General features: G+C 37.1%; 2 protein-coding genes, 1 non-coding gene and 1 pseudogene across 3 annotated transcripts; 1 reads left to right on the top strand and 3 right to left on the bottom strand.

The window, feature by feature from the left end:
• Positions 1-7,721: 7,721 nt before the first annotated feature.
• On the bottom strand, positions 7,722-35,678 carry LOC140818997 (uncharacterized). Its single transcript, XM_073178977.1, has 2 exons — positions 35,548-35,678; positions 7,722-9,802 (listed from the first exon to the last, which is right to left on the bottom strand). The coding sequence occupies exon 2, from the start codon at positions 9,756-9,758 to the stop codon at positions 7,962-7,964; it is 1,797 nt and encodes a 598-aa protein (XP_073035078.1). The 5' UTR covers positions 9,759-9,802; positions 35,548-35,678; the 3' UTR covers positions 7,722-7,961.
• LOC140820338 (small nucleolar RNA R71) lies at positions 21,872-21,977 on the top strand. Its single transcript, XR_012115415.1, has one exon. It is a non-coding gene; the product is annotated as a small nucleolar RNA R71 (small nucleolar RNA).
• LOC140818998 (uncharacterized) lies at positions 33,139-35,556 on the bottom strand. The gene is made up of 3 exons (XM_073178979.1): positions 33,624-35,556; positions 33,404-33,480; positions 33,139-33,316 (listed from the first exon to the last, which is right to left on the bottom strand). Exon 1 carries the CDS (start codon positions 35,512-35,514, stop codon positions 33,721-33,723), a length of 1,794 nt encoding a protein of 597 aa, XP_073035080.1. The 5' UTR covers positions 35,515-35,556; the 3' UTR covers positions 33,139-33,316; positions 33,404-33,480; positions 33,624-33,720.
• Positions 35,679-41,760: 6,082 nt separating the features above from the next.
• Positions 41,761-43,658, bottom strand: LOC140818999 (uncharacterized; annotated as a pseudogene).
• Positions 43,659-72,089: the final 28,431 nt, after the last annotated feature.

The following is a 72,089-nucleotide window of genomic DNA, read 5'->3' on the forward strand; positions in this document are numbered from 1 at the left end:
TATTCCGTAAATCTCAATGTGTTTTTATTTAAAAAAGTTCAAATATAAATATTTGGATTGCTAAATGAAAATATATTTATTAATTCTAAAAATAGGTTAATAAATAATTTTGATTTCATCATATGATTGCACAAGACTTTGAATAGGCAATTGAGTTAAAACATGTCTCAGATAGTTGATTTTGGTATGGTTGTATGCTTTGGTCATTTCCTTGAATTTGATTTAATTCTCAATTAATCTTTTCCGTGCAAGTTGATTTCTTAAATTTCGTTAGCATTTTCGTTCAATTAAAAATTATTTAATAAATATACTCATCCACTTATATTTATTTTTCTAGATTAAATTTTATAATAAGTTTCAGAGTAATTAAATATCGATCTATGTGGGAACAACTCTGACTCTAAATCCGGATTATTACTATTTGACCTTGTGCGTGTGCTAGTCCCAACCGATTTCGACGGGCAACCTGTGGCGCCCCAAACCTTACCACTTTATCAAATGATATGTGATGTAATATGCATAAAAATTTCTTTCGACCACATAATAATATAATTTATACATGACATAATATTTAATTCAAAACATTATTTACATAAATGTATCAGTAAAAGTATAATCATTACACTCCCACATAACTCAAATATGACAATAAACTATATTGTTTCTATCTACTATCAATTACATGAATTCTTTGACCAAACACATCTAGTCCTTCATATTTATCTTGTCCTACACTAGTCATATAACTTGTTCAACAGAAACAACCTCCGAAATGTGATCATATACAACAAATATTTGATTATATGACTGAAATCATAACATGAATATGTTAGATGTGGATATTACCCTGGATATGTTGGACGTCTTGAATCACGAACAGAAGCAGAAAATCGAAGCAACCGCAGCAACAATAAGATCAAGTCGAGGCAAGGAGGATCCTTTCTCCGCAAGACGAAATTGCCCGTATATAGTGCTATACGTCGCAGACAATCGTCCCCAAGATACAACGGCTTCACGTCGAGAATTTGCAGCACTTCAAATCTCGAAATCAGCGAACACAAAATATGCAAGAGCTCTCAAGTATTCAAAGAAGCAATGAATGCAGCAAAATGACTTCAAAATTTTTCGAACCTCTTTGTGATGAATGTGAGGACTATTTATAGGAGATCATTGGATGTGTTGAGAAGACATGTTTCTCCAGACCAGATGCATTGAATAGCCACAATTCTGATGAAGGGATACAATGGTTGGTGCAAAAGCAGCCATGAACGGATGTCTAGAAGCCAAGAGATACGCATGTTATGCTAAAACAGCGATGCGCGCGCAGCCGCGCGACAACACGAGCGGCCGCGCGCCTTGTACTGCCGAACACGCACTAATTCCAGCGACAGGCGCGCATCCGCGCGGGATGTGGCGCACCCGCGCGCGTACCTCTGCTCAAGCACATCAATTTGCGACTGAAAAATTTATTCTCCAAATAAATTTGATCCAAAAAGATTAATGCTTGTCAAAGACCGCACCGACCCGAGACGAGACGAGCGCGCGCGTGTGTGTTCACCAAGACATATCTTATTAGCGTCTTCCTCCTTCTAAAAATTCTGGTACCCCTTGGGGCCCAAACCCCTATTCAAACTTGGAGTTTATAAGGAAGACACATCTTCACTATTTTCTCCATGTGGGACAACTCCCACTCTCTTTTCTATTCAACAACTCTTCATTAATCATTTATCCAACAGAATACTCTATAACTCATTCGTATTATATGAACATCCCTTTGCAATTTCTGGATGACGACAGATATCACAACCAACAACATCAACAATATATCTCTCTCCTGCTACTGTGACAAATAAAACGTCAATAATATGTCATCCTCTGCTACTGCGACGAACAACATCAAATAGCTGCCTAATATCCAATAGTAAAAAATGTCAACAATACCCCAATATCTTATTCAACTTCATAATTTCATACATCTATGTCAACAAAATCAACAACAAAAACGTATGAATTTCAATTAAACGGTTGAAATTGATTTTCAAAATAAATTAGAGATAATTTCTAATAATTCAACTACAATTTTATGTTTTTCGTTAAAATCGATACGATTTAACAATTTATTGGAGTGTGAGTATCATGTGAGACCGTCTCGCGGATCATAATCTGTGAGATGGGTCAACCCTACCCATATTTACAATAAAAAGTAATACTCTTAGTATAAAAAGTAATACTTTTTCATGGGTGACTCAAATAAGATATTTGTCTCACAAATACGACCCGTGAGACCGTCTCACACAAGTTTTTGCCTTTATCGGATCTATTTTGATATAGATCCGATAAATTGACAAATTCCAAACATCGTCATAAATATAAATTTCATACTTTGAATTAAAGACCTCGTACCAACGATATCAAAATAAAAAATAAAGTCGGTTTGTTGATGGATAAATCAATAAATCACAAAGTAAAAAAAAAATTGATTTTTTCTCTCGATTCTCATTTCTCTCTGTATGTCAATTTGGATGAACTAACTATTATTATTATTGTATTATATATTATAATATATACGTATATTATATATATAGCTAATTTGATCATTTAGTTGTCGATAATATAATATTTATTCTTTTCAATACCTTATATCTATCGACCACTAAATGATCAAATTAGCCAACCAAAATTCAACGGGTTTTTTTTAAAAATAATTTAACTTTAAAAAACTTTTTCAAAAATAATTTAAAAAAAAAACACATTGTCAAAACTACTGTAATCCGCGCTCCGTGAGCGCGGACGGTGGTCCATGTCAGCAGCATATTATTTTAGCGACAGCATTTATAACACAACCGTCGCTAATTTCCGACGGTTTTAAAAACTGTCGCTACACCGTCGCTAATTTTGCGACGGTTATAAACCGTCGCTGAAATTGAATTAGCGACGGTTTTTTACCGTCGCTAATTAGCGACAGGTTCTACACCGTCGCTAAATGCATATACAACCGTCGCTAAAAACGCATAATTTCAAAGAGAATTTGCGCGCTGCGAAAACCTATTTTTGTTGTAGTGAATACAGATCAATAAACAGAGCGACGGTTTTTTAACCTTCGCTGTTTAGCACGGTGTTTAAACCGTCGCTAAATGCGCACCGTCGCTAAACGCGCGTAATTTCATAAGAGAATTTGCGCGCTGGGAGAAACCCATTTTTGTTGTAGTGACGACAGAGCAAAAAAAAGACAAAAAATTCATCAATAAATAAGGTTGTTCATCGGTCGGTTCGATTTTGAATTTGGTAATTCGGATATCAGATTATATATTTTTAAAATCAAACCAAACCGACCGATGAACACCCATAGTGCCTAGTGAAGATAAAGAAAAAAACCGACCGATGAACACCCCTATTTATTGATGAATTTTATGTCTGTTTTTTGCTCTGTCTTCACTACAATAAAAATGGGTTTTCGCAGCGCGCAAAGTCTCTTATGATGCGTTTTGAGCGACCGTTGTTTATGCATTTAGCGACGGTTTAAAACCGTCGCTAATTCAAATTCAGCGACGGTTTTGTTAACCGTCTTGAAGTTAGCGACGGTGTAGCGACGGTTTTGAAAACCATCGGCAATTAGCGACGGTTATTTTATACAATCCGTCGCTACAATAATATGCTGAGCAAGCAGCGTCCGCGCTCACGGAGCGCAGATTACAGTAGTTTTGAAAATGTTTTTTTTTTTAAAATTATTTTTGAAAATGTTTTTTAAAATTAAATTATTTCTAAAAAAAACCCAAAATTCAACACATGAAACTTCTTCAAATTTCAATTCATTTTGACTTTATATGAACGTCTCCAGCCCCTTGCATGGCCGCGACTCCCATTTAGCATGGACTTACGTTTACTCGCCTAAGACCTAGCCAACCCAACCAGCCCTGAACCAGCCTCTCGTGCACCCTCCTAGGACGCTAAGGACTCACCCTAGCCTAGCCCTAAGCCCCCAGGCCGAGCCATCTACCCCGCAGAGCCCGCGTAGGCCTGGGAGTTCTCTCTTGGGCTCTCGGGTGGCTAGGACTCCTTCCCTGCCCTATGCTTGAGTCCTAGAGTGGCTAGGACTCTTCTCTTGACTCACTCAGACCCTGGCCGAACCCTGTCCCCAAGCCGTGACCAAACGAAGCTCCCAAGTCCAAAAACCGAGCCCCATGATCAACCTTTACCAGATTTTGGTTCCAGCTTGTGTCATGTGCATGTGCAGCATGCATGGTGTGTCTTAGGACACTTTAAAACATGTAGAAACCACCGTTAAACTTTTCCTAATCATGGCAGCCTCTTTTATGCATGTAAACATCACAATTTGGATCGAAAATCATGCTTGAAGTTTCATGTTATGTACCAAAAACGAAAATAAACAAATGTGTCACTTGTTTTTCCATACAATTCATACATAAACATATATTATGGTGTGATGATGTTTGAAGGAAAGAGTTATGCGTGCCTTTGCGTATTTAACGTACGATTATTCGTTGACGATTGCGAAGAACGGTGACAACGACCTAGGCTTGAAACTCCCTTTGAAATTTTCGAACTTTTCTTCGAAGTATAAGGTGTGTGTGTCGTGTAAATTGTGGGAAAGTTTTGGGAGAGAAATTCTGAAAGTGGCGTGAGTTTATGAGGGTTTGGGGTGGGGTCTTGTACATTATATATTTTAATTAATCACTAAACAAGTTTAGGCACATTAACCATGTTAATTAAGCCCATTAGTGTGTAATTAAAATATTAAAAATAGTTTTGTTTAAATAAGTTTGTGACTTTATTAGTCGGGTTTCCAAAACATTTGTATTTTTGTTGAAAAACCAACACCGATAAAATTTACGTCTCGGCATATAAAATAACCTCAAAACCACTTATTTTCAAAAATATGAAAAATCATCGATCATATTTTAAATAATTAAAAACAATTATTTAATAAATACATTTTCTATTTCTCAGCCCTCGGTCTCCGTTCCTCGATCGCAACTAAAATAATCCTTAAAAATACATTTTTAATTCATGTAAGTTTTTAACTACTAAAACATCATATAAACATGTCACATAATCAATTAAGCAATTAAAATCATTTAATTATCCATTTTTCATATATCATATATTTGCATGCAGTTGAATTACGTCGTCTTAATTTTGGACCTTACAGAACATAAGAGAGTACATAATGGAAATGTCAAATCTTGTGACTCGACTAAAAGCATTCAAGTTGGAATTGTCGGAAGACATAGTTGTGCATTTAGTCTTGATCTCTCTGCCTGTGCAATTCAATCAATTCAAAATAAGTTATAATACCCAGAAGGAAAAGTGGATTTTGAATGAGCTTATTGTGCAATTCGTTCAAGAGGAAGAGAGATTGAAACAAGATGTGATTGAAAGTGCTCATTTGACATCTAACTATCAAGGTGCTCATTTGACATCTAACTATCAAGGTAATTGCATCAATAAGAAAAGAAAATGGAGCAATAAGGAAGGAAACTCTGAGACTTCACAGCATATGGAGCAACAGAAACAAGATAAAGTGATCACTTGTTTCTTTTGCAAAAAAACCGACGGGCATGTGAAGAAGGATTGTCTCAAACACACCAACTGGCGTGCAAAGAAAGGGTAGCCTAAGGAGCCTGCCAACTGATGATGAAAGATACATCTTATGAAAAATGACAATAAAACTGTTGGTGTTTTTTAAAGCTTTATTTAGGAACTGATATTTTTATTTTCTTGTATTTGAATTTGAAAAACTTTTTTGTTGCACTGTTTTTTAGACGAAATTTGATTTTAGTTTCATATTTGGACAAATCAAGTTTTTCCTTTATCCATGTGGTAATGAAACTTTTCAATTTTTCGAAATTCAAATATGTTTGGTATGAGTTCTTTGATTGATAAGCTTGATAAATTGAACATCGATATTTTAAATGTCATTGACATTATGCATGCATGAAATTTTGAAATTAAATGCAAATTAATTTCGTAAGTTGATTTTAGTGGGAGTGAATAAATTGGAAAGTCAATATTGAGAAGAATATATTGATGTTTATGTCCACATATGTAGTGGTATAAATTTTATCAGGTGGTAATCTCATTCGGATTTATAGAGAACACTGTTTAGATATTGTGAACATCATTGGAATGTTGGACATATATTTAAGAAACCCGAAACTGAATTATTAATCGATTTATGCGGTACATAAAGTGAACTAAGGATTTTATTCTCACACATCGGAAATCTGACATTTGGAAATTTATGGATATTTGGACTACGAGTAAAGTTGCGAAAATTTATCACCGGTAATGATTATTGGTCTAAGAAACCATTGAGGATCAATTGTGATAATAAAGCCGCTATATTATATTTAAAGAACAATTGAAACTTGTCAATGTCAAAATATATTGACATGGAGTTTCTAGTTGGAAAGAAATAATTTAGAGTGACTGTGTGTCAATTGAGCATGTTATTACAAACTCTGTAATCGCGGATGCGTTTGTCATGGGTTGGCCACCCAAGATGTTTATGGGCATGTGACACACATTGATGTTGTACATATAGACAATATGCATGTACAGTGAGAGTTTTTATTCGGTTTAAGCATTGACTCATTTAACATGATTTAAGTTTCTGTACAAACTAAGGTTTATTTGAATTACTCTTAAATAAAATGACGACTTTCATTACGGTTTAGCATTTGGTTGAAAGTCTGTTATTGGACTCTTTGAGTCATTAGAAGGACCAGTTGGAAATACATGTTTTATTCTTGAATCACATTTATGTATTTCTATGCTACATATCCATATTTGATCTATGTTAGTGATTATGTTAATATTGTGATCATTGATGGGTCTAGTGATTTTAAATGAAGCGATGACTGCTTTGGTTCAATATTGATATAATTGATAGATCAGATTGTTAAGGAATATTTTGGTTTAGATGACAAGAGCTCAATTCAGTTTGCCCAGATAACTTATGTGGCCCAAGTGAGAGATTGTCGAAATTATTTTGTGGGCTCACATAATTTAATTAATTGTACATGGACAAGTTATCTAATAAAAAACTCAATAAAGTGATCTAATTAATTATGAGTTTCTAAATTATTAAATAAGTTGGTATGGTTCACCTTATGTGTAGAAACTCTACCCAATTAGGTCTTCTATGATGGGTTGAAGACTGCTAAGGTTATATAAGGAATATATACGGCACATATATTCTAGATCTCTCTCCTTCTCCAATCAAAAGCAAGAATAATGTGGTTGATTTTCTGTTGCTTTGAAAGATCCATAACTCTGACGCTAGATCAATCAATGGATTCTGGTACGTGTTTACTTTTAATCATATTTTTTGATAATTCGACATGAATTCCTGACGTGTTGTGATATATGAATTTAATCACATGATTTATATATTTATTTCATAAAATCTCCAACAACCTTGACTTTTTTGACATAATTTCAACTCGCTGAAACCTTTGATTTATGAACATATTTCTTCGGAAGAACTTGAACTGAAGTCTTGAAGGCCGGAGTACCGTATTTATTGAAACAATGAGCAAATATTAATGGTTATTAATCCATTGTTTATAATTTCATTATAATGCATAAATTTCGAGTAATATTTTCCCTGCAATTTTCTCATATGTACTGATATTCAATATATTTATTTTAATAAAATATATAATGCTATTTATAATATAGTATAAAATCTGTTTCAAACGGTTCTTTTAATTTCTTAAAAAAAAATTATCCATAACCATTTGTACAAGTACAAATGTTGCTCTCGTTTGGCTGATTCTCTTTATATTTCTGGGAAAAAATATAATTCAATACACATACAACATATGTACCACGAACATAAATGACAAGCGCAATCTTCAGAATAACCATATCGATTGGTAGATATTTCTATTCTCAAGTAGGAATTTAGGGAAACTCAGGTTTCAGAGAAGGGTTATTCATTTTCTTGGGACAAGCCTTTGAATCATATCCAGCAGAACACTATCTCGACATTCCTCGAACTTACGAAATAGCATGGACACGGTTGTTGCATCACCTGAGAAACCCCTTCTTACCATTTCTTCCAAGAGTTGCATTGCCTCATTAAGTTCCTTTCTTTTTAGCAAGTTTTGAACAAAAACATTGAATGTCACTCTATCTGGTGCACAACCAACTTTTTCCATATCTATTAGCATATCTTTTGCCTCTTGCACATGTCCCTCTAGACAAAGTGAGCCGATCACGATGTTATAAATCACAACATTGGGCTTCAAACCTTTCGAATGAAGTTGGTTGAAAAGAATTCTAGCAACATCAGGTTTTCCACCCTTGCATAATCCATCTATCATGATAGAATAGATGACTATGTTAGGATTGAGACCTTTATCTTCCATAGTTTGCAAAAACGAAAATGCTTGGGTAAATTGTCGAGTCTTACACAAGCTTCGCAACATAACAGAATAAGTAATTATGTCGGGATACACTTTCAGAGCTTCCATGTCATTGAAAAGCTTCTGGCCAGCGTCATATCTACCTCCACAAAATAATCCTTGCAACATGATATTGTACGAAACAATTGAAAGCTCCAATCCATTAGAGGATATTTCATGAAAAAAGTTCAAAGCCTCATCCACCTTTCCTTTTTTAATGTATCCATTGAGCATGATGTTGTAGCTAACAATACCAGGCTTGAGGCACATTAAAGCTAAGGAATCAAACAATCTCCGTGCTTTATCTATTCTTCCTTGCAAACAATATCCATCAATCAAGGTGGTGTACGTAACAATGTCAGGAGAAATATTTCTTTTCTTCATGCTTTTCAACATATCCTCCGCCTCATCGATCATTCCTTCCTTGCAAAATGCATCGACCAATATATTAAAAGTAATCACATCCGGATAGATTTTGAGACCTTGCATGTCAATAAACAAGTCTTCCACCTCTTTCCATCGGCCAAACTTGCAAAGGCCCTGGATCACTGAATTGTAAGTAACGACATCTGGTGAAACCTTTTTCTCAATCATCTGGTTCAACAACTGGAGAGCGTCATCTACCATCTTATCTTTACTGAGACTGTCAATTATCTTGTTATAAGTGCGGACATGAGGTTTGCAAGTTCCTTTTGCCAACGTACCGAGAAAATCACGGGCCATGAGAGTTTGCCCAGCTTTGCACAGCCCATTTATTACAGCTAGGAATGTGACTTCATCTGGCTCACATGGCTTCTCTCTTAACAACTTTTTAAAAATTTCCACGGCATGAAAAGCCTTATCTGCTAAGAAGAACCCTTTGATGAGAGTGTTAAAGGTGATTATGTTTGGTTCATGACCAATCTTGAATAAGCAACCCAAGATTGAGAACCCAAAATCAACACGATTCAGGTGGCAATAGCAATTAATCGCGATATTCATAGTGTATTCATTAAAAAGAACGCCACCCAAATGACGCATTTCATCAATCATTTGGAGGGCAGCATAATGGTGTTTCATCTTTACGACCACACTCAACAGGTTGCTGAATACACAAACGGAAGGTTTCGGTGTCGCTCTGACCATTTCATGAAATATGCACACCGCATCGTCCAGCTCATGTATACAACTAAAATCGAATCTGGGTTTTTCTTTTTCTATTTCTTTATGTGATCTTACACTACGAAATGTAGCACAAAAATATGAAAATGGATGATATTCACTCACAGTCGGATACGAGGAGCATTTGCCTAAAATTCCCGTCCGAGTCGCCTGGTTTAGCCTCATATTTCTTCGGCCAACAGCAAAAAAACAAAATCAGCCCCGATGATCTTCAAATTTTACTATGTTGTTCACATGCCATGCATTTTATGTGTTTGGAACTTTGCTTCAGTTGTGAGTGACTATGTAGTTCTAATGAGTTCATGCTTTTTATATGTTTGATAATTTGTTTTAATGAGTTCATGTTTTTTTATATGAAGATACACAGGATGAAATATTCATATAATTTAATACAAAAAATAAAATTTTGATATATCATATTCTCAACTAACCATCAAACACGAGTAAGTACTCATTTAACCTGCAAGGTACCTAAACTGATATATCATATACCTGATTTGACCTATTTGATAAACATAGTTGGTTTGAAAATATATTTGATGTTCGAGTGATCACCATAAAACAAGTCCTATTGGAGTTTCCATTGAATATGCATTATGATGAATTATTCGTGTGATTTAATACCAAAAAAAAAAAAAAAATTTGTTCCTCACCATCATATACAAGTAAATACAAAATATCTAAATTGGGATAACAAATACATGACTTGGCTCATTTGATACTCATATTTTGTTTGAAGATATATTTGATGTTTTAATGGTCACCATAACAAAGTCATGTTGGAGTTTCCTTTGAATATGAATTAGAGTGAAGTATTAACGGGAAATTGGCCTTCAGTCGTCAGCCGTTGATTTTTTTTGTGTTCAGTCCCTGGGTACTATTTTAATACCACATTTCCACATGAAGTGTACCACATTTTGTATGACATAGTACCACAAATTTGTGGGTAGGGAGTGAACCAAAAGAAATGTTTTGATTGGGGATTTTCACCAACTTCCCCAAGTATTAATGTGATTTAATACCAAAAAAAAACATGTTCACTACATTCAAATATGAGTAAGTCTTTGATGATAACTTTCGTGAAGTAAAAAATGTGATACTTAAACTAATACAAATAAATACATAATTTGAGTCCATAAATACTTGATTTTACCCAAATTGGTACAAAGATTATCTAATTGGAACCTACAAATACTTGATTTGAGTGTCATTTGTGAAGTAAAAAATATAATACCAAAGTTAATACAAATAAATACCAAATTTGAGTCCACAAATACTTGATTTTATTTAAATTGATACAAAGAGTATCTAATTGGAGTCTACAAATACTTGATTTGACTATCATTTGTGAAGTTAAAATATGATACCTAAATTGGTAATTGGAATCTACAAATACTTGATTTTACTTCCTACATACTTATATCCAACTATATGGGGATGTCAAATTATATAGTTTGAAGTTAATATTGAGTGATCTTTGATGATGACATTCATGAAGTAAAAATGTGATACGTAAATTAATACAAATAATACCTAATTTGAGTCCATAAATATTTGATTTTACAATTTAAAGACTCAAATTCGATTATTTGAGGATGTCAAAATAATAATTTGAAGTCAATATTGAGCGACTTTTGATGATGAGACCCGTGAAATAAAAATGTGATACCTAAATTGTTACAAATGATACATAATTAGATTCCACTGATAATTGATTTTACCCTTTAAAAACTCAAATTTGATTATTTTGAGATGCCAAAAAATCTAGTTTGAAATTGATATTGTTTGGCTTTTGATGGTGTCATTTTAGAAGTAAAAAAAATGTGATACTTAATATTAATGAATATCAACAAATATTGTGAATGAATATTAATAATTATTATAAATGAATGATCTTAATATTAGACGGCATGTATCAATCATACTTGAGTGTTGTGCAATTCTCGAGGTGGTTCGGGTAGTAGGTTACCCGGGTACTTGTATGAGAGCCCAGGCTATGATGACTGCTTGGGAAGAGGAGAAGTATCCGGTGTATTGACTCCGATTTGGACAGTCCAATTAATATCTCGGGTCATTACCATTGTTTGTTTTTTAAGCTGAAAACTCTAAATTTGGATGATTTTTAATATTTTAAAAATATAAATTTGGGTTTCAATATTTTTCTTTTTTTATTTCTTGCAATAATAATATTTGTTTAGTTTATTGAGTTAAAAAATTAATTTAATTATTAAGAATGATTTTTTTAAAAAAACCTTTGAGAAGGAATTATTTTGTTTGCCAACTTTATTATGCTTTCCTTTGTTTGACACTAATAAAAATAAATTTGATTATGTGCTATTTTTTATTATGTTATTTCTTATAAAATTCAATAGTTAAATATTTGTGTTTACTTTTTTTATTTTAGATATTACGGTGTATTACAATAAGCGATGACAATGACGATGATATCAAAATATTCGGACATTGAAAGACGATTTTTTTTTAGCAAAGCTCAACAAAATATATTTAATCATATTGATATTTCTTACAAATGCTATATTACAATTTATTTTATGAACAAATTGATCTTCACTTTAAGGTAATTATCAAAAGATAATCGTATCTGATCGTGATCTCATTTTGTTTAGCTCCTTTTGGGAATAGCTATTCCATTTTAGTGGCACTATTTTGAAGTAGTAGTTCTTATCATCTTGAGACGGATGGACAGACTGAGATTACTAATCGTCGAATTAAACAACATTTTTAGGTGTTTTGTCATAGACAAACCTTGGGAAGGGAAGCCCAAATGCTAGTGCAATCGTCGAGCTCGGTTCGTTTATGTGGTTCGCGAGCTTGTTTACTGTTCGCGAATACTTTCGTTTGTATGGTTCGTTTAAGTTTTTTTAATTGTTAGGTTTGTCGTTTTGGTTATTTATCAATGGACTTACACTTTTTCGGTGTTAATTTACATTTGTTTATATGCAGAGATATATTTTATTGTATAATCAATCTTGATTCTATCTTTAACGAACTCAAAAACAGCTAGAACTTGAGCAATATTATGTTTAATGAGCTCGAAATCAAGCCCACTTGAGAAGCTCGAAAACGAACGGAGCTCGATCCATGCTCGTTAAACATGATAAACAAGTTATTAATGAACCGAATTCGAGTTATTCACGAGCTTAGTAGTTTCAAAACAAGGCGAGTTTGAATCTCGTGATAGAAGTTTGAATCTAGCTCGAGATTATATAGATCTTAAACAGCCGAGTTCGAGCCTCATAATATCCTACTCGATTTGTTTCATTTACGTCTTTATTTACTGTAGTTTCTTTGAGGCGTTGGCAAAGGGAAGACGGTAGCTTCAACAAGCTTTTTGTCTAAGATAAAATTGCCTCTACTACAATGGAATCCTCAATAAAATTATGGTTTTGTATGCTCAAAAATTAATCGCAAGTGCACGATGTCAAGTAATAGTATAGTGTACGTGAGTACGAGTATCGTTCCACTGGAGACTGTATTTAACAATTATTATTTTCAGTTATTGAACATTTAGCAACGAAAATTGATTTGATTGTTTTAACACTACTGTTCTTAAATAATTAAACATATAATAAAAGATTCAAAACTAAATTAATAATCAGATGTAGTATCCAAAATGGTTGAATAAAATTCAATAAGAAATGGATTTGTTGGGAATATCGGTTCACCTACCCCTCGTTAATTAATTAATTTATTCGATAATAATCGTATGCTTCCGACATGATTTCCTATTTAATTGAATACTCTCTCTCGAGCTATGCCAAACTAATTCGACTCAATGAAGTAATTAAATGTCTTTAATTATTTATCAAGAGTGAATAACATTTCGATCTATGAAATCCCCTAGTTTTCGACCCTCAAGACTATGACTATCGGCGTGTATCCAATTTCATACGTGTATGTAAATTATAGATCCACGGATTATACTACTCGTTCCTATCACAAGTTATTCTCTCGAACTCACTCGCAATATAAAAACGTTGTTAAAGTTAGCTACGCTCTAACAACACAATAAAACAATAGTATAATCAAGAATAAATCAGAAATCGAGGTGTAAATTAATTATATCAAAGTTTGGGGTAGAATCCCCTTAAATCCCAACAAATATTAGAAAGTTAGCTACTCGAATTCATGATTGAAATCAGCAAAACAATGGTTAAACGATGAAAACTAAATTAGAAATACTGGAATTGGCGAAAAACGCGAAGAATGGTGCCCGAAAATCCTCGAATCTTCAATCCAAGCGCGAAAATCTCTCCAAAGCTTGTGGCGGCTCTCAATGAAGTCTAGAATCTCCCGCTTTTCGTGCCCCAAACCCTTACCATATCATCCACCTTCAGAAAATAAGGAATGGAATCGTCCAGAATTTTTTCTAAATTTACAAGCGCGCCCGGGCGGACATAAGTTTCCGCCCGGGCGGATGACTCTCGCAGATATTGAATTTCTATTTTTATTTGGCGCGCCCGGGCGGATGAAAGTTTCCGCCCGGGCGGACAACTCTCGCAAATCTTCTTTTTATTCACGCCTTGGATGCGCCCAGGCGGATATAAATGTGCGCCCGTGCGGAGGTCTCTCGAATTTCTCGCTTTGATCTTCAGTTTTGCACGAATCTCCTGCATTTTTGCCAACTAAACACATGAGCCACACGAAGATATAAATTACTCTAAAATAACACAAAATGCATGCAGTCTAAATGGTAAATGCAACACAATGCGACATAACATGGTAAGAAAAACACGTAAAATCCTCCTATATCAACCCCCAAATACTAACCTTTTGCTCGCCCTCGAGCAAAATAGGTGACAAGAAAAAATATACCATGACACAAAATAGCTCGACAGTGAATTTATAGTCATCAACTAGCCTCAGCGAAACTCAACATATTCCCTTGTCGATCGATGTAAAATCATACTTCTTCGCACTTCCTTTGATCTAGACATCGTTTCAAATAAAGCCTGAACACGTGTGTGTGTTGTTGTCTCAACTAGCATCACAAATGATAGAAAGATCCATTCTCAACTATTTATATATATATATATATATATTTCTTTTTTCTTTCCTGAATAAGAATACAGTAATGAAAGGACTATATTAGAACTTTTCATTTCAGCTTCAAGGAATAGGATTTCATTCCCTTATTCGGCTCCTCAACACCTTTAATCTCCAACTTTAGCCAGGAATAGGATTTCATTCCTTTATTCGGCTCCCCCACACCTTACATCTCCATCTTTTTCTCTCTTTTTTCGATGCTGATAGATACCCCTACTCAAGAGAATGTCGTCAAGTTCAATTTACACCTTCAAACATCTTTGTTCCCCACTTTAGTTTTAAAATTTTCACCAGCTTATCATGCATGCTTCTAGTTCTAACATTTGTGCAAAGAGAGTTCAATGTTTTAAATAAACTGTATGTTTTTACCATAGTATGTGCTAAAGATGTGCGAATACACGACAGACAAGGCATGTCTCATCACTTCCTAATCATCCTTGGCTAACAATGTACTACTCCAAACAATGTCGGCTGATGCACAAACCTATGCAAAAACAACTAAAACTATATGCCAACAAACAAAACGAACAAGGCACCAACATGACAAAGACGACACAACACCCATCCACCCCCCAATACTAAAGTCGAGCATTGTCCCCAATGCAACAGACGATAGAAAAAGAGACAGATAGGCACAACAAAATGGATGGAATACCACCTAAACATGCAGCAGAAATATCAATAAACGAAAATAAATAACCTGAACGAAAAGAAATGTGATAAAGAAAAGAAGGGATAAAAGTGACTCCCCTCTCACAGATCCTCCTCATCGTGCTCCTCCGGGGGAACCACAGCGTCTGGCTCTGGTGCATCGGCGTAATGAAAATGGAACGGCGGCGGGAAGACTGGCATGGGTGGTGGGAGAAGGGCTGAGTCGACACCACTGTGGCTCAGGGATAGGCGAAGCATGTCATCAGTAGCCGTCTGATACGTCTGACTCACAGCCTGCCACTGCAACAGATGGTCAGCGAATGCAGCAAACTCATCCATCCTGTCCTGAAGAAGGCGACGTCGAGGTCGCGTGGCCGGTGGTGGGGGCTGCTGTGGCACGGGATCAAAAATGTAGCCGTCCCAGATGGGGCCAAACTGCGGTAAAGCCTTCCGTCGCACTGTTATTTTCTGGATCTAGCTAGCGTCATCGAGGGCCTTAGTCGGTGGCAACCACTCATCGTCATCCTGAAAAATGACCCCAGCGTCCACACATAGCTCTATGATAATGTGGGGGAAGAACAATGCGACATTCGGGTTATGAATGCTCAGCTGGATCTGCGAATGGATTATCCTTCCCACATTTAGTGGCATCTGAGTGATCAATGCATAGAGCAGTAGCCCTCGCTCCCTCTGGACTTCGCTCGTGTGCTTGACTGGCATCAAAAGTGTGGCCAGAAATGCATACCACAACGAAGCCGGGACAAGCAGATATTTCTCGGCAAAATAGGTGTGTGAGCCAGGTGTCTTCCACGGAGATCCCGAATAACAGATTCCCTGCATCATCAGGTCTAAATTCGGTTCTGCCGCACATGCCACATAAACTGAGTCGTCTACCGCCGGTGTCTCAAGCACCCTATTAAGCTCCGCTGAACTAAAATCGACCAGCTTCCCTCGCACAAATTCCTTACCATCGTTCCTCTCCGCTGCATTGGCATAGAATTCTCTCCACGGGTACCACCGCGGCATGCGGTTGACGGCAAAATTTACCCCAACTTCTATTCTCAATTTGATTGATAATATCTATGTATTGCTCAAACTGGAAACCCCGTTCGCGAAGCGAAGCTCTATGTATTTTTGCATGCTCATATCGTTCCCTAGCCGCAGGATTCACAAATAATTGGGAATTATGAGATGACGAAGAAGAAGCGCCGTGACTTACCCGAGCTTTATTAGGTGCCATTGTGGATTATTTGGGAAGAGCACAAGTAGCTCGGCGTAGTAACCGTGTCGCCGGAGAAGGCTTCGCCGGAATTCGGTGGCGGCGGCCGGAGAGAGCAGCGGTGGTTGGAGAATTTGTAGAGGTGGCCAGAAAATGTCACTTGTGGCAGGAAAATTGCTTCTTGATGCGTGGTGATGATGGAGAACCACGATTTGTACCTGAAATTGGTATAAGGCAAGAGATTTGAGCAAACTTTAGAGAGAAGGGCCGAAAAATCGCGTGGGGGGCGGCTAGGGTATGAATGGGGAGGAAAAAGAAGTCACGCAGATTTTTAATCTGCGCGATCCGCCCAGGGCGGACATAAGTTTCCGCCCGGGCGGAAAGTCTTCGATTTTTTTTAAAAAAAAATTTGAAAAAGAGGTGCGCCCGAGCGGATGTAAATTTCCGCCCGGGCGGAAGCTTCACGGCATTTTAATTGAAAAAGGGGCGCCCGGGCGGATGTAAGTCTCCGCCGGGCGGAAGCTTCACGGCTGTTCACATTTTTTTTAAATAAAATAAAATAATAGGAGCACAAACTAAAAATTGAATTAAATGCAAGATAAGAGAACGAGAGGTAGTTCTCAATTTATAGTCGAGAGCTGGACTGTCGGTCAGTTCAGTTCGGATTGTCCTGGAACTGGGTGATTACAAGTTGTGGCTCAACTGTGCCACCCATGTAGTGCTTCAGTCGCTGGGCATTGACCGTAAATGTCTCATCCTTCCGTCGTGCAATTCTACAGCTCCCGATGGGTAAACTTTCGAAATCACAAATGGACCGGACCATCGCGAATTCAATTTTCCGGGAAACAGTCGCAACCGGGAGTTGTAGAGCAGGACATTTTCACCTTCTTGGAATTCCCTTTCGATGATTCGCCTGTCATGAGCTCTCTTTGTCTTTTCTTTGTAAGATAGTGCAAGATCATATGCCAAATTCCGGAACTCCTCCAACTGATCCAGTTGCAGCGGACGTCTTTCACCTGCATCAGTAAAATTAAAGTTCAATGCTTTTGTAGCCCAGTATGCTCGATGCTCTTACTCTACAGGTAAATGACATGCTTTACCAAACAACAACCTATATGGTGTAGTGCTGATAGGTGTTTTAAAAGCAGTGCTATATGCCCAAAGAGCATCATCTAATCTTACTGACCAGTCTTTCCTACTGACAACTACAACTTTTTCCAAAATTCGCTTTATCTCTCGGTTCGACACTTCCACTTGACCACTCGTCTGTGGGTGATAGGGAGTAGATATCTTATGTGTGACACCGTATTTGCTTAAAAGTTTTTCAAAGAGTTTGTTGCAAAAGTGGGTGCCACCATCACTAATGATTGCTCTTGGTGTTACAAATCAGTTAAAAATGTTTTTCTTCAAAAATTTCAAGACCACCTGAGCATCATTAGGGAATATGCTTCTGCCTCTACCCATTTAGCCACATAGTCAACCGCCACCAAAATATATTTTTTCGTGAATGAACTGGGAAACGGTCCCATGAAGTCTATCCCCCACACATCAAAAACCTCACACTCAATGATATTATTCAATGGCATTTCATTACGGTTAGAGATGTTACATGTCCGTTGGTATTTATCACATGCTAGCACATAAGAACGAGCATCTTTAAAAAGGGTTGGCCAATAAAAGCCGCATTCAAGTACCTTAGATGCCGTCCTTGTTGGTCCAAAGTGACCACCTACCTCACGGTCATGACAATGATTGAGAATCTGCCCAAACTCATCCTCTGCAACACACCTTCTTATCATAGAATCTGCACAAATCTTAAACAAAAACGGTTCCTCCCAAAAATAATATTTCACGTCAGAGAAGAATTTCTTTCGTTGGTAAAATGATAGATTTGGTGGTGGTGTGCATGTGACAAGAAAGTTAGCGAAATTTGCATACCAAGGACAATGTTTCATCTCAAACAGTTGCTCGTCAGGAAACCAATCATTAATAGCCTGATCTACACAGTCATTACTAACAAGCTCTAGTCTAGACAAATGATCTGCCACCACATTCTCAACACCTTTCTTATTTTTTATTTCCAAATCAAACTCTTGCAAAAATAAAATCCACCGAAGTAGGCGTGGCTTTGCATCTTTTTCAGCAAGTAAATATTTTAGTGCCGAGTGATCGGTGTAAACAATGACTTTCGACAAAACAAGATATGAGTGAAATTTATCGAGAGAAAATACTACTGCAAGTAGTTCCTTTTCAGTCGTCGCATAATTTAGTTGAGCCTCATCTAAGGTCTTACTTGCGTAATAAATTGTATGAAATACCTTGTTTTGCCGCTGTCCAAGCACAGCTCCCACCGCAGTATCACTGGCATCGCACATGACCTCGAAGGGTAGATCCCAATCTGGTGCCACCAAGACAGGATCCGTCACCAAGCGCTCCTTCAACTTCTCGTATGCCTGTAAACAGTCAGAATTAAAATCAAAGGACACATCTTTCATAAGTAAGGAAGATAGATGTTTGGTAATTTTAGAAAAATCTTTGATAAAACGCCGATAAAAGCCGGCGTGACCTAGAAAACTTCTAACTCCCTTTATGGATGTCGGAGGTGGTAAGTTCTTGATAACTTCGACTTTTGCCTTATCCACCTCTATTCCATGCTCTGATATCTTGTGTCCCAATACTATCCCTTCTTGCACCATAAAATGACACTTTTCCCAATTCAGCACCAAATTCGTCTCCTCACATCTCATCAACACCACCTTCAAATTCTGCAAACAGACATCAAAGAAGAACCAAAAATCGAGAAGTCATCCATAAAAATCTCAAGAAATGTTTCTATCATGTCATGAAATATAGCGGTCATGCATCGTTGAAAAGTGGCAGGGGCATTACACAAACCAAAGGGCATCCGTCTAAAAGCAAAAGTGCCATAAGGACAAGTGAAAGTAGTTTTCTCTTGGTCCTCGGGCGCAATCATAATTTGATTATACCCTGAATACCCATCCAAAAAGCAATAAAACTCATGACCCGCTAACCTCTCAAGCATTTGATCAATAAAGGGAAGGGGAAAGTGGTCTTTACGGGTGGCATAATTTAACTTCCTATAATCAATGCACACACGTCATCCCGTAACAGTCCTAGTGGGTATTAATTCATTATTTTCATTTGTGATCACATTAATCCCACCTTTTTTCGGCACACACTGAACAGGACTTACCCATGCACTATCAGATATAGGATAGATAATACATGCATCAAGGAGTTTGATAGTTTCTGTCTTTACTACCTCTTGCATCTTTGGATTCAATCTTCTCTGAGGTTGCACGAGAGGTGGGTACTTTTCTTCCATCAAGATCTTGTGCATGCAGACTGATGGATTGATCCCTTTAATATCTGCCACTTTCCACGCAAATGTACTCTTGTGTGCTTTCAAGACTTTCAACAGTTTGTCCTCCATCACATCTGTCAAAGTAGCAGAAATAATGCCAGGTAAAGTGTTATTCTCACCTAGGTAGACGTACTTTAGGTGCGGAGGCAATGGTTTGAGCCCAAACGTCGGTGGGTCCTCGATGCTTGGCTTGGAAGGGTCAAATCTCTTCGATCCCCCAGATCTTCCAGTCGCATCCTCATTGGCTTTCTCCATGGATGGTTGACATTAAAGTATGCCACTATTTCAGCTTTTTCTTCGTCCAATTCCTCTTCTCCCAATTCAGTAGTGATAGTGGCCTCCAAAGGGTCCCTCAGAGCATCCTGCACATAGTTAGACACAAGCGGATCAAAAGCATCAATTCTAAAACAACTATCAGAATGCAGAGTGTGTTTAAGTGCATTAAAGACATCCAAAGTAATTTATTCCTCTCCCACTTTCAATCTCAACTTCCCTTCTTGAACATCAATCAGAGCCTTGTCAGTTGCAAGGAATGGTCTCCCCAAAATCAAAGGCATCTCCATGTCTTCCTCCATGTCAAGCACCACGAAGTCCGCAGGAAAAATAAATTTGTTTACTTTAACTAACACATCCTCAATCACTCCTCGTGGATATTTGACAGATCTTTCAGCCAGTTGTAAAGACATCCTCAGTGGCTTAGGTTCGCCCAATCCCAATTTCCTAAACACAGACAACGACATAAGATTAATACTTGCACCAAGATCACACAAGGCTTTATGAAAAACAACATCACCAATCATGCAAGGAATAGAAAAACTCCCTGGATCTTTAAGTTTCGGTGGGATTTTGTTTTGCACCAAAGCAGAGCAATTTTCAGTAAGATTCACCGTCATGTGATCCTCCAACTTTCTTTTGTTTGCTAAGATGTCCTTAAAAAATTTAGCATAACTAGGCATTTGCATTAAAGCATCGGCGAAGGGAATATTGATATGCAATTTCTTAAATACCTCAAGAAACTTATCGAATTGTGCATCTAGTTTTGCTTTTTTCAATGCTGCAGGGAAAGGTGGAGGAATAACAATTTTAGGTTGTGCAGTGGGTGCTGGTGTAGAGTTAGAAGATTTACCTTTAGATGTCTCAGTCTGTTCATGCAGCACTTGATTCTTTTCTTTTTCTTTCGACTCTAAAATTTTCCCACTCTTCAACTCAATGGCCTTCACTTGATCTTTTGGATTGGTCTCGGTGTTACTTGGCAAGGTGCCCGGCTCTCTACTTGCTATCATCTTTGCCAACTGTCCAATTTGATTCTCGAGCCCTTTTATCGATGCATCTTTGTTTTGAAGTCTAGTTTCAGTGGATGAAATAAACTTAGACATCATTTGCTCCAAGTTGGACTTTTCTTCTCTAGGAGGATCAGATCTGTACATCGGTTGTTTTCCATATGGTTGTCCTCCCTGTGGTCGATTCTGACTGTTTTGGCCACCCCATGAGAAGTTGGGATGTTGCCTCCATCCCGGATTGTATGTGTTCGAATAAGGGTCATTCCTTGGGCGGTTTTGGACTCCCACTTGATTTATTGGTGCCCCTTCTTGCACATAAAATGGATTGTCATCTTGACAGTCCTTCACATAGTGTTCTCCTCCACACTTTTCACAGAATATCTCTTGAAGACGCATCGTCGTGCCACCCACATTCAAGCTGTCTAGTTTCCTGTTTAAAGCATCAAGTTGTGCAGTAATAGTAGAAAAATCAGTTACCTGGTGAACTCCTGCACTCTTCCGCTGGTTGTTTCTTTCTGATTGAGGGTGATAGCTGCTAGCAGCCATCTACTCCAACAACTCATATCCTTCTTCCGCAATTTTTCTCAACAAGTTTCCACAAGCAGCAGCATCTATCATAGTACGGTTAGGAGTAAGCAAACCATAATAAAATGTTTGAACGACTAACCCAAGTGGTAACTCGTGATGTGGGCATCATCGTAGTAAATCCTTGAAGCGTTCCCATACCTCATATAAAAACTCCTGATCGGATTGAGCAAATGTTGTAATGTCTGCCCGCAGCTTCATGGTCTTAGATGGAGGAAAGTATTTAATGAGAAATGCTTTCGCCATGTCTTCCCATGTAGTGATCGAACCTACAGGCAAGCAATTTAACCATGCTTTAGCTTTATCACGTAAAGACAAAGGAAACAAACGCAACCTAACAGCATCATCAGAAACTCCATTGAATTTAAAAGTATCGCAAATTTCAAGAAAATCTGCGATGTGCGTGTTTGGGTCATCTATTGCAGATCCTCCGAACTGGACTGTGTTCTGAATCATCTGAATTATAGCTGGTTTGATTTCGAACTGGTTTGCTCGCACCATAGGCCTCACAATGCTGGGCGTGCTCCATCCAAAGAAGGTTGGACATACTCCAGCATCGGTAGTGCAGCGTGGCAACTCCACATGTCTATCTTCACGACGTTCCTCCTCTTGATCATTCAACTGCCTCTCCATCAGTTCTTTTAGTCTCTGCTGCTGTCTTCGCCTGCGGAAAGTTCTTTCAATTTCAGGATCGAATTCAAGCTCCACGTTAAGTGACTTTGGCATGCACTAGACAAGGTATCTGGAATAAAATATGGAGTGTTAGCTCAAAAAATAAAATAATGCTAAAGAAAATAATTAAAAATAAAATTGTAGATTAATAGTCCCCGGCAACGACTGTGGGGACCCGGACGCTAATCAAGTTCTTAATCATAATTGGGACTAATTAATCAATTAAAAACAGGGTCTAAAAATTTTTTTTAAAATGCGGAACGTAGTGAAATTAAAACATATATACATATCAGTATATAAACTAAAAGTCCTGTATTACAACACATTTATTCAAATTAGGGTTTAAACTAAAGTCAAGTGTTTAACCCTACATCTAGTCCAAGTCCGGTGCCACCACTCTAATCACGATCTAGCTCTTCATCTCCTCGACCCTGGACCTGTCCCACCTGTTGTCAAGCACACATACAGACAAGACAACAGCCGGATATACCGGTGAGAATATAATCCCCAGTATAAATCAATGAAACATGCAATCATATAAACAATATAAAGCATGTAATCAGGTAACATGAATATGTATCAAAATCTGAAACATAAACAATCTCAAATCAAACTGTCGACATCAATCATAATTCAGACTAGACTCAATCCTAGTCTAGGGATCCCGGTTTCCAGATGTTGGCATGCGTATATCGACTAACAGTGATAGAAAAGACTCCAGTTCTATCCACGCCGATATGGTATCGATCAACAGTAATAGAAAAGACTCCAGTTCTATTCACATCGATACGGTATCGATTACCAGTAATAGAGGAAGCTATTATTCTATCCACATCAATATAGTACCGATTAACAGTAATAGAAGCAACTCTAATTCTATCCACATCGATATGACATCGATTAACAGTAATAGAAGAGCTACTAATCTATCCACATCGATACAATACTGATTAACAGTAATAGAAAAAGCCACCATCCTATCCACATCGATAGCCAAACATCCAGTGACAGACTCTGGCACATCCGCCCATACACCATCTTATGACATCGTGCAATGTGCCCGTGGTGATCCCACCACTAACGGCACTTCTGTCATAAGATGACTCCTCTAATACCTGCTGTCTAAACTCAAGAGAACAAGTATATCAATCAACTCAATGCAAATATCAATGCAATAAAGTAAAGTATGTGATTTAGGGAAACCCAAGTCTAAACCGACTCAAGTCCATCTCCCAATACCACATTGACTTATACCTTTCGTTGCAGTCTCGGTTTCCCGCTCAGTCAAAGTCCTGAACTCAAAGCCTGTCTGATACTGACAATATCAATAGTCTCATATCAATATACCAGTCAACTCCATAACAATCTTGATCAATCTGGATTTAATTCACAATTGACGGCATAACTGTACAATCTCACTATTCCCGTCAATACAACATCACTAGATAACAGTTACAATCCATAACCTATATCCCATTCAATCTATAATCAATCCATAATCCATATCTGTCCAATAGCAACTGATTATAATCAGAAAATAATAATAATTCCATAATCAGTCTATTTCTTAATCTGACTTCGATTCTACGATGTCTAACATGTCAAGAACATCATATATGAATCCTATTTAATTCTGACAATAGCATAATTTCCAAGCATGTCAAAACGTAGCAAAACTTACGTCAAAGTGTAGCCTACGTCGATAGGAACTCGGTACCGAAGTCGGATATAATTCAGACGGACGGATATTTCACAGTAGAATTTTGAAATCAAAATCCCTCGGCTTCCAATTCTTTTTCTCTCCGATTTACAAATTCTGTATGTATACATATATATACTCGTGCATGCACTAGCTACGTGTCGCCTTAAAATTCCGCGCAAATCCTCTCGCGCATATGCGCGCATTGTCTTCGCGCATATGCGCGAGACCATGTCTCGGCGCGTGCTGCACACCTCGCCTCGCGCATATGCGCGCACACTATCGGCGCATATGCGCGGGGCCAATCGAAATTTAGGGGGGCTACTGTCCCCTTCGCGCATATGCGCGCAATCACTCGCGCATATGCGCGAAGCCCACTGTTCGATGCGCGCATGTGCGCGCATTTGGTCCGCGCATGTGCGTGAGTCCTTCGCACAAATACACACACTTTTCACACGTACCTGTATTTCGTGTCTCGATTAATCCTTTCATAATCATGTCAAATTATAAATCAATAATTACGGATTAACAGGATTAAATTTCCGGGCATTACATTTCTCCCCCCCTAAGATACGATTTCGTCCTCGAAATCATCGATAATCAAATCATATCATTAAGAAGGACTGTAATTACAGGCGAGTACGTATTTACATCAGTAAAATAATGCTGGGAATTCCTGTCTCATGTCAGATTCAGTCTCCCACGTGGCCTCTTCAACGCCATGACGAGTCCATTGAACTTTCACCAATGGAATCATCTTTGTTCTGAGCTGTTTTTCTTTACGATCGATAATCCGGATCGGTTTCTCGACATAAGTCAATGTCTCATCCAGCTCAGTCTCGTCTGGTTGAATCACATGAGAATCATCAGGAAGATACTTCCGCAGCATTGATACATGGAAGACATCATGTATCTCGGACAATGAAGGCGACAATGCTAGTCGATAGGCACGATCTCCTATCTTTTCAAGAATCTCATATGGACCTACATATCTTGGAGACAATTTCCCTTTCTTTCCAAATCGGACAACACCCCTGAAAGGTGAAATCTTCAGGAATACTCGGTCTCCTGCCTCAAATACCAACGGTCGTCGTCGAAGGTTGGCATATTTGGCTTGTCTGTCCTGGGCTGCCTTCATTTTCTTCTGAATCAGCTTTACTTTCTCAGTCATATCTCTGATCATATCAGGTCCAGTCTCAGGAACTTCAGAGATATCATCCCAGTAAAGAGGGGATCGACATTTCTTTCCGTACAACGCTTCAAATGGTGCCATCTCAATACTCGTTTGATAGCTGTTGTTGTACGAAAACTCACAAAGTGGTAATGCATCTTGCCATCCAGTGCTAAAATCAAGCACTACAGCTCTCAGCATATCTTCCAATGTCTGTATCGTACGCTCTGACTGTCCATCAGTCTGTGGATGATATGCGGTACTCAAATGTAACTTCGTACCAAGAGCTTGCTGCAGGCTCTGCCAGAAGTGCGAAGTAAATCGAGGGTCACGGTCTGAAACAATCGACTTCGGCACTCCGTGCAGTCTCACTACTTCTCGAACATAGATATTGGCCATCTGATCATATCTATAGGTCATCTTGTATGGAATAAAACATGCAGATTTGGTCAATCGATCAATCACGATCCAAATCGCATCACAACCTCGGGAGGATCTCGGCAACTGTGTCACAAAATCCATGGAAATGTAATCCCATTTCCATTCAGGAATGGACAAACTCTGTAGTAGTCCTCCAGGTTTCTTCCTCTCAGCTTTCACCTGTTGGCAATTCAGACACTTGGCTACAAATGTAGTCACATCAGCTTTCATTTGTTTCCACCAATACTGTGTCTTTAAATCATTGTACATTTTCCTACCACCAGGATGAATGCTAAAACGACTGTTGTGCGCTTCTGTCAGTATTCGCTGTTTCAAATCCGAAACATTCGGCACAACTAATCGATTATTCACATACAAAATATTATTTCGAACCTGGTATTCCGATCGATGTCCAGCTCTAACCATCGCAATCGAATTCTGTACATTCTGATCAATTTTCTGAGCTGTTTTAATTTCCAAAAGCAGCTCTGGTTCAGCCCGAACAGCACACAATCTCAGAGGCTGACGATTTGTCTCAAATATTAATCCAGACAAACAGCAGTCTTCAATCAAATTCGAGACACCTATCGTCGATAAGGATAGTGCACATACCTTTCGACTCAGCGCATCTGCTGCTGCATTGGATTTCCCTGGATAATATTTGATTTCACAATCAAAGTCTTTCAGTAAATCCAGCCATCTCCGCTGTCTCATATTCAGCTCTGATTGCGAAAACAGATATTTCAAGCTCTTGTGATCAGAATATATTTCAAATTTCTCACCGTAGAGGTAATGTCGCCATATCCTCAATGCAAAGACTATGGCTGCCAATTCAAGATCATGAATTGGGTAACGGGTCTCATGTGGTTTCAATTGTCTCGAGGTATAGGCAATGACATGCCCTCGCTGCATCAGTATACATCCCAGTCCTCTATGAGATGCATCACAATAAATCACAAAATCACCAGTACCTGAAGGAATCGTCAACACAGGCGCACTGGTCAATCTCTTCTTTAACTCAAGAAAACTGGTCTCACATTCCTCAGACCAATTAAACGGAGCATTCTTCTGAGTCAAATGCGTAATCGGTTTGGCAATACTCGAAAAATCTTTAATAAATCGACGATAATATCCTGCAAAACCCATAAAACTGCGAATTTCCGGCACAGATGTAGGTCTCGGCCAAGAAATCACTGCCTCAACCTTACTGGGATCAACTGATATACCGTCTCCCGATATAATGTGACCCAAAAACACAACCTGTTTCAGCCAAAACTCGCATTTCGACAATTTAGCATACAGTTTCTCTGCCCTCAAAATTCTCAACACAGTCCTCAGATGATTAGCATGCTCAATCATATTCTTTGAATAAATCAATATATCATCAATGAATATGATAACAAAATCATCCAAGTATTTCTGAAAGACGCGGTTCATCAGTCCCATAAATACCGCCGGGGCATTCGTCAAACCAAATGGCATGACAATAAATTCATAATGTCCATACCTGGTTCTGAATGCTGTCTTTGAGATATCAGAATCCCTGACTCTCAATTGATGGTATCCAGATCTCAAGTCGATCTTGGAATAAACAGATGAACCTTGCAACTGATCAAACAGATCATCAATACGAGGCAATGGATATTTATTCTTTACCGTTGCCTTGTTCAATTGCCTGTAGTCGATACAAAGTCTCATCGACCCATATTTCTTCCTCACGAACAGTACTGGAGCACCCCAAGGAGATACACTCGGTCTGATATAACCCTTGGTCAGTAAATCTTCCAACTGTTCCTTCAACTCTTTCAATTCGATTGGTGCCATCCGGTATGGAGCTCTCGAAATCGGAACTGTTCCTGGCATTAACTCTATGCTGAAGTCTATCTCTCGAATCGGAGGCAATCCAGGAATCTCGTCTGGAAAGACATCAGCAAATTCGCACATCACTGGCAAATCCGCCAATGATGGGCCCTTCTTCAGTAAATCAACTGAATATACCAGGAATCCATCCGCTCCCTTCTGCAATAATCGAGTCATATTTATTGCAGATATCAAAGGAATTCTAGCACGAGAACCCTTACCATAAAATTTTCACTCTTCAGCCATCTCAGGTTTGAATCGAACTATCTTGTGGAAACAATCGACTGTAGCTCTGTACTTGGTTAACGTATCGATACCGATGATACAATCAAAATCAGATAACCCAAGTACAATACAGTCTAACTCAATCGTATGCCCATCGTACTGCAGTGTACAAAATTTCACAGACTTCACTGATATCAAACCTGTCCCTAACGGAGACGAGACAGATACTACAGTAGCTAAAGACTCAATAGGCAAAGAATGCATCAAAGCAAATCGCTCAGATATGAAAGTATGTGATGCGCCAGTATCAATCAATACATATGCAGGATAACCAGAAATAAAACAGTTACCTGCCACGACATCATCAGGTGCATCCTGAGCTTGCTCCTCAGTCAACGCAAACAATCGGGCCTGCTGTCTAGGAGGCTGGCTCACTGTCTGGCCCTCTCCTGGCCTCTGCTGTGACAGAGTAGACGGTGCTGGCTGAAAGGAATGCACGGCAGAGGGTCGTCTCCCTGGCTGAGCAACTGATCCCGATGACTCAGCTGCCTGTGATCCCTGGGCACCTCTCTGGGGACACACTCGAGCAAAGTGTCCATGCTGCTTACAGATGCGGCAATTGCCGAACACTCCTCTGCACTGCTCTGTGGAATGCCTCCCTCCACAGGTGCTACAGTATGGTCCTGTATAATTCTGGCCCTGACTAGTCTGTCTAGAGCCACTAGAACTAGAGGAGCTACTCCCAGCTTTCTTGAATTTCTTCCCTTTAGCCTTCAGTAAGTCTTTCTTCCCACTTCCACTACCACTCTCAAATCGAGGAAATGGTGGAGGCATCTGTGAACTCGGTGCTGAAGGCACAAACGTAGCCTCTTTCTGTCTTATCAATCCGGCTTCAGCTCCCTTGGCTCGGTTCAAGGCATCGGTAAAATTGTTTGGCCTTCCGGTATTTACCAGGGTAAATATTTCAGGATTTAGACCATTTATGAACTGGTCTGCAACGGCCTCATCACTCCCAGCCACATGAGGGGCAAATCGAAGCAGAGTAGAAAACTTAGCCACATAATCCTCAATGTTCAACTGGCCTTGTTTCAAATTTGCAAACTCGGCTCCCTTGTCCTTCCTATATGAAACTGGAAAGAACCGTAGATAAAATTCAGTCTTAAACACATTCCAGGTAATGGCCGTACCTCGTAATTCCAAAGCCCGTTTTGTCGTATTCCACCAGTGTTTAGCAACGTCATGCATCTGGTGTCCGATCAGTTTCACCCTCTTTTCCTCAGTATACTCCAAAGAGTTAAACAGTGATTCAATGTCGTCCAACCAACTTTCACATTCCACGGAATTCTCCGTTCCTTTCAAAGTCGGTGGATGAAATGACTGAAATCTTTTCAACAATTGCTCCATTGGAGTAGGGGTCAAATCCATGGGAGGATTCGAGGTACTACCCTGTTCCGGTACTCTTCTCGGAGGCATATCTGATAATCGAAGAGGTTAGTAATTCCAACTACCACTTACCAGTTTCAATCCTCCTCGGATCATCTTACAGCTGATCCATTACAATAATATACAATACCATATCAATATCAGATAGTTCAAGTAGCATATATTAAAACAGGAATCATACTAGCAATCAAAAGCAGGAAAGAAAATCTCAATCTACCCCGCTCACTAGCTCCTATCTTAGTCTAAGGGATCTATCGCTCTGATACCACCTGTTGTGGGGACCCGGACGCTAATCAAGTTCTTAATCATAATTGGGACTAATTAATCAATTAAAAACAGGGTCTAAAATTTTTTTTTAAAATGCGGAACGTAGTGAAATTAAAACATATATACATATCAGTATATAAACTAAAAGTCCTGTATTACAACACATTTATTCAAATTAGGGTTTAAACTAAAGTCAAGTGTTTAACCCTACATCTAGTCCAAGTCCAGTGTCACTACTCTAATCACGATCTAGCTCTTCATCTCCTCGACCCTGGACCTGTCCCACCTGTTGTCAAGCACACATACAGACAAGACAACAGCCGGATATACCGGTGAGAATATAATCCCCAGTATAAATCAATGAAACATGCAATCATATAAACAATATAAAGCATGTAATCAGGTAACATGAATATGTATCAAAATCTGAAACATAAACAATCTCAAATCAAACTGTCGACATCAATCATAATTCAGACTAGACTCAATCCTAGTCTAGGGATCCCGGTTTCCAGATGTTGGCATGCGTATATCGACTAACAGTGATAGAAAAGACTCCAGTTCTATCCACGCCGATATGGTATCGATCAACAGTAATAGAAAAGACTCCAGTTCTATTCACATCGATACGGTATCGATTACCAGTAATAGAGGAAGCTATTATTCTATCCACATCAATATAGTACCGATTAACAGTAATAGAAGCAACTCTAATTCTATCCACATCGATATGACATCGATTAACAGTAATAGAAGAGCTACTAATCTATCCACATCGATACAATACTGATTAACAGTAATAGAAAAAGCCACCATCCTATCCACATCGATAGCCAAACATCCAGTGACAGACTCTGGCACATCCGCCCATACACCATCTTATGACATCGTGCAATGTGCCCGTGGTGATCCCACCACTAACGGCACTTCTGTCATAAGATGACTCCTCTAATACCTGCTGTCTAAACTCAAGAGAACAAGTATATCAATCAACTCAATGCAAATATCAATGCAATAAAGTAAAGTATGTGATTTAGAGAAACCCAAGTCTAAACTGACTCAAGTCCATCTCCCAATACCACATTGACTTATACCTTTCGTTGCAGCCTCGGTTTCCCGCTCAGTCAAAGTCCTGAACTCAAAGCCTGTCTGGTACTGACAATATCAATAGTCTCATATCAATATACCAGTCAACTCCATAACAATCTTGATCAATCTGGATTTAATTCACAATTGACGGCATAACTGTACAATCTCACTATTCCCGTCAATACAACATCACTAGATAACAGTTACAATCCATAACCTATATCCCATTCAATCTATAATCAATCCATAATCCATATCTGTCCAATAGCAACTGATTATAATCAGAAAATCATAATAATTTCATAATCAGTCTATTTCTTAATCTGACTTCGATTCTACGATGTCTAACATGTCAAGAACATCATATATGAATCCTATTTAATTCTGACAATAGCATAATTTCCAAACATGTCAAAACGTAGCAAAACTTACGTCAAAGTGTAGCCTACGTCGATAGGAACTCGGTACCGAAGTCGGATTATAATTCAGACGGACGGATATTTCACAGGAGAGTTTTGAAATCAAAATCCCTCGGCTTCCAATTCTTTTTCTCTCCGATTTACAAATTCTGTATGTATACATATATATACTCGTGCATGCACTAGCTACGTGTCGCCTTAAAATTCCGCGCAAATCCTCTCGCGCATATGCGCGCATTGTCTTCGCGCATATGCGCGAGACCATGTCTCGGCGCGTGCTGCACACCTCGCCTCGCGCATATGCGCGCACACTATCGGCGCATATGCGCGGGGCCAATCGAAATTTAGGGGGGCTACTGTCCCCTTCGCGCATATGCGCACAATCACTCGCGCATATGCGCGAAGCCCACTGTTCGATGCGCGCATGTGCGCGCATTGGTCCGCGCATGTGCGTGAGTCCTTCGCACAAATACACACACTTTTCACACGTACCTGTATTTCGTGTCTCGATTAATCCTTTCATAATCATGTCAAATTATAAATCAATAATTACGGATTAACAGGATTAAATTTCCGGGCATTACATGCCAAAAACTTGATCGAGCAAAACTTGCACAATAGAATCCTCAATAAATTATGGTTTTGTATGCTCAAAAATTAATCTCAAGTGCACGATGTCAAGTAATAGTATAGTGTACGTGAGTACGAGTATCGTTCCACTTGAGACTGTATTTAACAATTATTACTTTCAGTTATTGAACATTTAACAACGAAAATTGATTTGATTGTTTTAACACTACTGTTCTTAAATAATTAAACAGATAATAAAAGATTCAAAACTAAATTAAATAATCAGATATAGTATCCAAAATGGTTGAATAAAATTCAATAAGAAATGGATTTGTTGGGAATATCGGTTCACCTACCCCTCGTTAATTAATTAATTTATTCGATAATAATCGTATGCTTCCGACAGGATTTCCTATTTAATTGAACACTCTCTCTCGAGCTATGTCAAACTAATTCGACTCAATGAAGTAATTAAATGTCTTTAATTATTTATCAAGAGTGAATTGTATTTCGATCTATGAAATCCCCTAGTTTTCGACCCTCAGGACTATGACTATCGGCGTGTATCCAATTTCATACGTGTATGTAAATTATAGATCCACGGATTATACTACTCGTTCCTATCACAAGTTATTCCCTCGAACCCACTCGCAATATAAAAACGTTGTTAAAATTAGCTACGCTCTAACAACACAATAAAACAATAGTATAATCAAGAATAAATCAGAAATCGAGGTGTAATTAATTATATCAAAGTTTGGGGTAGGATCCCCTTAAATCCCAACGAATATTAGAAAGTTAGCTACTCGAATTCATGATTGAAATCAGCAAATCAATGGTTAAACGATGAAAACTAAATTAGAAATAATGGAATTGGCGAAAAACGCGAAGAACGGTGCCCGAAAATCCTCGAATCTTCAATCCAAGCGCGAAAATCTCTCCAAAGCTTGTGGCGGCTCTCAATGAAGTCTAGAATCTCCCGTTTTTCGTGCCCCAAACCCTTACCATATCATCCACCTTCAGAAAATAAGGAATGGAATCGTCCAGAATTTTTTCCAAATTTACAAGCGCGCCCGGGCGGACATAAGTTTCTGCTCGGGCGGATGACTCTCGCAGATATTGAATTTCTATTTTTCTTTGGCGCGCCCGGGCGGATGAAAGTTTCCGCCCGGGTGGACAACTCTCGCAAATCTTCTTTTTATTCACGCCTTGGATGCGCTCGGGCGGATATAAATGTGCGCCCGGGCGGAGGTCTCTCGAATTTCTCGCTTTGATCTTCAGTTTTGCACGAATCTCCTGCATTTTTGCCAACTAAACACATGAGCCACACGAAGATATAAATTACTCTAAAATAACACAAAATGCATGCAGTCTAAACGGTAAATGCAACACAATGCGACATAACATGGTACGAAAAACACGTAAAATCCTCCTCTATCAATAACACAATTTTCTTCCAAAGAAGTGTCGATTTGACAAGCACGTCCGGAACTCCCGATTCATTCTGGATGGTGCCTCGGCCCTCGGAATGGTATAAAATGGTGACTCATTTTTTGGCACAAGCCTCTTAATCATAACCAGCAGAACACTATCTCGACATTCCCCAAACTTATAAAGTAGTATGGACATAGTTGAGAACCCTTCTAAATCATTTCTTCCAAGAGTAGCATTGCCTCATAAAATTCCCTTCTTTTCAGCAAGCTTTGGACAAAAACATTGAATGTAACACAATCGGGCGTAGAAATCATACTTAATTCAGTACCATCTGTATATAATATGTGGACTCACCAAAGTCAGTAGATAGCAGACCAGGTCTTTCATAAACCTGCCTTCTCTTTAGACTTCCATGTCCCACGAACAATCAACTGACACAAGGAAATAAAAATGAAATTGAAATTACAAAAAACAAGTTGCTAAACCGACTAAAGTGTTGCAATAAACGTAGAATGCATTCAACATAAAAACGATGCTTCAGCAATCATTAGATTTTTAGAGCGTACAAACTTACCATTTTATGTGAGTAGTTTCATATCTTTATTGGCATGGAAAGATGTATATGACTTCAATTAGGAACTTAGGAAACTCAGGTTTCAGAGAAGGGTTATTCATTTTCTTGGAACAAGCCTTTTCATCATATCCAGCAGAACACTATCTCGACATTCCTCGAACTTATGAAATAGCATGGACACGGTTGTTGCATCACCTGAGAAACCCCTTCTTACCATTTCTTCAGAGAGCTGCATTGCCTCATTAAGTTCCTCTCTTTTTAGCAAGTTTTGAACAAAAACATTGAATGTCACTCTATCTGGTGCACAACCAACTTTTTCCATATCTATTAGCATATCTTTTGCCTCTTGCACATGTCCCTCTAGACAAAGTGAGCCGATCATGATGTTATAAATCACAACATTGGGCTTCAAACCTTTCGAATGAAGTTGGTTGAAAAGAATTCTAGCAACATCAGGTTTTCCACCCTTGCATAATCCATCTATCATGATAGTGTAGATGACTATGTTAGGATTGAGACCTTTATCTTCCATAGTTTGCAGAAACGAAAATGCTTGGGTAAATTGTTGAGTCTTACACAAGCTTCGTAACATAACACAATAAGTAATCATGTCGGGGTATACTTTCTGAGCTTCCATCTCATTGAAAAGCTTCTGGCCAGCATCATATCTACCTCCACAAAATAATCCTTGCAGCATGATATTGTAGGAAACAATTGAAGGCTCCAATCCATTAGAGGATATTTCATGAAAAAAGTTCAAAGCCTCATCCACCTTTCTTTTTTTAATGTATCCATTGAGCATAATGTTGTAGCTAACAATACCAGGCTTGAGGCACATTAAAGCTAAGGAATCAAACAATCTCCGTGCTTTATCTATTCCTCCTTGCAAACAATATCCATCCATCAAGGTGTTGTACGTAACAATGTTAGGAGAAATATTTCTTTTCTTCATGCTTTTCAACATATCCTCCGCCTCATCGATCATTCCTTCCTTGCAAAATGCATCGACCAATATATTAAAAGTAATCACATCTGGATAGATTTTGAGACCTTGCATGTCAATAAACAAGTCTTTCACCTCTTTCCATCGGCCAAAATTGCAAAGGCCCTGGATCACTGAATTGTAAGTGACGACATTTGGTGAAACCTCTTTCTCAATCATCTGGTTCAACAATTGGAGAGCGTCATCTACCATCTTATCTTTACTGAGACTGTCAATTATCGTGTTATAAGAGCGGACATGAGGTTTGCAAGTTCCTTTTGCCAACGTACCAAGAAAATCACGGGCCATGAGAGTTTGCCCAGCTTTGCACAGCCCATTGATTACGGCTAGGAATGTGACTTCATCTGGCTCACATGGTTTGTCTCTTAACAACTTTTTAAAAATTTCCACGGCATGAAAAGCCTTATCTGCTAAGAAGAACCCTTTGATGAGAGTGTTAAAGGTGAATATGTCTGGTTCATGACCAATCTTGAATAAGCAACCAAAGATTGAGAACCCAAAATCAACTCGATTCAGGTGGCAATAGCAATTAATCGCGATATTCATAGTGTATTCATCAACAAGAACGCCACCTAAATGACGCATTTCATCAAGCATTTGGAGGGCAGCATAATGGTGTTTCAACTTTACCACCACACTCAACAGGTTGTTGAATACACGAACGGAAGGTTTCGGTCTCACTCTGACCATTTCATGAAACATGCACACCGCATCGTCCAGCTCATGTATACAACTAAAATCGAATCTGGGTTTTTCTTTTTGTATTTCTTTGTGTGATCTTACACTACGAAATGTAGCACAAAAATATGAAAATTGATAGTCACTCACAGTCGGATACGAGGAGCATTTGCCTAAAATTCCTCTCCGAGTCACCTGGTTTAGCCTCATATTTCTTCGGCCAACAGCAAAAACAAAATCAACCCCGATTTTCTGTTGACATAATCTTTGATGGATTAAACTTGAACAGCAGCGATCTTTACCTGTTAAATGCACTTTCTCCTTTGTTCTAACAACACAAAAAGACTCGTGTTTGTTTTTAAGCTGAAAACTCTAAATTTGGGTCATTTTTAATATTTTAAAAATATAAATTTGGGTTTCAATATTTTTCTTTTTTTATTTCTTGCAATAATAATATTTGTTTAGTTTATTGAGTTAAAAAATTAATTTAATTATTAAGAATGATTTTTTTTTTTTGAAAAAAAACCTTTGAAAAGGAATTATTTTGTTTGCCAACTTTATTATGCTTTCCTTTGTTTGACACTAATAAAAATAAATTTGATTATGTGCTATTTTTTATTATGTTATTTCTTATAAAATTCAATAGTTAAAAATTTGTGTTTAGTTTTTTTATTTTAGATATTACGGTGTATTACAATAAGCGATGACAATAACGATGATATCAAAATATTCGGACATTGAAAGACGAATTTTTTTTAGCAAATCTCAACAAAATATATTTAATCATATATGATATTTCTTACAAATGCTATATTACAATTTATTTTATGAACAAATTGATCTTCACTTTAAGGTAATTATCAAGGATTATCGTATCTGATCGTGATCCCATTTTGTTTAGCTTCCTTTGGGAATAGCTATTCCATTTTAGTGGCACTATTCTGAAGTATAGTAGTTCTTAGAGCATCCGCAGTGGTGGGTGTTATAAACACCCACCACCTCATCAAAAATCGTGGGGTCCACATGCCACATACACATTACATTAACACATCTATTCTCCTACATTCATTTTAACATTCACACTCATTATTTGTGGGTCTCGCTGTCCATTCATTCATCTTACTCTTATTTTACATTAAATAAATTAAATTTCAAATTTTTTAAGAAATTTAAATTATTATTATTTTATATTAATAAATAATTTGTTTTTATATATTCAATACGTAAAATAATTTAATTTTATGAGTGCCATTTACTTAAAATTAAAAATTTATTATAAACCTAAAATAAAACGGTACAACATATAATAATAATAAATACCACTTCCATAAAAATATTAGAAAATAAATTAAACTTAAGAGAATTTGTAAAATACTAATTGATCGGAGAGTTACGTTAATGAAAATGAAAATTACAGTGAATGAAAATTATAACAACTGAAAATTACAATAATCGAAAATTACAATAACTGCAAATTAAATATTCCATCTCCCCATAATCTCTTGACATAGACGTTCGTGGATGATAAGATGCTCATATGTCATTTGCGAAGTATCCTTCGAAAGGATTGCATATTCTTTTAGTTGAACTTTGGCCATAGCATCTTTTGCTTTCATCTACTCTACTTCGAGTTGTTTTTGTTTCATTTCAACTTCAACTTTTTCATGCTTGTATATTCAGTAAACTTTGCAAACATATTGTCCAAGTTTGTTGTCATACACTCCATGTAAGATCTCGTTTTACCTTTTCCCTTTCTTTTTGCTGCTTTCTGGCCCATTGGACGATTTTCTTATTCAATTAGGTCTACATGTAGACTCGCATCTTGGTTGGATGAGGTGTTGCTTGCTCCCGACTCCGAGGTCCTTGCCTTCTTCGTGCTAACAAGGTGATCAACGGACTGTGGAGTAAACATTGGACGGTCTTTTACGATCCTCCACACATGCTCAAGATTAAATGCGATGTCGTTATTTTTCGCACAATATTTTTCATACGCAAGTCGTAGTATATCCTCATCACTGTGGCCGCTACGATATGCACTATAAATACTATTGTAATTTGCATTGAAGCGATATACTTTTTTTGGATGGTATTGTGCCAGTGCGATCGTATGACACTTGCACTTCTATTGGGTGTACCTGCGGGACGATTGTCATTGTAGTAGCTTGCAACACGTCCCCAGAAAGCTTCCGCCTTTTGATCATTGCCGATGATTGGGTCATCGTCGATAGTGACAAACGATCTCGCTAAGACCTCGTCTTCAACCTTTCTCCAGGTTGACCGTTTTTTCTACACTCAGCACCAGAATCCACATTCTCCAAATTTACGACTTCAATTGGAGAATCACGGTCGGACAATTGAGTCTCTGGGACGAAAGTCGGAGTGACCGATTCATTTTCCGTCGAAGAAATAATTGGCATACTGGTTGCATGTGGATTAGATGGATAGTTTGGTGGATATGAATTATATGGATAATTTGGTGGATATGAATTGTAAAGATAATTTGGTGGATATGGATTATGTGGATAATTTGGTGGGTATGGAAAATATGGATATTTTGGTGGAATTTACGAATTTTGGGAAGAAGTATTTTCTTCCGGATTTTTTGGATAACTCACGAAATTTCTAAAAAACCCTCGGTAATTTTCATCCATTTCGGAACAAAGTAGGATTTAAGAAATTTTTGAAAAAAATGATTTTCAGATGATGAAAATAGAAGAGAGAAGATTTTTGGAGTGAAGAATAATAGGTTTTGATGTTTGAAATAATTTGTGTAGTGTGTGAATATTTATAGATGAGTATATTATTTTTTTAATAAACTAGCCGTTAATTTGCCATTAAAAAAAATTTTTAATTTTAAAAACAAAAAGAACCGTTAGTTCTTTATTTAACATTATTTTTTAATTTATTTTAGTTTCCGATTTTTTTTTAAACATACAAATTTGAAATTTAAAATAATACATTAAATAACATTAAATAAGGAAAATTCATCACGTGCGTGGGGCCCGCGTTTAGCGACGGGTTTTAAAAATCCGTCGCAAATAAGTTTCGAATTTTTTTTTGAAAAAACTGACACAGGGGCGTTCATACATATGAACGTCTCACACTCTCTCTCATGTAACGCCCACTCACATTGGAGAGAGGGTGTTAAAGGGGTGTTATAACACCCCTTTTAACACCAATGCAGGTGCTCTTATCATCTTGAAACGAATGGACAGACTGAGATTACTAATCGTCGAGTAAAACAAAATTTTTAGGTGTTTTGTTATGGACAAACCTTGGGAAGGGAAGCTCAAATGCTAGTTCAATGGGAGGGACTTTTTCTAGAAGATGCCACATGGATTTCATTGTCAGAATTTCAAGTCATCTCCTCTAACAAGGACATTGAAGGAGGGGGAAAGCAATGAGAGGAGTTCAAGAGCTGAAATAGCTGCATCACAAAGCAGTATTAAATGTAGAATTCACATCAGAAATGGTGTTTTCTTCTTGTTTGTGTGATCTGACACTTTGAAATAAACAAGAAAATGGATGATTGCTCATAGTCATGCGAGGAAATATCGGGTAGTTAAAGCTCACGAGCCTGTTTGCGAGATTGAGTTTGAGCTCGAGCTCGCTTCGTTTATGTGGTTCGCGAGCTAGCTCAGCTTGTTTACTGTTCGCGAATATTTTCGTTTGTATGGTTCGTTTAAAGTTTTTTTAATTGCTAGGTTTGTCGTTTTGGTTATTTATCAATGGACTTACACTTTTTCGGTGTTAATTTAACATTTGTTTATATGCATAGATACATTTTATTGTATAATCAATCTTGATTCTATCTTTAACTGAACTCAAAACCAGCTAGAACTTGAGCAATATTATGTTTAATGAGATCGAAATCAAGCCCACTTAAGAAGCTCGAAAACGAGTGGAGCTCGATCCATGCTCGTTAAACATGATAAACGAGTTATTAATGAACCGAATTCGAGTTATTCACGAGCTTAGTAATTTCAAAACAAGGCGAGTTTGAACCTCGTGATAGAAGTTCGAATCTAGCTCGAGATTATATAGATCTTAAACAGCCGAGTTCGAGCCTCATGATATCCTACTCGATTTGTTTCATTTACGTCCTTATTTACTGTCGTTTCTTTGAGGCGTTGGCAAAGGGAAGACATTAGCTTCAACAAGCTTTTTGTCTAAGATAAAATTGCCTCTACTACAGCCTTAAGTTTTTTTTATATTGCATACATTAATATTTTTTTGTTAAGAGTTTTTTTGGTGTCAAGTAATTTTACTAAAAAAATCAGAGATTGTATTACAATTAAGAAGAAAAGTGACAGAAATCGGAAAATAAATTTTATAAAAAAATTAAACACTTAATATTATAAATTTTATCATCGTGACACAAATAAAATTAATCAAAATTATGGTTCAAAATAATGAAATGAAATCATTCATTGATTTGAAGCGGGAAAAAAAGATTGAATTATCAGCCTTTGGACATGAAAAATAAACCAATGATACCAAATTTGTTCATGGAAAACTAAGGGGATGTATTGATTCTAAACTTTTGATTACTGTTTATGGAGATTAAAAGTCTAGAGATATTCAAACTAGAGTTTTATATACTCTATAAAATTTTAGTGGCATACAGTGTAAACTTTTATAAAATTTTAAAAAGTCATATGATATTCAAACTTGATTTTTAAAAACTCTCAAAAGTCTATAGGTATTCAAAATAGTCAATAGATTTTTAGTGACTCTATGAAATTCATTTATGTACAAGAATTTTAGTCTAAGGTAAAACAATAAAATGTCAAAAAAAGTATTTGATTCAACCTAAAGATTTGGATGTACACTTAATCGATAAAATCTCCCAAACTCATATACTCAATACAAACACTAACATTTTCATTTTTTTCTCATCTATTTATTTTTTCTTTTATTATACGTTTTAAAAACATATTTTTTTATTTAATAACAATAGTTTAAAATCAAAATTATTAACACCGTTCATTTTATTTTTGAAATTCCAGTCACAAAACCTCATAAAATTTAAAATTATATTTATTAAAATCTTTAAAAAATTATTACACTACATAATAAAAAATTATAATATTTTATTGACCTATAATTATTTTTAATAAGTAAAATTTATTTTATTTTATTAATTTATATAACATTTGATGTTTAATTATTTTCTATAATTTTAGTTAATCTATATCTTAATTTTGATTATAACTCAAAATTCTTGCACATGATATTTTTCATTAACTTAAATGAGAATATATATATATATGTATATATAATTACAAATACTTTAACATACTTATTATTTATTTTTAGGTACAAATAATTGTCTTGTTTATTTTTTTATTTGACATATTGTTTATATATTACATGATTATTTATATTTTTGTAGTTTTCAAAGATTATGTATATTATTCAATAGTTAATTAACTCTACAAATATGATTTGATGGCTAAATATTTTTTTAGTGGATATCCAAATCGACGTCAATTATTAGCTCTTTCTCGAGATATACTATATCATCTTTCGAAAATTCACAGGTCAATGTCGTCACCCTAAAGATGATAAAGAGTTGTTCAATCTTTGTCATTTCTTTGATGAATGTTGTTGAGTGGACATTTGGTATATTTGAATTACGGTTCAAAATATTCACGATGACTCCTCCATTTCCATATACGATCCAAAGTGAGCTTGTATTGACTTTTGCTAGATAACACAATTTTCTTCCAAAGAAGTGTCGATTTGACAAGCACGTCCGGAACTCCCGATTCATTCTGGATGGTGCCTCGGCCCTCGGAATGGTATACAATGAACAATTACACATCAAGGCAGAGAAAGGATCAACGGCAATCGAGTCTAACCTGCGGTTTTCTCGTAGAAATCATACTTGATGAGGAAACACAGGTTTCAAATGAGGGTGACTCATTTTTTGGCACAAGCCTCTTAATCATAACCAGCAGAACACTATCTCGACATTCCCCAAACTTATATTATAAAGTAGTATGGACATAGTTGAGAACCCTTCTAAATCATTTCTTCCAAGAGTAGCATTGCCTCATAAAATTCTCTTCTTTTCAGCAAGCTTTGGACAAAAACATTGAATGTAACACAATCGGGCGTAGAAATCATACTTAATTCAGTACCATCTGTAAATAATATGTGGACTAACCAAAGTCAGTAGATAGCAGACCAGGTCTTTCATAAACCTGCCTTCTCTTTAGACTTCCATGTCCCACGAACAATCAACTGACACAAGGAAATAAAAATTAAATTGAAATTACAAAAAACAAGTTGCTAAACCGACTAAAGTGTTGCAATAAACGTAGAATGCATTCAACATAAAAACGATGCTTCAGCAATCATTAGATTTTTAGAGCGTACAAACTTACCATTTTATGTGAGTAGTTTCATATCTTTATTGGTATGGAAAGATGTATATGACTTCAATTAGGAACTTAGGGAAACTGAGGTTTCAGAGAAGGATTATTCATTTTCTTGGAACAAGCCTTTTCATCATATCCAGCAGAACACTATCTCGACATTCCTCGAACTTATGAAATAGCATGGACACGGTTGTTGCATCACCTGAGAAACCCCTTCTTACCATTTCTTCAGAGAGCTGCATTGCCTCGTTAAGTTCTTCTCTTTTTAGCAGGTTCTGAACAAAAACATTGAATGTCACACTATTGGGTGTACAACCAACTTTTTCCATATCTATCAGCATATCTTTTGCCTCTTGCACATGTCCCTCTAGACGAAGTGAGCCGATCATGATGTTATAAATCACAACATTGGGATTCAAACCTTTCAAATGAAGTTGGTTGAAAAGAATTCTAGCAACATCAGGTTTTCCACCCTTGGATAATCCATCTATCATGATAGAATAGATGACTATGTTAGGATTGAGACCTCTATGTTCCATAGTTTGCAGAAACGAAAATGCTTGGGTAAATTGTCGAGTCTTACACAAGCTTTGCAACATAACAGAATAAGTAATTATGTCGGGATATACTTTCTGAGCTTCCATCTCATTGAAAAGCTTCTGACCAGCTTCATATATACCTGCACGAAATAATCCTTGTAACATGATGGTGTAGGAAATTGTTGTAGGCCCCAAACCCTTGGAGGAAATTTCATGAAAAACATTCCAAGCTTCATCCACCATTCCTTTCTTAAGGTATCTATCAAGCAAGCTGCTGTAGCTAATAATACACGGCTTGAAACCCATAAATTCCAAGGAATCAAACAATCTTCGTGCTCTATCCATTTCTCCTCGAAAACAATATCCATCTATCAAGGCATTATACGTGACAATATCAGGCGAAATATTTCTTTTCTTCATGCTTTTCAACAAATCCTCTGCATCAATAATCATTCCTTCCTTGCAAAACGCATCAACCAATATGTTAAAAGTAATCACATCTGGATAGATGTTGAGACATTGCATGTCGATAAAAAAGTCTTTCACCTCTTTCCATCGGCCAACATTGCAAAGGCTCTGGATCAATGAATTGTAAGTAACGATATTGGAGAAACCCCTTTCTCAATCATATTGTACAATAATCGGAGTGCATCATCTACCATCTTATCTTTACCGAGACTATCGAGCACCGTGTTATAAGAGTAGACATCAGGTCTGCAAGTTCCTTTTTCCAACATACCGAGCAAATCACGGGCCATGAGAGTGCGCCCAGCTTGGCACAGCCCATTTATTACGGCTAGATATGTGAATTCGTTTGGCTCACATAGTTTCTCTCTTAATAACTTCTTAAAAATCTCTACCGCATGAGAAGCCTTATCTGCCGAAAAGAACCCTTTGATGAGAGTGCTAAAGGTGATTGTGTCTGGTTCATGACCAAGCTTGAATAAGCTACCCAAGATCGAGACCCCCAAATCTACTCGATTCAGGTGACAATAACAATTAATCACTATATTCATGGTGAAATCATCGAGAACACCCAACTGACGCATTTCATCAAACATTAAAAGTGCAGCATAATAGTGTTTCATCTTTCCAACCACAGTCAATAGCTTGTTGAATTCAATAACAGAAGGCTTCGGTCTCACTCTCACCATTTCACGAAACATGCACACAGCATCGTCCAGCTCATTTATACCACTAAAATCAAATCTCGGTTTATGTAGTAAAATGGGGTTTTCTTCTTCTTTCTGAGATCTTACACCATGAAATGTAGCACAAAAATAAGAATATGGATAATTACTCACAGTCGGACCTAAAATTCGTCTCCGATTCAGAGCAATCGCCTGATTTCTCCTCATATTTCTTTAATCAACAGTAGAAAAAACTCACCCCTGATGATCTTCATTTCTTCGTTTGCGATTTGAACCTTTGATTATTCTTTATTGATACTCTATTCTAGCTTGTTTATATGATTAAAATAAATTTATTTGACTACTCAATACAATGAATATTATTTAATTAGTAAAAACAAACACAAATGTAGAATCGAGTGTTTCCAGTTTTACCAAAACCTAGTCAATGACAATAGTAGAACCTCAATATTTTAAATTGTATAACATTTCAAGTATTACGATTTAATAGTACACATAATAAAGAAAAGTATTGCATCGTTATAGAAAATTTGTTAGGATCGAAAATTAATTTAGAGAGATGATAAATAAAAAATCTCAACAATTTTGCATGAATAAAGAGTAAAGAGATCCGTCTTTATTAATTATATATACATATATATATTCTCATTTAAGTTAAATGAGATGACTTTATCAAATTTGGTTAATTTTTTTTAAATTGGATTCTCAGAACTTTACTATAGTGCATTTATTTTATTTAAGTTGTCTAAACAATGAAATTGCAAATGAAATGATACTTGAGATTTTTGAAACACTAATATTAATATCCACACTTAACTAACTAATTTTGCATTTTATATGCACTATACTTTCGAGCATAGCAGAACATGGAGAACATTGCACGTTTGTTTGGTTGGTGGGCCGCCCATCAGCATCAAGGCAGCTACCAAAAAGTTCAGGAGCTGGAGTTTTCTTTTTCCCTGTAAATGCTGATCTATGTTCATTCATATGTGCTGCATTCAATATATTCTCTTTCTAATTAGTGTGCTCTGTGCGACCTGAGTATCAGAATGGCCATGTCGAAAACTCTTCCGATGCCACTGTATTTCTTGTTGAGTGTGCGCAGATCATTTGACCCGAGCTCATACTATCCGGTCAAGACTACTCCCAGTACAGGTCATGCTAGGTCACCCGAGCTCATCTAACTGGTCAAGAGTATTAACAATACAGGTCACACCAGACCACCCAAGAGTAGTCATAATGCAAGGCTAGACCATACGAATACATCCATACGGTCGTCACTCATCATTCATCAAAATAATATTTAAAATCAATGTCGCCAACTAAAATTTGCTAAAAGAAAAGCTACCTCATAATATCTAACATTCAAATCATAGAATCAGAGTGTAAATGTTTTCATGCTTAAAATCTTAAAATAACGTAGGCGGTCCTCGGGTCTAGCCTCCCACTCAGTCCAAGCCTGCCCCTTGGTCGCCACCTCCCGTCTCCTCATCAACATAGTCACTTGCATCGATCAAGTCTAGTGAGTCTAAAGACTCAACACGTATAAACTGGGATAACGAGTACTACATAATAAAATCGCATGCCTCTTAAAAATAGAACGTACATAACTTGAAACTTGAGCTTGCATAATAAACTTGAACATACGTACATACATAACTAGACATGCCATCAACATGAACTTTCATAAACATACTGCATACTTAAACATACGTAACTTCATCATTTTCGTAGAGGATGTCTCAAAGCAAGTGACCCATACATAATAAACGCCTGATCAGACACACCACAGTACTGGGCTGATAGGGACGTATCCACTGTCGCATACATGAGATCCCCGTTCATAATTTAACGGGCTGGTTGGTCCCCGTTCATAATTTAACGCTTTCCCACCACGATCTAACCCGTTCATAATTTAACGGGGCGGAGAGGTCCTCGGCCACGTTCACCGACTTCCAAACCCATTCATAATTTGGTCACAAGTCAATTAGCATACCTCAAAAACTTAAACATATTTGCTTTGCACGTCAAACATACTTACTTGGCGTTGAGGGATTCGTTGGACTTCGATCGGGGCCGTTGCTGCACACACTAACATGAAATTTGCATACTTAACTCGCATAACTTAAACGTGGAAATCATACTTAGGACATTCTAAAATTTCCCATGACACGACCTTGATAACCCTTGCACTAAACCATGACATCAAACCCCGCACATACTTACAAATCTTTCCCAAAAACGTGAGTACACGGACCCCGACCTCGGGCCCGTGTACAGGTCCGTCTACCTACTGCAAAGGAAATGCCCGGAAGAAAGAAGGAACACGGACCCCGTGCCTACCCCCGTGTAGGGGTCCGTGTAGACTCGGGTGAAAGACTCCATGAAAAGGGTGGACACGGACCCCGTGCCAGGGTCCGTGCCAGGGTTCGTGCAGACTCTGGAAAAATGCACTCCGGAAGAACAAAGGCACGGACCCCGTGCCAGGGTCCGTGTAAGGGTCCGTGTAGGCTATGTGATCGCGAACTTACGAAAATTCTTGTACATGCTTGTCTTAACTTTCTAGACCCGGTTGCACGGACTATGCAACGACACCCCGAGACCCATCCTAGCACGCTATGACACCAAACCATATTCGTACCAATTCCCAAAGTGATGACGATCACCCTACGACACATACCATTCGAAACGTGGCAATTGACGCAAATTTCTTTCCTACGACTTCTAATGCATTCGAGTGTCTATCGACACCAAACGATGTACAACACATCGACTCAACAACATAATGATCATACCTAGGTGCAACAACGATCGTCCGTCGATCTCCAACGAAGCCTGCAACAAAAACTTAGAGAAACACAATTTTCGTAAAAGTCGCCGTTTGAGCAGTCCCACGAAAAGCATCATAACTCACTCAATTTTCATCCAAAAATCTCGAATTTTATATTAAATCGAAGGTATCAAAAAATTCTACAATTTTCTAGTTGAAAGTTTTCTCAAAATCGCGACAGAAAAATCGCAGTTTTCATCATAACAGTAAATTACGAGATTTCAGATCTAAAAAGTATTTCAAACGCATTCAAACCATTTTCCGCTCAAACGACGAATGTCACACATGGATTTTCACGCATAAAATAACACGACGCATACTATGACAAGATCGATGCAGAAAGAACAGATTATACGTGCCTTTTGAATCTTAAACGTTACCGAACGGCGTCACCGAAGCGAGAAAGGAGCGGAGGATGATCCGGGACGAACGAGGCACCGATTTCTTGCGATAAACTGAACGAAATCTTGCTGGGAAATACAGGGAAGGGGGGCGGCTGCTATGCTAGATAAAAACCCTAGGTTTTACTCTTTCAAAATAATAAAATTCTGAATGTGTGTGAATGTGTGTGTATAAGTGTGAAAGTCGTGTAGTGTGTGTGTTAGGTGTGTGTATCGGGGGGGGGGGGGGTGGGTGGGTGGGTGGGTGGGTGTGTGTGTGGGTGTGTGTGTGTGGCTAGATTAGGGGATTAAAATATTAATTAATAATAAATTAACCAATAATTAAAAGTTAATCCAACACTAGCTCATAACTTCTTTAGAAATAAAATACACACTAATTTTTAAAAGTTCTAAACTCTTAAATTACTAAATACATAAATAAGGTTTTAAATTGCTAAACTAAATAAATTATTTAAAATGCCCCATCCTAACTTAAGATAAAATACCATATCTTAGATTGCCACAAATCGTCACCGGGTCTTTTCCTCAATCCCGCCTCGAATGATCGCCTGAAACATGAAACTTGAAAGAACATTTTAACGTTCATCACAATAAACATGAATTATTTAAAATAATGCATTTTCATCATTTATGCATGGCTAAAACTCATTTAAAATTAATTAAATGATTTAATAGTTAAATAAATGCATGGGTCATACGTGTACTGAATTTGGGCACTACAGAATTCATCTCAAACGGGTAAGTGGATATTATCCTCATCTTTCAACTCAGTTTCAAAAATAATATTAATAAGAGAAATATTATCCCTAATAATAATAAGTTTTGGTTCAGAGAATACTCGAACCCGCACTGGTTTTGGCCAATTAATATTTTTGAAATGGATATGTAGATTTGATCGTTTCAGATTCGAAGATTTCTCGAACCCGAAATAGCGGAGATCAAAGTGGGTATGAGGTAGGGATGAAATTTCGGGACGAGGACGAGGATGACAAACCATCCCTACACCCATCCCATGCCGCCACATTGTCATACCAACACACACAACATATAATGTCTGGTCGTTGGTAAATTATAATAAAAGATCATTTGATTTAAGCAAATGGATATGCTTGGACCTATCCAAACCCGACCCATCAGTTTTTCAAGCCCGAAAACATTTTTCAATCAAAAACATAATATCTACCTTAAACCCTGAAATCTTAAACCCAATCCGAAGGACTACAAATTCTCCAATTTTTCAATATTCAAACCTTGCCGAGAATCTACGACGTTACTTCGATTCGTGGCGACGATATTTATTCTGATCTCATTAGGTCAGATTATAGTTAAATGAGATGAATTTATCAAATACTTAACCAGTTCTGAGAATATATATATATATATTATAGTATATATATATAGATATATATATTAATATATAATATAATATTATATTAATAGTTTATTATGATCCTTGGATGCCGGCGGACAGAGTGAATAACAAAAGTTTAGCGACGGTTTCTATATTTCCGTCGCTACTCGCGACGGATTTTACTAATCTGTCTCTATTAGCGACGGAATAATACAACCGTCGCTAAATGTCTAATTTTTTAAAAAAAATAACCGGACAGTGGGGCGTTCATAAAATATAACATGTAATTTAAATAATTCAAATTAGCGACAGTTGTCAAAACCAGTCGCTAATAGCGACGATGTTTTAAAAACCGTCGCTAATTTTCCAATTTTTTTTAAAAAAAAACTGACACATGGGCGTTAAAAGAATTGAACTCCCCACACCAACGCCCACTCACAATGGAGAGGGGTGTTAAATTGAGATCAAACAACAGAATGCAAAATTTTCAAGATGTGCATGGTGTTTCATTGTTAGGTAACATTTGTAAATCTACCTTTTCTATCGGCATTTTGTATTCATCTTTAATATTTTTGTTTGAACTTCAAACAGTGGCACAATTGTATAAAAAAGGTTTCTGTAGGCTGTTAAAGATTTATAGGACACCATCCGAAACCGGATTTTATATCCAACAGCTTCAATGTTTGATTTTTCAAACACAAGATTTATCTTAAAAATCCTAAATTGGAAATATCTTCGGAATATGAAATTTAGAACTACATCGATTTACCTTTTGATACCGGAATATTTGCCCGCACGAGATCTTCAGAACCGTCGCTAATTTGAATTATATAAATTATATTTAATAAAAATTAAACATTTAGCGACGGGTATCGGAATCCGTCGCTAATAGCGACGGAGTGACAAAAACTGTTGCTATGGGCGACGGAGTAAAAGAAACCGTCGCTATTGGCGACGGATTAAAATAAACCGTCGCGAAACGTTTGTAATGCAAGCTAATCGCTGCATCCAGCTGGGCGCCAGCACAGCGCCAGCTGTGCAGGCGCCCATGTTACCCTGTGAATCCGTCTCACAAAATAAGACCTGTGATGCCGTCTCACACAAGTTTTTGCCTAAAAATATATATCAAGATTATGATTATTAGACCAAATTCCTTACATTTCTAATAAATGCGTCAAGATTCATAAATATTTACACGTAGATTTTCTTTCGTTTTTCAACATCTTGAATAAATGCATGAATAATCGAAGCAAAAGAAATAAATTTACTTAATCTCAAAAACCGATTTGAGTTTTTTTTTCTTGGCTATAAAAAAGGGTTGACATTTCCATCATTTGCACCAACAAACATTTTCAAAGAATTAAACATGTCAAGTGTCCATTCTCTGTTGCTGCTTGTCGGGCTCTTGGTTGTTGCCACTCCATGCCTCACTCGAATCATCGATCAAGATTTAACATTTTTGGATTCGACTAATAATGAAAATGACCAAATCGTAGAAGATGAATATATTGCATGGGAAATCACGACGTCCGAGCCACTCCACCACGACCATCACCATGCTCCTTCGCCTCATGACCACCACGCTCATCCTCCCCATCACGGCCACCACGGTCATCCCCCGCATCACGGCCACCCTGCTCATCCTCCCCATCACGGCCACAAAGGCCACCATGCTGATGCTCCTCATCACCACCATGCTGAGCCTCCGAAGCATCACCTTGCTCCTCCACCACATGATCATGATTAGGCTTCTACTCCATACATGATTCATCCCGAGATAACAATAATGTAATTTTATATGCAATAAATTTATTCGTGAATATTAATATATATTTGAGGATAATATATTTCAGCGACGACATCAATATTATTATTTTACGATTCATCACACACGTACACGCACACATATATGTACGCACGTGTGTCATTGATAGTTAATACAAAAAATCTAATAAAATCCCTCAAAAAAAATTTTTTTATCTAAAATTTATTGAAGTATGAAATTAAATGGTATTGGATTTATAGGTAAATTATAGGAATCAAAAGTTTAATAAGTGTAGTCGGAAACAAAATAATTTGTTGCAACACAAATCTAATATACTGGTAAATATAAAACCTACAATTTAAATACTAAAATTAAAAAATCTAATCTATTAGGTTGTTATCTTAAATATTGTTCAACAAACCTCTGATCAAGTTGGAGTTGAGATTGAAAGCAAGATCTGAAAGAAGATATTAATAATTGTAAATTTGAAGTAAGTGAAATGATAGATCGATATTCTGCTTCTTCAAGAACTAGAAATTGTAGTCTGTTTATTTTCCAACTAGAATTAGGGTTAGAATTCCTAACACGGTGAAATAAGGCAAAAACTTATGTGAAACGGTCTCACGAGTTGTGTTTTGTGAGACGGATCTCTTATTTGGGTCATCTATGAAAAAATATTATTTTTATGCTAAAAGTATTGCTTTTTATTGTGAATATCAGTAGGGTTGGCCCGTCTCACAGATAAATATTCGTGAGATCGTCTCACAAGAGACCTACTCGTGAAATAATCAGTGGTAGATCGACAAGTAGTACGACAATTAGTCCAACCAGAATTAGCGTACCAACCATAAGCGAATCGAAGAAGATACAACTTTTTCAACAATACATTTATGATAACAAATAATCTGGTTGGCAACATCAAAGTTAGTAGAATTTACGACATAATGGATATCATGAGTGTTACACTGAGATATAAATGTCCCACAAGTAGACGATACATCGTTGAATTAGAACGAGGTACCATCTTTTGGTCCCAAACAAAGATTTTGTTCCACTAAGAAACTCAAATGATCAGCAACTCAAATCGGAATCCGACAACATATCAAGAATATATTTTCCTTGACATAGAAAAATCCATCATTCAAAATGAGATACTTGGATTCCTAAAAAATACCTAAGATTGCCAAGGTATTTTGTGGAGAAAGATTGATCGAAAAATCGTTGACATCGTCATTGTTTCCAATGATAATAATATCCTTAATATAAACAAGAATAACAAGTCCGAAAATGAATATATGTAAAAACATTATAGTCCGAAACAAATAGTGTTACAGTAGATGACATGTAAGCTAACTGTTGCCTAAGAAATTTATTGTCTCAGTTGTAATAAACAGTTTTTATTTTAATATAATTTACAATTCATGGTTCTTTTTTACTTTATATGTATGCTCATGTTAAAAACATAGATAAAGACCTTTGAAAGAAATATTTTATTCCTTTACTATTTTGATAAATATCAATATAATATTTTGCCTTTCGATCTTGCCTGATTTATTTCTAGATGATAGGATCTTGACTGATTTATATCTAGATGTTATATGATTTGTTTTTAATATGATTTTTATCTCCAATATATTTTATCCTTGTTAAAAAAAGCTTTATATCTAATGAAAATCTCGTTTCCATATTTTCTAGGACTCTTTAATGTAATTGTTTCTAGGTCAAGCATGAGATATATATACATAGAGAATGGAAGGCCACAGTGGGGTGGTAGAGAGAGTTTTTCTGATATACACAATATATTTATTTCTTGTACGTTTATGAGCAACAGAATCCTTTCAACCTTGATTATACTTTAATACAAAATGAGTCATACTCCGATCTTGAAACTTATTTGTAAACACTGTATATTCTAATTCGTTCTTAGTTGATTCAGCCGCCTAAAAACAAGGATAATGGCCGCTTGATACTGCATATGTGATATTGTGTACCATGTTGGAAAATGAATTTAAGGATTTTGTTTTGGTGGGGGAAAGTAGTCTATGTGACATTTAAAAGTAAAAGTAAAATTAACCAAAGTAAATAAAATAAAATTAATAAAAACTAAAGTTCATAGAGAAGATGTACTTTTCAAGCTTTGGCTATAAGTCAATCAGAGTCATATTCTATATTCCGTTGACACCTAATTAAAGACATGTTATTTATGTTTGTACAACATTAATTTCATCCAGATTTCTTAATGTTGAGATTGAATATATAAAGATTCAGCTGGATGCAGCGATTAGCTTGCATTACAAACGTTTCGCGACGGTTTATTTTAATCCGTCGCCAATAGCGACGGTTTCTTTTACTCCGTCGCCCATAGCAACAGTTTTTGTCACTCCGTCGCTATTAGCGACGGATTCCGATAACCGTCGCTAAATGTTTAATTTTTATTAAATATAATTTAAATAATTCAAATTAGCGACGGTTCTGAAGATCTCGTGCGGGCAAATATTCCGGTATCAAAAGATAAATCGATGTAGTTCTAAATTTCATATTCCGAAGATATTTCCAATTTAGGATTTTTAAGATAAATCTTGTGTTTGAAAAATCAAACACTGAAGCTGTTGGATATAAAATCCGGTTTCGGATGGTGTCCTATAAATCTTTAACAGCCTACAGAAACCTTTTTTATACAATTGTGCCACTGTTTGAAGTTCAAACAAAAATATTAAAGATGAATACAAAATGCCGATAGAAAAGGTAGATTTACAAATGTTACCTAACAATGAAACACCATGCACATCTTGAAAATTTTGCATTCTGTTGTTTGATCTCAATTTAACACCCCTCTCCATTGTGAGTGGGCGTTGGTGTGGGGAGTTCAATTCTTTTAACGCCCATGTGTCAGTTTTTTTTTAAAAAAAATTGGAAAATTAGCGACGGTTTTTAAAACATCGTCGCTATTAGCGACTGTTTTGACACTGTCGAATTGAATTTTGTTTAGAACGCCACCCGTTATTTTTTTAAAAATGCATTACGCGATTAATTCCGTCGCTATACAGTGTAAAATCCGTCGAGTAGCGCGGAAAATAGAAACCGTCCTAATTCCTCTGTCCGCGCATCAGCTGGCGCCCGCACAGCGCCAGTGTGCAGGGCCTGTACCTGCACCCCTTGGGGCAGGGTACAGTCTTATAAAGATTATGATTATATAAATCCAAATTCGACATAATATTTAGTGAAATTCCTTTTCAAATCTTTATAATGCTGTCAAGATTCACATATATATTATTAGTAGAAATAAAGTATAATCTAGATTTTCCGTTCATTTTTTAAAATCTTGAACATTTTCACAGCTATAAAAAGGGGTTGGCATTCCCATCATTTGCACCAACAAACACTTTCAAAGGATTAAACATGTCAAGTGTCCACTCTCTCTTGCTGCTTGTCGGGCTCTTGGTTTTTGCCACTCCATGCCTCACTCGAATCATTAATGACCAAGATTTAACGTTTTTGGATTCCACTAATGAAAATGACCAAATCTTAGAAGATGAAGATATCGTGTGGGGAATCACGACGTCCGAGCCACTCCACCACGACCACCACCATGCTCCTTCGCCTCATGACCACCACGCTCATCCTCCCCATCATGGCCACCACGGTCATCCCCCGCATCACGGACACCCTGCTCATCCACCCCATCACGGCCACAAAGGCCACCATGCTGATGCTCCTCACCACCACCATGTTGAGCCTCCGAAGCATCACCTTGCTCCTCCACCACATGATCATGATTAGGCTTCTACTCCATACATGATTCATCCCGATATACCAATAATGTAATTTCATATGCAATAAATTTATTCGTGAATATTAATATATATTTGAGGATAACAGCGACGACATCAATATTATTTTTTACGATTCATTACACACATACACACACATATATGTCGCTAATTAGCGACAAGTTTTGAGAAACCTTCGTAATATTTAGCGACGATGACTTTAGAGACGTTAAAAATCGTCGCTAATGTGATTAGCGACAGTTTTTTCCGTCGCCAAATCCATCGCTAAAAATAATTTTTTTAGTGTGTGTGTCATTGATAGTTTATAAAAAAATTGTAATAAAATCCCTTATAAAAAAATTTTGTATCTAAAATTTATTGAAGTATGAAATGAAATGGCATTGGATTTATAGGCAAATTATAGGAATCCAAAGTTTCATAAGTGTCGTCGGAAACAAAATAATTTGTTGCAACAAAAATCAAATATACTGGTAAATATAGAACCTACAATTTAAATACTAAAATTAAAAAATCTAATCTACTGGGTTGTTATCCTATATATTGCTCAACACACCCCTCAAGTTGGAGTTGAGATTGAAAGCAAGATCTGAAAGAAGATATTAATAATTGCAGATTTGAAGTAAATGAAACGATAGATCGATATTCTACTTCTTCAAGAACTAGAAATTGTAGTTTGTTTATTTTCAACTAGAAATTGGCTAGATTCCTAACATGGTGAAATAATCAGTGGTAGATCGACAAGTAGTAGGACAATTAGTCCAACCAGAATTATCGTACCAGCCAAAGTAAGAGAAGAAGATAAAACTTTTCCAACAATACCTTTATGTTAGAATTAACTGATCAAGAATCACAGTGCACATACATGCACACACAAGGAATCGAGGATTTGAAAACACAAAGAGAAAACGATCGAGTTACGTGGTTCGGCTTTGAATAGCCAACATCCACGGTAGAACGGGGCAGCCTTCTTTTGTATTGATATAACAGAGAGTTTTTACAAGTGCATAGACAAGAGTCTAAGTTGAATTACAATTGAGATTGTTTCCTCAACTTTTTCCCCTCTCCCTTTATGTGCGGTGTCCTCTCTTTTGTATCTTGGTCAAGCATGTTTCTTCTCTCTTGTTTCTCAGATCCTGGAGTCCAACTATATATATAGTTTGTCCTTGAGTTTCCATTCTTCACGGCACTACAAGTTGTCCAACTGAATGTGTTTGACCCAAGCCCGCAACCACTTGACTATTGATGCAGCCCATAACTTGTGAGTCACCGAATATCCCGACAATCTCCACCTTGACCCCAAGGTCGCCTGCTCATTCTTTTTATCTGTTCAGTTCCATTTTACTTCCTTTACTAAGTTCATGCAATGCACAAACTTAGCTTGTGGCACTGACTTGGTCATTATATCAGCTGTGTTGTTTTTTGTATCAATCTTCTTCAACTTAACCTCGCCTTTAGATATCACATGTTCAACAAAATGTAGCTTAACATCTATGTGTTTGGATCTTTCATGGTACACTTGGTGCTTACATTGGTGTATTGCACTTTGGTTGTTGCAATGCACCACCACCTTATTCTGAGGTATGCCTATTCAGATACCATTCTCTTCAACCACAGTGCCTCTTTAATCCCTTCTAAGAGACCTATGTATTCTGATTCTGTATTTGACAATGCTACAACCGATTTTAATGTAGCATTACAGCTCACAGTCGTGCCATACATAGTGAATGTGAAACCTGAAAGGGATTTCCTTGTGTCTATGTGCCCAGGAAAATCAGAATCCACATACCCAACTATAGGATTCTCTAGGCTATTCTGTTTTTCAAACAACAGTACAATATTTGTTGAACCATTAAAATATTTCAACTCTCCCTTTACGGCATGCCAATGAGTTTCATCCGGATTTGATATATACCTTGACACAACACTCATGTTGTAAGATAAATCAAGCCTGCTATAAACCATTCCATACATAACACTCCCAACTCCACTGGCATAGAGGATGTGTAGTATGTTTTCTTTTTCTTCTTATGTAGCAGGGGATTGATATGCATACAGTTTAAGATACTGAGGCGTAGGTATAGCGGCTGGTTGGACTCGTGTTAAAATTTCGAAGTAATTTGCAAATGTATGAGTTTTGGCAATATAAAAGTCTGTTTTTGTTCCTATCCCTCATGATCTCCATACCTAAGATTCGTTTGGCTTCTCCTAGTTGCTTCATATCAAATTCTGAGCTCAGCAGTTTTTTAACAGCTTCCATGTTGGTCTGACTTGTGCTGGCAACTAGCATATCATCTACATACAAGACGATTTTCTTGTTTGCAGATGTACACACAGTTGTCATAGATGTGCCTGGTGAATTTGTTGTTCAGCATGAACTCGTCAAATCTATTATACCATTGCCTTGGACTTTGCTTAAGCCCATAAAGAGACTATGTAAGTTGACACACCTTTCCACTGGTTTTTTGAATTGACATAACCCTCAGGTTGGTTAATATAGATTGTTTCCTAGAGTTCTCCATGGAGAAACACAATCTTTACATCAAGTTGCTCGAGCTCAAGGTTTAATTGTGTTGTTATAGATAGGATCATCCTGATAGAGGAATGTTTAACCACGGAAGAGAATATTTCGTTGAAATCTATTCCTTTTTGTTGAGTGAAACCTTTTTTTAACTAACCGTGCTTTGTATATCGTCTTTTCCTCGCCAGGCATTCCTTCTTTAACTTTGTATATTCGTTTGCACCCAACCACTCTTTGGATTTTAGGTTTATCCAGAGGTCATCTCTTCATCCATAGCTTTGATCCACCTATGTCCATTATTTCCTGATACTGCTTCCTCATATGAACTTGGTTCATCATGCTCCAATTGTTCTGCTACTGTCAGAGCATAATAAATCATATCAGCATGCCCAAACTTTTCCGGAGGTTTTATTTCCCTCCTTTGTCTATCCCTGGCCAACTTATAGGATCTCAAATCATGTTCTGTCTGACAATTTTGCACTTCTTGATCCGGACTTGGCTCATGACTCATCTCATTCTCCTCGGTAAAGGTGTCTTTTGTGGGCTCCACCTCAACTTGTATATCATCAGTGACCAGTCTCCTTCCTCTAGGGGCATTTGTTTTGAGATGATAGCCCATTTTGGACTCATCAAAAGTTATATCTATTGTATAGAAGCACTTCGGACCATTTCTTTCTAGATTCTAGACTTTTTATCCTTTTACCTCTTCAAGATATCCTATGCAGATGCACTTCCTTGCCCTTGCTTCCAACTTGTCTTGCTTAACACGTGCATAGGCTAGACACCTGAAGACTCGATTTTGAATAATTCGCTGGTTTGTTGTTCCACAATTCCATATGGGTTTTAAAGTTGATTGCACTGGACGGACATATGTTTATTAGATAGCATGTCATGGTTATGGCTTCTCCCCAAAAGGTATTTGGAATTCCAGCGTTTAGCATCATGCATCTTACTCTTTCAAGGAGCGTTCAGTTCATTCTCTCTGCTAATCCGTTTTGTTGTGGGGTTCCATCGACCTTCATATGTCTGGTGATTCCCTTGGTTCTACACAGCTCCTTGAATTGTTGTGACATGTACTCCAAACCATTATCCATCCTTAAGTATTTCAGTTTCTTGTCCTGTACATTTTCAGTCACAATGAGCCATTCTTTGAAATTGATCAATGCCTCATCTTTAGTTTTAAGTACAGAGACCCACACTCTTTGTGAGAAGTCATCAACAATTGACATGAAGTATCTTCCTCCAGCATGTGTTGGATTTATCGAGGGACCCCATAGGTCTTAGTGTACATATTCAAACGGTCTCGTTGTGGTATGACTTCCTTTTGTAAAATTTACTCTTTTAGCTTTTCCAAGGATACAATACTCACACTGGTCTAGGTAGTGAACTTGATCTCCACACAACAGATTCTGCTTTGATAGATGGGCTAGTCCTTGCTCACTTACGTGTCCCAGCTTGAGGTGCCAAAGTTTTGATACATCTTTAGTAGTTTGAGCCACATCAGACCTACCTATTACTGTTTTTCCTTGAAGTATCGACAAAGTGTTCTCCTTGAGTCCTTTCATGATCACTAATGACCCCCTTTAAATCTTGAGCATGTCACTTTCAGCTTTGTAAGTGTATCCACTTGAGTCAAGTGTCCTAGAGAGATCAAGTTTCTTTTAAGATCGGGGACATATCTCACCTCACTTAGAATTCTCTCCATTCTATCATGCATCTTTAGTCTTATGGAACAAATACCCCTCACTTTGCATGATATGTCATTTCCTAGTAGTACCAAACCTTCTTCTACTTCAGTGAAGGTTTCAAACCATGATCTAGAAGGACACATGTGGAATCAGCACCCCGAATCAAGTATCCAATCGTTGCAAGGGCTTTGTTATAAGATTGAGAGTACTTATGCAGATTCATAGACATCAGACGCCACAATGGCTTTGGCATTCTTGTTTGGTTTTTCTTGTAATTGCTTTCTCCTATCAAGGCAGTTCCTCTTATAATGTCCTTTTTTGTGGCAGTGAAAAAATCTGTATTTGTTTTTGCTTTTGGATCTTGATTAGTTTCTTTCTAATTTTGGGGATCTCGTAGCATTTCTCCCACGAATTGTAAGACTTTCACCTTGCACATGTCCATTAGACTGGATCTTCTTCTGTAGTTCCTTGGATTGTACTGCCGACTGAACTTCTTCTAGTGAGATGGTATGTTCTCTGCCATATAACATGGCATTTCGCAAATTTTCATATGAGCTTGGAAGGGAGTTTAACAAGATTAGAGCCTTATCCTCATCTTCCATCTTGACATCTATGTTCTCAAGATCGTCCAAAATTTTGATGAATTCATAAATTTGTGCAGATATATTTTTTTCATCTCCGATCCTAAATGAGTATAAACGTTGCTTCATATATAAGCGGTTGGCTAGGGATTTGGTCATGTATAGATTCTCTAGTTTGTTCCACATGCCAGCAGCCGAAGTTTCTTTTGATACTTCCCTGAGTGGTTTATCTCCGAGGCACAAGATGATGGCACTTTGTTCTTTGGCAAGAATGTGCACCTTTTCCTTCGAATCACATGGTATCGCATCTTCACCCTTCAGTGCTTCTACTAATCCTTGTTGTATCAATATGGCTTTCATCTTAATCCTCCAGAGGCCAAAGTCATTGCTTCCTGAAAACATCTCGATATCAAATTTCATAGAACCCATCTTCTTGATCTTGGTGGACGTGGCTTCGCTTCCCACAGACGGCGCCAATTGTTAGAATTAACCGATCAAGAATCACAGTGCACGTACATGCACACACAAGGAATCGAGGCTATGAAAACACAAAGAGAAAACGATCAAGTTATGTGGTTCGGATTTAATAGCCTACATCCACGGAAGAACGGAGCAGCTTTCTTTGTATTGATATAACAAAGAGTTTTTACAAGTGCATAGCCAAGAGTCTAAGTTTAATTACAATTGAGATTTTGTTGGGGAAAACCCATAAACCGCAGAATCCATCACGTTAAATCATTAGAATTTGACTGGAAATTTAAGTGGAAACATACCTGAAGCCATAATCCTGAATTGTTTAGAACGTGTCTTGATCTTCCAGATCTACGCGCTCTTTTCTTGAGAGAATCCTTTAGTTTCTCTTCAGAACTATTTTCTTAATGGGGGAGAGAATAGTGAAAGTGATAACGCAAAGTTCTGGGGACCATGACCCATATTTATAGATAATGTTTATCAATATCTTCTGATATTTCTGTTTTAGCCCATCATAAAAACATAAATTACACTTATGTCTCTACACATTAAAGGCCCACAGCCCATTAGATACATTAAAGCCTAATAACCCGAAACATTAATTGATCACTTTATTTTGGGCTCAACTTAATAGACAACCCACAACACATAATTATTCACATATAAGCCCATATAAATAAATTGATCCAAAAATCTCCCACTTGGGCTATATGTGCAACTTTATAATTATGTTTGTGAAAATAACCTTATGAGCTCAAAATTGTTGTCATTCCGAAATGTATCTATAACTAATCCGGTCCATCAATCACATAACATAGGATCAAGCAGTCTTCGCTACACTCAAGGTAACTAGACCCATCAATGGTCACATATGCCAACACAACTGAATGACATGGATAATGAAGTGCACGTGTAGCATGGAAATTCATGCAATGTGAACCTTAACATGTCTCTTTCCAACTGGTCCTCCCTTTAACCTTATTGAGATCAAACTTTAAATCATAATTAATTTGTGACTTAACGTGAAATTTATTTCTGCAGAAAACAAATTTACATAACTGTAACTGAAAATGTCTACAATTGAAAAGCATTTAAATTAACGAACTCCCACTAAAACTGAATTTACTCAATTGACATCACACCCATACTAGCAATGTGCTCATGAAACTGTTTGGGTGGTAGTCCCTTAGTAAGCGGATCCGCAACCATAGAGTTTGTACCGATATGCTCAATAGACAATTTTCCACTCTGAATTCTTTCTTTAACAACCAGAAACTTGATGTCAATGTGTTTTGACTTCGTCGAGCTCCTGTTGTTATTGGAATACATAACTGCTGATTTATTGTCACAGTGTAATCTTAGTGGCCTTTCAATGCCATCAACAATGCGCAGTCCCGTAACAAAATTTTGCAGCCATATTCCATGATTGGATGCCTCATAACACGCTACAAACTCAGCTGCCATAGTGGAAGAGGCTATAAGTGACTGTTTAGCACTGTTTCAAGAAATGGCACCTCCAGCAAGGAGATAAATGTAGGCCCGACGTAGATTTCATACTATCTTGGCATCCGGCAAAATCAGATTCAGTATACCCAATGATCTCAAGCTGATCCAACCTCAGATATGTGAGCATGTAATCTTTTGTTCTCTGTAGGTACCGTAAAACCCTTTTGACTGCTTTTCAATGTTCCACTCCTGAATTACTTAAATATCATCCCAACATTCCTGTCACGTACGCAATATCTGGACGTGTACAAACTTGAGCATACATCAGACTCCCCACTGCAGATGCATAGGGAATCTTCTGCATTTCTTTTTCCTTGAAATCATCTTTGGGCATTGTTTGAGACTAAATTTGTCTCCCTTAGCCACAGGGGTATCTGTTGGTTTACAATCTTGCATCCTGATCGCTTGAGAACTTTCTTGATATAGCCTTTCTGAGATAATCCAAGAATACCCCGAGAACGATCTCGATATATCTTAATACCCAGTACAAAAGATGCATCACCAAAATCTTTCATCTCAAAATTCTTAACTAGAAATCTCTTGGTTTCATGCAACTACTCTATATCGTTGCTAGCGAGTAGAATGTCATTAACATATAAAACCAGAAAAATATGCATACTCCCACGGAACTTATGGTACACACAGTCATCGACCAAATTCATCTCAAAACCAAACGAGATGATCACTTGATGAAATTTGAAATACCATTGTCGAGATGCCTGCTTGAGCCCATAGATGGATTTCTTTAATTTGCAAACCATATTATTTTTGTCTTTGGACACAAAATTTTCTGGCTGCACCATATAAATTGTTTCATCAATGTCACCATTTAGAAACACAATCTTTACATCCATCTGAAGAAGCTCAAGATCGAAATGCGCCACCAAAGCCATTATAATCCTTAAAGAGTCTTACGAAGAAACCGGAGAGAAAGTCTCTTTATAATCAATGCTTTCTTTCTGTGTAAAGCCTTTAGCGACAAGACGAGCCTTATATCTTTCCACATTGCCTTTCGAATCCCTCTTGGTTTTAAATATCCATTTACAACCAATGGGCTTCGTACCTTTAGGCAATGTGACAAGATCCCATACGTCATTGTCCTTCATGGACTTTATCTCCTCATTCATGGCATCATTCCACTTTTGAGAGTTAGAACTTTCCATGGCTTGACGGAAGTTTATAGGATCATCCTCCATCAATCCAATGTCTGCCTCATGTTCTTGAAAAAATATGATGTAATCATCATGCACTGCATTTCTCCGCTCTCTAGTGGATCTCCTTAATGGCATAGACTCTTGAGGTGCCTGAGTTTGTTCATCTGGAATGAGAGGATCTCTAGTATTGTCTTCCTGTATTGTGTCTTGGTCAAGTGAGGAATGTGATCCCGATCGATGTCCAAGACACCTGTGGGAATATTTACATATTCCTCTTCAAAGAAAATATCTCTTACTTTATCTCCCCCCGCAAACTCAACATCCTCAAAGAATCGGGCATTTTCTGACTCAAAAATCGACTTACTCGTGGGATCATAAAACTTGTACCCCCTAGATCTTTCAGAGTATCCAATAAAATAACAACTAACCGTCCTTGAGCTCAGTTTCTTTTCATTAGGCTTGTAAGGCCTTGCCTCAGTTGGACATCCCCAAACTGTGCAGATGCTTAAGACTGGGCTTTTTACCCGTCCAAAGTTCATAAAGGGTTTTGGTCGCTGCCTTAGTTGGAACCCTGTTAAGGATATATGTTGCGGTCTTTAGTGCTTCTCCCCAGAATGATTCTGTTAAGGTAGAATGACTGATCATACTCCTCAACATGTCCTTAAGCGTTCTATTTCGTCTTTCAGCAACACCATTCATAGTGAGTGAACCCGGCATAGTGTACTGTGGGACGATACCACATTCCTCCAGGAATCTAGCAAAAGGTCCTAGACGTTGTTCACCTGAACCGTCATATCTACCATAGTATTCACCACCTCGGTTAGATCTAACGCTTTTAATCTTTAAGCCAAGTTGATTTTCAACTTCAGCTTTATAGTTTTTGAGCACATCCAATGACCGTGCCTTTTCATGAATGAGATAAATGAAGCCATATCTTGAAAAATTGTCTGTGAACGTTATAAAATACTGTTGACCATTCCAAGAAGCCGAATGGAATGGTCCACAAATATCAGTATGTATAAGTTCTAATATGCCTGAACACATGTTGGCTTCAAATCTCCTTTTGTTGGTTTGTTTTCCCTTTATACAATTAACACAATTATTAAAGTTTGTGTAATCTAAAGGTTCGAGAATTTCATCTGAAACAAGTCTCTTTATTCTCTTTTCAGAGATATGACCTAGTCTTTTGTGTCATAACGCAGCTGAATTCTCACTAGTTAATTTTCTTTTAGTGCCTCTACTTGTTTGCAGGGATTCATTAAATGAAGCAATAACATCCAAAGAATAAAGATTATCGTATCCTGATAAAGAACCAGAACCAACCAATTTTGAATCGAGAAACAAACTGAATATCCCATTTCCAAAAGAACAAGAATAACCAAATTTGTCCAATGCAGAAATGGAAATCAAATTCCGTCTAAAAGACGATACAACAAATGTTTCATAAAGATCCAAATATATTTCAGTCTTTATCAATAATTGTTGCGTGTTTTATTGATTGCTCGCAAGCGCACGATGTCAAATTATAGTAAAATGCAATTTTGAGTGCAAGTGTCGATCTCACGAGTAGTGTGTATAAACAATATATCAATGCTTGTAATTAAAATAGTCCAGACTTTATCTAGAAAATTCGTAAGAGAATTGGTTTATTAAAAACAATTAAAATGCGAATAAACAATAAATCGAATTACCGACTGGAGAAATATCAGTGATAGAAATTATCTAGAGGACTGATTCACTAAGTTTCTACAATAATTCTCCTGGTTGCATTTAAATTCCTGAATTCCTATTATTTAATGGCCAAGAACACTTACGTATTTTATTCCCCCTTTCCCAAGTGACGAATAAATGTATTAATCAAACTTCGATTCAATTATTCCTAATAAAAATCTAAGTTTAATTAATAAATGCAATCAATGTTCTTACATAAGCCTCGCAAAAGTTATACGCCTTCCGAACGATATACACATTCCACGATGTGTCTCTAGTGATCTATAATCCTAGTCCCTCTCCCGAGTTGTAGAATTAATCACCACATACAATTTATGGCCAGTAGGTTGCAATGAAATAAGAGTAGAGAACACAATTAAATAAAACGGAATCCAATCATAAAAATATCCACGTCAAATCATCGTATAGACAAAGCTACGTCAACCTCTAGAATGGAAATTTAGTTCATCACGAATCCTAGAGAAAACAAGACATGTTTGTAATTCTAGACATCGCTACGCAATAAAATAAAGAAACAAAGGAAAAGATAACAAATCCGAAGTGTCGTCTCTGTCCCCAGATCCGTCGTTCTTCGTATTTGTGGCTGTTCTTCACACTCTGAATCTTAGTCTCGTGTATGCACTCCATTTCTCGCTTCTTTTCCTTCCCAAGATGGTGAATTTTCGTGTAATTTCTCTCCACTGCGGCTAACCCCTTTCTGACCTAGACGATCGCGCTTTTATACTTTTTCTGGATGCGGCGCGCGCGGTAGCGCGAGAATTGGCGCGGTGGCGCGCTAGGTGTTGCTCCTCTGGCCATGCATGTGTGCGCGTGGTCGCACATGTTGTCGCGCAGTCGCGCGCAAGCGTCTGGTCACTTACTTGTATAGGTGCGCGCGCGCCTGCGCGTGAAGTGGCGCGGTCGCACGCACCTCTCTGGTCATCTTCTGCTTCTGTGTGCGCGCTGTTGCGCGAGATGTGGCGCGACCGCGCGCAAGCTTCTGCCCTTGTGCATTATCTGTGCGCGTGCGGCTGCGCGTGAAGTGGCGCGACCGCGCGCGCCCTTCTGGTCTTGGCAATATTTATACTCGCGACTCGGTTCTGTTTTCTTGGTCCACTTGGTTTCGTGTCCACTATTTTCTTCATTCCTAAAATGACAACAAAAACAAACCAAAAACGTGTAATTCTGTTCGAAACAAGCATAATTCAAAATGAATTTAAATGTAACTCAAGTGCAAATCTTGCACTTATCAATAATCTAAGTTTTCCTATCGCCTCAACTTCAACTTTGTTGTCGTCAACAACATAGATGAATCTTTCAGCATCACTTGGTTTTCGGCAATCCAGGCAACCCTGCATAGACACACTGATGTGAGTTGCTACACCAGAATCTATCCACCACGTGTGTCTAGGTATTGAAGTTAAATTAACCTCAGAACAAACCATATTTAGAAGCATACCTTTCTTAGCACGCCAAGCGTGATAATTACTGCATTGCTTCTTCATATGCCCAACACTGCCACAGAAAAAACAACCAGAACTTCGAGAATCACTAGGATTCTTCTGTTGTTTCTTCGGAGGGTGTGTATCCGCAGCTTCCTTATCCTTTCTTTTCTTTCCTTTATCTTTCGAGGTAGAGGCATAATGAGAACTTTTTGTCTTATCTTGCTTCAATCTTTCCTCTTCCTGGACACAGTGCGAGATGAGCTCATTCAGAGACCAAGTCTCTTTCTGACAGTTATAGCTCACCTTGAACTGATTAAACTGAGGAGGAAGAGATATCAAAACCAAATTCACCAGCAAGTCCTCAGAGAGGTCAAGCTTCAGTGCTTTCAACCTTGAAGCAAGATGAGACATTTCCATAATGTACTCCGTAATGTTGCCTTTAACCCTGTACCTCATTGAAACTAGGCTAGCCAAAAGTGTACCAATTTCAGACTTTTCACTTTTAACAAACCTCTTTTTGAGGTCTTGAAGGAAAGCCTTAGCCATAGCAATGTCGCTAGACATTGTGCCCCTGAATGTTTCTGGAATGGCCCTCTTCATGATCATCATACACATACGATTTGATCTCTCCCACCTTTCAAACTCCCTCTTTTCATCAGAGGTACTCTTATCCGTAACGACAGGAGGAGAGTCAACCCTTATCGCAAGGTCCAAATCCATGACTCTGAGAACTATCAATAAATTATCTTGCCATGATTTAAAATTAGAGCTATTTAACATAGGAATATAATTTATATGAATGAATATTTGCAGGAGTCAAATATGAACAGAGAACAAAAAACAAAACATACATGCTCAACCAAATATCCAAATACAATAATCAATAAATTCAAATAATGTAAACCTCATAAACAGAATATCGAGCACTCCATTAATGTTTCATCTTTGGACAAAAGATTAACTTGTAATAGATATCCTGGCGCAGCAGTCAAACACTGATAGTAATAATCATGTCAAATAACAACTTTCCTTTGGGCCGATTTATTATTTACATGAAACCGAACAACTATCACATGTTTGCCACCACAAGTGCATATGTAATTATATTAAATATTAACCTTCCTTTGGACCGATCCATATTCATATAAATCACATATACCCAAATTTTTTTTTTCCAAAATAAAATTAATTTCCATAAAAGAGGTCACTTTGGCGACATTTTATTTCAATTAATCAATTTTAAATACATATAACCTTATCATTATTTGAATTAGTGAATATTTAACCTTAACCGAATAAACATGAATCAGAATTTTTTTTAAAAAATCGAAAATTCGATACGGGTCGGTTCGACCAGGTTCTGTACGACCCAGCCCGATTCTGTACCGGTCGGGTCAACCCGTGTCCGTACGACCCGGTCCAAATCCGTACATTTTTATTAAAAAAATCCGAATTTTCGATTTTCCTCTAAAATATTTTGTCGAACAAATCTAGAAGAAAAATCGAAATCTTATACCAATATTTTTAAAATTTACAACCAAATCTTTTACCAAAACTGAAACTTCAAAAGATTTGGTTTTCAACCAAAATATTTTCCAGATCTGAAGCCATAGAACAAAAAATTTTCAGATCTGAAAACATATTAATATATTTTCCAGATCTGAAGCCATATCAAAAAAATTTTAAAAAAAATTTATTTTGCAGATCTGGATCCAAATAATATCTAAAATTTTACATAAATCTCAACGATTCAAACATGAATGGCTCTGATACCACTTGTTGGTGAAAACCCATAAACCGCAGAATCCATCACGTTAAATCATTAAGAATTTGACTGAAAACTTAAGCAGAAGCATACCTGAAGCCATAATCCTGAATTGTTTAGAACGTGTATTGATCTTTCAGATCTACGCGCTCTTTTCTTGAGAGAATCCTTAGTTTCACTTCAGAACTATTTTCTTAATGGGGGAGAGAATAGTGAAAGTGATAACGCAAGATCTGGGGACCATGCCCCATATTTATAGATAATGTTTATCAATATCTTCTGATATTTCTGTTTTAGCCCATCATAAAAACAGAAATTACACTTATGTCTCTACACATTAAAGGCCCACAGCCCATTAGATACATTAAAGCCCAATAACCCGAAACATTAATTGATCACTTTATTTTGGGCTTAACTTAATAGACAATCCACAACACATAATTATTCATATATAAGCCCATATAAATACATTGATCCAACATATTGTACCCTCAACTTTTTCCCCTCTCCCTCTATGTGCCGTGTCCTCTCTTTTGTATCTTGGTCAAGCGTGTTTCTTCTATCTTGTTTCTCAGATCCTGAAGTCGAACTATATATATAGTTTGTCCTTGAGTTTCCAGTCTTCACGGCACTACAGGTTGTCCAATTGATTGTGTATGGCCCAAGCCCACAACCGCTTGACTATTGTTGCAGCTCATAAATTGTGAGTCACCGAATATCCCAACACTTTATGATAACGAATAACCTGGATGGAAACATCAAAATTAGTAGAATAAGGGCAATGCATAAATTGGCTAAGTGTATTTACGATCGGGAGTGTTACAGTGAGTTATAAAAGATGTCCCACAAGTAGATGATACATCGTTGAATTAGAAAGAGGTGTACCATCTTTTGGTCCAAACGAAGATTGTTCCACTAGGAAACTCGAATGATCAGCAACTCAAACCGGAATCAGATAAGATATCAAGAATATATTTTCCTTGACATAGAAAAATCCATCATTCAAAATGAGATACTTGGATTCCTAGAAAATAGTTAAGATTGCCAAGGTCTTTTGTGGAGAAAGATTGATCGAAAAATCGTTGACATCGTCATTGTTTCCAATGATAATAATATCCTTAATATAGAAAAGAATAACAATTCTGGCAATGAATATATGTAAAAACACTACAATCTGAAACAAATAGTGTTAGAGTAGATGTCCTATAAGCTAAATGTTGGCTAAGAAATTTATTGTCTCCGTTGTAATAAACAGTCTTTATTTTAATACTCATGCTAAAAACATAGATAAAGAACTTGACTATACTTTAATACAAAATGAATCATACTCTGATCTTAAAGCTCATTTATAAACACTGTATATTCTAATTCGTTCCTAGTCGATTCAGTCGTCTAAAAACAAGGATAAAGATCGCTTGAGGACTGACATCTGTAATGTTGTGTACCGTGTTGGAAAATAAATTTAAGGATTTTTGTTTTGGTGGGAAAAGTAGTCCATGTGACATTTAAAAGTAAAAGTAAAATTCACCAAAGTAAATAAAATAAAATTAATAAAAACTAAAGTTCATAGAGAAGATGTAGTTTTCAAGCTTTGGTTAAAGTGAATATGTATATTTTTATTAATTTTTTTGTTAATTTTTATTTTAAGATAATTTTATAAGACAATTAGAGTAATATTTTTTATTTCGTTGACCCCTAATTAAAGACATGTTATTTATTTTTGTACAACATTAATTTCATCCAGATTTCTTAATGCTGAGATTGAGTATATAAAGATTATGACTATATAAATCCAAATTCGCATAATATTTAGTGAAATTCCTTTCAAATCTTATAAATGCGTCAAGATTCACATATATATTATTAGTATAATTAAAGTTACATCTAGATTTTCCTTTCATTTTTCAAAATCTTGAACGTTTTCACAGCTATAAAAAGGGGTTGGCATTCCCATCATTTGCACCAACAAACACTTTCAAAGGATTAAACATGTCAAGTGTCCACTCTCTGTTGCTGCTTGTTGGGCTCTTGGTTTTTGCCACTCCATGCCTCACTCGAATCATTAATGACCAAGATTTAATGTTTTTGGATTCCACTAATAAAAATGACCAAATCTTAGAAGATGAAGATATCGTGTGGGGAATCACGACGTCCGAGCCACTCCACCATGACCACCACCATGCTCCTTCGCCTCATGACCACCACGCTCATCCTCCCCATCACGGCCACAAAGGCCACCATGCTGATGCTCCTCACCACCACCATGCTGAGCCTCCGAAGCATCATCATGCTCCTTCACCGCATCATCATGATTAGGCTTCTACTCCATATATATATAAATATATATATATATGGTTAATTTCGAGATAATAATAATGTAATTTCATATGCAATAAATTTATTTGCGAATAATTATATATTTCAGATAATTAATATATTTCAACGGTGGTTTTAACAATATTATTCTATGATTCATCATGTAAATACCAATTTGCATGTGTTTTTCATGTTGTATTTCCAGTGGTTCTTGATAACGAAAAATATACATCTTCTGTTTCTAATTTATATATGATTAATTCCAATATAATAACGCAATTTCATATGAAATAAAATTTATTTGCAGATATTTATACATCATAATCTATTTCTATTTCATTCTCATCTTACTGTAGTATACAATATATGCAGAAATCTCTGATATCAATATTTCCTCCACAAGTAAGGACATCAATACTACAGTACATACAAACCCAACAGATACAGCATATCTCCATGCAACTCAGTCAAAGATATTCTTCACAAATGCATTAGTATCAATACATATGCAACATAATCATAAAGAATAGTACTTGTTGTGAATTCCGGATCTGTATTTTCACTTGAACTCTGTTCCCTACAATCTTCGGGAACGCTTCTGGGGATAAACTTTAGCAAAGTGTCCCGGCTGTCCACAAATATTGCATCTACCAGTCACTCCCTGGCATTGCTCGGTGGGATGTCTCCCTCCGCAACTCCTGCAATACACTCCAGTATAGCTCGGACTAGAACTACTGGAACTCGAGGAACCACTCCCTAAATTCTTGAATGGCTTCTTTCGTGCTTTCAGCACATCTTGCTTCCCACTCGTACTACCTCGATCAAATCTGAGAGGGGATTGCTGTTTCTGGGGTTGCTTCACACACAACCTCCCTAGCTGTCTAATCATACTCGCCTCAGCTCTCTTCGCTCTACTCAGGATGTCAGCAAAATGGTAAGGTCGCTGCAGATTCATAAATGCAACTACATCCGAATTCAACCCTCTGATGAACTGATTTACTATAGCTTCATTATTTCCAGCTATCTGAGGAGCAAAATGCAGTAGAGTAGAGAATTTGGCGGTATATTCATCAATATTCAACTGACCTTGGCTCAAATTCTCAAACTCTGTTTTCTTGTCCTCTCGGTACGAGGCTGAGAAAAATCGTCGATAAAATTCAGTTCTGAATATTTCCCACGAAATCACTGTACCTCTCTGTTCCCACATTCTTCTACTGGTAATCCACCAATTCCTGGCGGCTTCTCGTAACTGATAAGGTACCATTTTAACTCTCTGTTCATCTGTACAATCAAGTAAGTCGAACAGTATTTCTATGTCATCAAACCAGTTCTGGCAATCTTCGGACGTCTCGATACCATTCAGAATCGGCGGCTGCAATAACTGAAATTCTTTCATCTTCACTTCTATCTGAGTCTCTGATGCATCTGTCTGTTCAGACGAAGTACTGTCCTTTTCTGAAATTCTTCGAGGCGGTATATCTGATAATCAAACAGATTAGTACATAATCTATACAATCTGTCTCAGCCCTTCTCTGATCATATACCTCTGATCCAGACTCGGTTCTGATTCAGGCTTAACAATTACATGCTGCAATCAACTCAGATACAAACAACATGTAACAGGGAAAGCAATAAATCATGCAAGCACACATCATGCCAGTCAACATTGACATAAATCTCATGCTAGCAATCACATGCAAGGAAGACAATTCAATCTACCTCGCTCATTCTCTACTATCTCAGTCTAAAAGATCTATCAACTCTGACTATCTCAATCTAAAGGATCTATCGCTCTGATATCACCTGTTGTGGGGACCCGGACGCTAATCAATTTCTTAATCATTGTTGGGATTTAATTATCAGTTCTGATAAACAGGGTCTAAAAATTTTTCTTTTTAAAATACATCTGCGGAAGGTAATGAAATCTAAATAATATACATCTCTGTATAAAAACTACATTTCAGTATAAAAGTACAATATTGTACAAACTAGGTCTAAGGTTCAGTTACTAAATTCAAGTAAATAAACCAAATCTACATTAAGTCCGGAATCACCACGTTAATTCGTCTTTCTTATCATCTTCTTGACCCTGATCCAGCCCCACATGTTGTCATGCACACATACAAAACAAGACAACAAGCCGGATAACTCCGGTGAGAATAAATCCCAGTATAAAACATGGTAAACATGCATATACATAAAGTAAATCATGACATATTCTATCATGAATAAACTTAAAACAATAGATTTCATAATCTATGAAATCAACTCAAAATAAGCATGCAACACAAATCAGTTAAACATGCTACTCAAATCAAATCATAAAAACATGCTATCATAACTGAAAGCAATAACAATGGGTTTCATAGTCTATGAAACCACATCCATAAACGCATGCAGTTCTAGTCAAATCATGTCTAGACTCGACTCAACTATAACTCTAGGGATCCCGGGGTGAATAAGACGTCAATGGCTGTCACCTACCCTCCCAATCTAATCCCAATGAAATCTAAATCATTACTGAATCTGATCAATCTAATCAACTGATGTTTCCACGGCATAACAATACAATCTGAATAACCCCGTCAATCTGAACATCCCAGAGATAATACCAGAACTCATAATCTCAATATCGGTATATTCAAAATCAATAATATACAATTCTGATATCAAAATCTCAGTCAATATCTTTCAAAAATCATAACAATTACAGAAACGGTCTGTTCTTTAATCTTATTTCAATTATACAATGTCTACTGTAGCAGAAACATCATATCTGATTCATATTCAATTATGACAATATCATAAATTCAAATCTTGTCTAAACGTAACAAAAATTACGTCCAGTTATAGCCTGCGTTGATAGGAACACAGTACTGCAGTTGGATTCTAATTCGGACGGACGGATTTCTCACAAAAGGTGTAAGGATATTTCACTACTTTTCTGCAGCTTTTCTCGATCTTTCTTTCTTTCCTTTGACAAATCTGAAGGATGAATTCATATATATATATCCTCACTTGCATGTCTATGAAACGTGGCTAGTTTTCCATGTTTTACAAGCGGCGCTCGGGCGGTTAAAAATTACCGCCCGGGCGCCGAACCTTCTGCCCGGGTACTCGTCTCACCATCCCCTGGCGCTCGGGCGGTCAAAAACTACCGCTCGGGCGCCAGGCATTCTAGTCCAAATCCATTTTTATGATGTATTGGCGCTCGGCTTAATCATTTAAGTTTTTATAACCTCATTCGTCACAATCTTGTCAATTAATCAGCATCTGATTACAATAATTACATCTCGGGCATTACAATGCTGATGCCCCTCACCACCACCATGCTGAGCCTCCGAAGCATTACCATGCTCCTCCACCACATCATCATGCTTAGACTTCTATACGATATAATATGATTAATCTCGAGAT

Source organism: Primulina eburnea, chromosome 18 (assembly GCF_022965805.1).
Source record: "Primulina eburnea isolate SZY01 chromosome 18, ASM2296580v1, whole genome shotgun sequence".
Taxonomy (NCBI): Eukaryota; Viridiplantae; Streptophyta; class Magnoliopsida; order Lamiales; family Gesneriaceae; genus Primulina; species Primulina eburnea.

What these genes read in the sequence shown, in the direction of transcription:
- LOC140818997 (XM_073178977.1), bottom strand. Translation starts at nt 9,758, where the DNA reads ATGAGGCTAAACCAGGCGACTCGGACGGGAATTTTAGGCAAATGCTCC.
- LOC140818998 (XM_073178979.1), bottom strand. Translation starts at nt 35,514, where the DNA reads ATGAGGCTAAACCAGGTGACTCGGAGAGGAATTTTAGGCAAATGCTCC.